General features: G+C 36.1%; 1 protein-coding gene across 2 annotated transcripts; it reads right to left on the bottom strand.

The window, feature by feature from the left end:
• Positions 1 to 44,368: 44,368 nt before the first annotated feature.
• On the bottom strand, positions 44,369 to 71,517 carry LOC106073028 (RNA-binding protein MEX3B-like). Of its 2 annotated transcripts, XM_013233501.2 has the most exons (3): positions 71,278 to 71,517; positions 65,521 to 65,808; positions 44,369 to 50,762 (listed from the first exon to the last, which is right to left on the bottom strand). In XM_013233501.2, exons 1-3 carry the CDS (start codon positions 71,396 to 71,398, stop codon positions 49,249 to 49,251), a joined length of 1,923 nt encoding a protein of 640 aa, XP_013088955.2. In that variant the 5' UTR covers positions 71,399 to 71,517; the 3' UTR covers positions 44,369 to 49,248. The 2 variants fall into 2 exon arrangements, with proteins under 2 accessions (XP_013088955.2, XP_055885740.1); XM_056029765.1 differs by lacking the exon at positions 71,278 to 71,517 and having other exon boundaries at positions 65,521 to 66,021.
• Positions 71,518 to 72,089: the final 572 nt, after the last annotated feature.

Below are 72,089 nucleotides of genomic sequence, written 5' to 3'. Positions count from 1 at the left end.
AGGTTTTTTTTTGTTTGTTTAGTTTGTTTGTTTTATCCGCTGGTATTGTTTTAAGTGAAGAGCCCCTAAATCGTATTGAATGGAAGCACAAAACATGGAATTCAGGAACAGAGGAATACAAAAATGTTCAACAAACAGATTCCGCCATTTTGTTTGTTCTCTAAGAAACCAAATGGTTCGTCTGCATGTAGTTGAGCCAGAACTCATCACTAATAGAACCATATTGAGTTCCATATTGTTTTCTATCACATTTTTTTTCAGAACTTGTACGGGTTGCCTAAATCAGCCAGGAAAATAAAGACTTTGTTTAAAAGTCTAGTTGTAGTTTTCTTCCAATCATCAGTGTCTAACATAAAGCGGTACATTGTCTTGTTAGCCAACATTTTGATTTCAATATTTACCTTCCTAGTTCTAACCATTTTTCAAATAGTGTACATCAATACAAATAAAGAACTCAATAATTGTTTTAGTGTATCAGAATAATTGACTGTTAAACACTAAGACTAGGTTTTTGTAAACATTGATGATTGAACTATTTTTCTTTAAAGTTGTTTAATATCACCATAATCAAACTTAAGTTACTTCGTACATTCTTTCTTTTACGTAACCTAGATAAAAATATTTAAACTATTGAGAAAGGAGACTGTCGTACTTGGGAAAGGAGACTGCCCTACTCGGGAAAGGAGACTGTCCTACTTGGGAAAGGAGACTGTCCTACTCGGGAAAGGAGACTGTCCTACTCGGGAAAGGAGACTGTCCTACTCGGGAAAGGAGACTGTCCTACTTGGGAAAGGAGACTGTCGTACTTGGGAAAGGAGACTGTCCTACTCGGGAAAGGAGACTGTCCTACTCGGGAAAGGAGACTGTCCTACTCGTGAAAGGAGACTGTCCTACTCGGGAAAGGAGACTGTCCTACTCGGGAAAGGAGACTGTCCTACTCGTGAAAGGAGACTGTCCTACTCGGGAATGGAGACTGTCCTACTCGGGAAAGGAGACTGTCCTACTCGGGAAAGGAGACTGTCCTACTCGGGAAAGGAGACTGTCCTACTCGGGAAAGGAGACTGTCCTACTCGGGTTATACAAATTGTATTGCGCTGGTTTGACTCCGCCACAGGTGGGCCAGGTCAATACGCAGCATGTTTTAACAGGCTTCTGAATCGAGAATCGAGATGTTTTCATATAACTGAGTTAGAGCAGGCAGACTATGGCAGACTTTGTAGACTCTTTGTTACGGGGAGAGACTACCCAGTCACTATAAGCAAATATTACTGTGGGAAGATTGAGATTGAATCGCTAGATGGTTGTATTAGTTTGATAGATCTTAGCAAATATCTGGACAAGCTGGATGGCCTCAAGGAATGGGGCAGTAACATCTTTGGCTCAGCTGTTAGTACAGAGGCCAGTTTTTACAAATGCGATAATAACTCCGGTCACGACCTCTCTAGACACCTACTTGTATTCTCTATGTCATGGATTGATCCAATGTCTTTTCTTCAAACCTTGAATACAGTCAACTATAGAGTTAGGAGACAGTGAAGACGGATACAGCTGTTCCTATCAATTCATAGAGACGAGAAGTGTTAGTAGAGAAATTCCTTTGGACTCTCTAGTCAAGATTTGAAAACCAGGAGCTGTCCGTACTATGCTAATAGCCGCCATATGAGAAGCCACAGTTACAACATTGGAATAACTTGACACTCATTACTTCGAGGCACTTTTGGGTGCTAAGGCAGACGGGAACGCGGGTAAACAACTGCCCAGGGGTCTGACGTTAAAATTCGGAATATTTAAGTCAAGAATTAGGAAGTTGACTCAATCAACAATACTTACTATCTAAAATAGAGAGTACCTTACATTAAATGGGGAGAATTAAGTCCACTAATTTTCAATCTACCTTTATTGGGGGAGGGAGACACTTATGCCTTTTTTTTCGGGTTACGCCTCTTTTTTGGGGCTTCATGCATATTTTTGGTTATGCCGCCCTTATAACGATTTGTTTTAAAACCACGGATGATATACATTTTTCAATTAATATCAACATATATATGATTATGTGTGTAAATACTGGTCAGATGCATGTTGCACATATGCACATATATTTTCCAGTTTAAATATTAAGGTAAAAAAAAATATTTTAATTAAATGGAGACCTTTACGTTAGCATCACAAAAGAAAGGAAAATACAATGTTTCACTCTTCTGAAACAGAGGAAGCTTAGTCTTGTATTTTTTTGTAACCAAGGATTATGTTCTTGTTTGATTTGTAAAAAAAAAAATATAACAAATTTTAATTTTCTTTATTCATAGTTGCAATACTTCTTATTTGTGTTAGTTATGTTTTAATTTCTTTTGATTTAAAATTCAAGGCAACTTGTGGAATGTAGAATTACAAAAAAAAAAAAAAAAGAAATTTGTAAATTAATTAATGAAACACATGTTTCACACATGCTAAAGTTAATTAGCTGCAGATCGGGGATAAAACAGGCTTTAATTTGTATTCTTTGACATCATTAGACTTCATTGTTTCGCAATGATAGCTTTACACAGGAAATGAGAACCTAAAAAATGATTGGGTGATTGAAATTGATTGCAAGACACGATCTCTAAGCAATAGCATCTCACGTCTTCAAAAGGTCAGTGAAAATTTCAAATTAAAATAGAACTTCCGTTTTTTGTTTGTTTCTAAACTTTGAAGAAGTCTATTGTTAAATTAGAAATTGTGTAACCCTGGTATATATAATAGAGATGATACAAACAAGCTGCTTTCAAGTTTGCAGCACATCAAATGTCTATGTTGCTTTGTCCGTGGTTTGAAATGAGAGATATGTGCACCGTGTGTCCGTGGTTTGAAATGAGAGATATGTGCACCGTGTGTCCGTGGTTTGAAATGAGAGATATGTGCACCGTGTGCACTGAACTGTTCACGACATTGTTGGATAACTTTAATCATTGAGTATCGAGAAATGTTTTTTTTTATGTAATAAATAGTATATAATGGTAGGGAAGCTTATAGTCTATCACTCTAATGGTATATGAACGCTCCACCAAAGAAATTCTCCTCCCCGTTACCCCTGTTCCCACACTCTTACCTTCCTGCCTGCTGCTTGAATCGGATTCCTTTCTTGCTCCTTCAGGTTTGAACTTGACACAATCAGAATAACAAAACGCAGGAGACAAAGTACAGGGTGTGTATAAAGGACCCGCTCTACGTATAGTTGTATCATTTGACCGCTCTACGTATAGTTGTATCATTTGACCGCTCTACGTATAGTTGTATCATTTGACCGCTCTACGTATAGTTGTATCATTTGACCGCTCTATAAAATATTTCATTGGTGGTGGCGAGTAGTTGTTGTTGGTGGTGGTGGTGGTAGAAGGTATGTTGTTGATATTGTTAATGGTGGTGATGGTATTGGTGTTGCTGATGTTGGTGGTGGTGGTAGAAGGTATGTTGTTGATATTGTTAATGGTGGTGATGGTATTGGTGTTGCTGATGTTGGTGGTGGTGGTAGAAGGTATGTTGTTGATATTGTTAATGGTGGTGATGGTATTGGTGTTGCTGATGTTGGTGGTGGTGGTAGAAGGTATGTTGTTGATATTGTTAATGGTGGTGATGGTATTGGTGTTGCTGATGTTGGTGGTGGTGGTAGAAGGTATGTTGTTGATATTGTAATTGGTGTTGCTGATGGTGTAAACGTGTTTTTACTGTTGCTGATGTAGCTATGTTATTGTTGTTCTTGATGCTTCTGTTGGTGGTAGTAGTTGTGAAGTTGTTTTTGTTGTTACTGCTGATGGTTATGGTGGTGGTTATGATGTTGTTGTTGTTATAGTTGGTAGTGATGGTGTTGTTGTTGCTGTTGGTGATGGTAGTTGTGTATAGTTGTAAGTGTTGTTGGCCTAACCATTCCATAATTCAAATTTTTTGTTTGACTTATACAGACGATATCATCAGATTTTACCACAAAACTAAATCTTGACTAAATTGAATGAACATAGATTTAAAAAAAGAGGGGAAAAGGGGGGGTGGTGGTGGATTTCATTGTTGATAAATTTCACGTGCATTGGTCAATATTAAAATTATTTTAACTCACTCGTTATCCTACTCTGCTAACGTTGTGATGGTCATTTAGTATTACTAATGACAATACCGGTAAGAAATACGCTAAGATCCTATCTGGACCAGTTGGGAAAATGGAAAGGGGGGTGGGGAGAAGAAAGGGATATCTCGGTGAATTTTACCGTAATTGCTTTTTAAACGCTTTTATAAAAGAAAAAGACGGAACGACCTGAATTTGAACTCATGGCTCACGCCTCCTAAAGCCGACATACTAATCACTCTGGTAGAGAGTTGCTTAGGAAAATGGAAGATTGTCTAGCTATCTACTGTATTTTTCAAACCTATTTTAAAGCGGCGAACTGTAAAGAGGACTAATTCAGCTTATACCACCACTTCAGTCAAGTACAATTTCTTTCCATTTTTCGAGATACCAAACATATTAATTAATTAACAAAAGTTAATTTAATAATCCGTTACTTTTTTTCATTGATACTTGTGTTGTCAGGTAAAAGAAATAAGTGCAATTTTCAGCTTGGTCTCCACTTTGGTATCAGAAAAATAACGTGTACAAACGTTTTACTAATATGCTTTGTAAAAAATTGGTGGTCTCTATTGTTTTTACTGTCACCATCATTTAGTGACTCTGGATTGAGTATGTTGTTCCACATCTCGTGGGGCCACTTTTTGATAAAAATGGAAAGTGGTGTAGTTCCCCTTTAAGACCATGTGGTCTATAGGGCCGAGACTTTCCGATAGGTTGTGACAAAAGAGAAGGTCCTGGTTGTCAATGTCATTAAAAAATTGTGTCAGTGTCATGCCAGAGTGTTATCAGTGTTATCGTTCTTCTTCTATTGTGTCACTAATGACCAGGGAAGACAGGCACGGGTACTGGGAAAGTTTGTTCACGTGACATGAACTTGTGTACATCTCGTCACAGAGTAAAGACTTGGAATATTGACGAGACCTTGTATGCATGTATACGTTTCCATGGATACATGTGTCTAACCTGGAGAGTTCCAGACAAAAGAATGAGATAACTCAAATAGAATTTTTCTTTACCTTATGGTTGGTCGACCAGGCATTTATTTTTATTTTCATGCCATAGCTAAAAAACCTTGATGCCATAGCAAATTAAATTTCTCTTTAAATATTTAATGCTATCAAAACAAACTAGGATTTTTTTACTTACGATCTAATTTTCTCATAAAAATGTGAAGCCTTGGGGAAGTTGTCTAATTCAGAGTATTTCAACCTTGTTTCACCAAAGGAGATCTAGACATCCATGCTCCGCGTTAATAGAATACTTACAAAGATCATCGTAACTAAGGGCCCATTCTGGAAAACGTTTATCTGCGTGACGAATTGGTTGTCTCATTTGTAACAGTTGTCTCACAGTGCGACTAGCCCCCAATCAGTTCAACATCTTAGTGACATCACTAGGACAGATGAGCATCTGGACAGCGCATTTGAGTTCACGTCATTCTCACAATGAGAGAGAGAGAGTAAAGTAACCCTTTCAGATCTTGTGATCTATGTAGGGCAGATGATGTTAATGTCACTGTTTATTTTGCCAACGGTTAACGAGCAGGGTGTTATGTGGCCAGCACAACGACCAACCGTCTTTACTTTCCCTAGAGTAGGGTGGATTCAGTGGCGCCCTAAAAATCTTGGAATTCAAAATCATTCTTCACCGAGATTCGAACCCAGGACCCCAGGTTTGGAAGCCAAGCGCTTAATCACTCAGCCACTGCGCCCCCGTCATTCTTAATGGCTAGACATTTATTCTGCACTCCTACATGCTTTGAATGACTCGTGCTTCTTTTCTAGAATGATTTTAGCTTGTAGTTGTAGTGATACTTAGAAATGTAGATTTTTAGATGGAATTTGAGATTGAGATAAAAGATCAAGATCATTGTCTTGTAACTTGAACTTAGAAGTTTTTTCTAGGAAAGGGTAATTCTCAATTAGTCTTTGTATCCCAGAAGGCTGCAGATGTCAGAGTGTCATCAGTTTCCTAGAAGGATGCAATTATCAGAGTGCCATTGGCATCACAGAAGGTTGTAGATGTCGTCAGGTTACACCAAGAAATAATTATGCAAAGTTTCAACTTGATCCGAGAATGGGTGTGGGAGAAAATAACGTGTCCAAACTTTCTACCAGACAGACAGACAATGTGAGTGGATACAAGACTTAAAAGAAAACAAAACACCGTGGCGACTGAGCCGCAACTATACTCTCAATCCGTTCACTTCAACACGATCAAACTTGGAAGAAAACTCAAATTTACAATCATTTTAACTTTGTAATAAAGAGTCGTATTATTCCTTTCACTGTAACGAACCAGCTTTCTTCCCGACTGGTATCTTTGTATCTCTTCAGACATATTTCAACACCACACACACACACACACACACATATACATACATACATGCATACATACATACATACATACATACATACATACATACATACATACATACATACATACATACATATATATGCGTGTCATTGTTATTGTCTTTGTATTGAACAGTTTATATACCATCCACTCATGTTATATAGTATACCATCCACTCATGTTATATAGTATACCATCCACTCATGTTATATAGTATACCATCTACTCATGTTATATAGTATACCATCCACTCATGTTATATAGTATACCATCTACTCATGTTATATAGTATACCATCCACTCATGTTATATAGTATACCATCTACTCATGTTATATAGTATACCATCTACTCATGTTATAAAGAAAAAATAAGAGTATTTTATCACTGGCAAAAGTAATGGGTCAATGTTTGTTGAATGAGGTTTTTTCTTCCTTGCTATGATATCTAAAAGTGGAGAGGTTACACAAGTGAAATTCTAGGAATAAACTTCAATGAGAAAATGGAACTACAAACAAAACTGAACATCATTTAGTTTGTAAAACAAAATAAAAATCATTAAAATAAAAATAAAAATCGAATTAAAAAAATATCAATACAAGTAGTAAGATAATTATTGAATTCATTAAAATTAATGGTGCAATCAATAGTTTAGTGGGAAAGGATGGGGGGGGGGGTATAGCGTTGGGGTGGGGGTGCAGGGGCAGAGAGAAGGAGAACAAATCGATCCATCGAGCGACCAGATTAATCACTTAAGTAGCCAATTTGACCAGCGGCATAAATCAATGTCGGCGACACAGAAATTTGAGGCACAATCAGACCTGGCCGTGGCGTCACCTGACACCCATGATGTCAGCGTCGGTGACGTGGCACTATGTCAAAAAAAAATGTTTCGTAGTTTGGCCCAGTTTTGGACACCAGCACTCCCCCCCCCCCTCCTTTTTACTCCAATTATAGAGCGCAACCTACATGGCTTGAACAGATGAATGACCCAGAGTGCCAAGATCTTCTGATTTACATTGACAGTAGCCTTAACGTGACTTCCATCTTTAAATAAACTAAATGTCAGTGATGGAGTACCAGCAGTAAAGAAGGTCTCGCTGTAGTGATGTCTTCACCAACACAAGAAAGTAGAACAACAAGGATGGTGTTAGTGATGTCTATTTAATACTTATTTAAAGAGTGGAGAAAGGAAACATATTCTCTTCTTCCCTAGTGATATTAGAGTTAGAACTTGAAATATGTTGCCTGAATCAGCCAGCAAAACCAACGACTTGGTAGAGTTTAAATAGTTAATTAGCATGCCAGCAGGGCCGGCCTTAGATAAATGGAGGCCCTTAGCGAAGTGTAGCCCCCAAATGTGATGAAAAAAAAATATCTCAATTTGTGTATAACCTTGTGACCTAGTGTACTCCAACAATAACAAGTTTCGCTATTTCTTATAAACAAAAATATTATTTAGAGTCTTGTAAGAGGCCTCCACCAATCGGTGACGCTAGGCCGCTGCCTATTTGCCTACGTCTAAGGCGGGCCCTCATGCTTGATTAATACTTGGAAGGAGCGTCTATAATTTATAAAGATAAGATTATTTCTATTAATGCAGTTCAATTCCTGTACTTCCTGCTTTCAGCTTACCCAAAGACATATAAGATCACCCATTCAGACTTGATCTTGGGTTGTGACATAAATCCAACGTGATAACGAGGAACTTGGTTTTGATGCGGAGGGACATAATCTAGTAATGCTGAGTGAAGAGACCGAATGTATTCCTTTATCATCGTTTTCTTTTGCTCTTCTTTCCCCGCTGAAATGCTCTTGCAAACATTTGGCCTCATCCGAGTATTTGATTCGTTTTTTTGGTTGTATCTTTTTATATATTTTAAACTAATTAAGTATTGGGCGCAGTGATATGAGACCCAGACGTACTATTTAGACACAACAACTTTAAAAATATGTACAATAAGGCTTGTCTTCGAGTCCGAAGATTCAGAAGGAATGCAGTTTTCCCCTGGCTAAAAATTTACAAATAGAAAAACAAAACTAAATAAAATACTTCGAAAGACAAAGATGATTCCATATGCTAAGACAATTCCGTACAAAAGCTCCTTGTTCCCTAGTAACCGTAGAGAACGGAGTGTGTTACCTGAATCAGCCAGGTAAACCAATGACTTAGAGTTTAAGACTCTTATTCACATGCACGAGTAGATTAAAACATGGATACGCGGAGGGGTAATTGTCTTCTCTTCTGAACGATCTGTAATTCTATAAGATAAGATAAGATAAGATTCCAACATTTGATTCGAATCTGATTGGATTATGTTTTGTTGTTTCAAAGAGTGCTCTAACCCGTGTACACCTAGATCTATACATTTCAACATGCATGTTGATTGTTCTCATCTTTAAAACCATTCTTTCTTTAGACAGTCAGATAATTAAAAATCGTATCGTTCTGTCCTCTTGTCCATCAATAGAATTTTGGTGGTGAAGATAAGATTGCTCTTTTGATCTCGTAGCTAATCTAATAGTAAAAAAAAAATTAAAGTTTCCCTTTCAGACCATACGATCTATGGGGAAGAGGGGATTAATGACTATCTAATGCCTACTTCATAATTCCATGTTTTCCCCCAATCATCATATAGGCTCTATGTACCTAGATCATGTCCGATAGACTTGGCTATAGCAATTTCACCCTCACAAAATGCAACAAAACCTATGAGACAAGAAAACGTGACTTTTGTGTTTCTTAAATTGATGTTTAGACTCTGGCTTTGACTGATGCAAGAAGACATGACTTTTGTGTTTCTTTAATTAATGTTTAGACTCTGGCTTTGACTGATGCAAGAAAACATGACTTTTGTGTTTCTTAAATTGATGTTTAGACTCTGGCTTTGACTGATGCAAGAAAAAAGTCAATTTTTTTTACTTTTTTTAATAAGATTTTTATTCTTTCTAATATCAGTCCTTTGATCGCGTCACAGACAAATGTTGGAGCTATGAATCAAGTGAACTTTATGGCTATTGATCCTTCCATATATTGGAACTCTATTGATTCTACTAATAGTTTGTAAATCTATTGATCAAACTATTTGTTCAAGTGCTCAGGATGTCGACACACACACAAGGCGGACAGAAAGACAGAGAGCTGTTATTTCAAGTCAGAGGAAAAGTTCGAAAATAAAAACAGTTAAAAAAAGAAATGCGTACTTTATACAAGGCTATGTACAATTAATTAATAGCTCATTGATAACAAACGTAAATAATCTTGTAACAGTCAGAGTAGACGGGGCATTATGGGAGCTAAGTTATGGTTACAGTATTTGAAATAGATTTATCTGTGATCCATTATATTTTGAGGAAATTGTCCTATTTAATATATACAATTATTTCCCTATTTATTTAATATATACAATTATTTCCCTATTTATTTAATATATACAATTATTTCCCTATTTATTTAATGTATACAATTATTTCCCTATTTATTTAATGTATACAATTATTTCCCTATTTATTTAATGTATACAATTATTTCCCTATTTATTTAATATATACAATTATTTCCCTATTTATTTAATATATACAATTATTTCCCTATTTATTTAATGTATACAATTATTTCCCTATTTATTTAATGTATAGAATTATTTCCCTATTTATTTAATGTATAGAATTATTTCCCTATTTATTTAATGTATACAATTATTTCCCTATTTATTTAATGTATACAATTATTTCCCTATTTATTTAATGTATACAATTGTTTCCCTATTTATTTAATGTATACAATTGTTTCCCTATTTATTTAATGTATACAATTGTTTCCCTATTTATTTAATGTATACAATTGTTTCCCTATTTATTTAATGTATACAATTATTTCCTTATTTATTTAATGTATACAATTGTTTCCCTATTTATTTAATGTATACAATTGTTTCCCTATTTATTTAATGTATACAATTATTTCCCTATTTATTTAATGTATACAATTGTTTCCCTATTTATTTAATGTATACAATTATTTCCTTATTTATTTAATGTATACAATTGTTTCCCTATTTTAATGCACTTAAGAGTATTTTAGATATATTTTATTATGTACTTCTGTTCGATACATTATATCGTAAGTAGAGGCCAATATTTAAATAAGTATCCTCTGTTTTGGCCCACCTCAACTCAAAAACATAAAGAAACAAGGTTACAAAAACAGTTTGTGTGGAGACACAAACTCAAAATCGGCCCCCGAAGTGGTCCACCCAGGCAGGTAAAAAGGCAGGTTTCAATATTTTCAGAAAGAACATCAGAATGAAACTCTATCAAAGACAAATGACAGAGAAGAATGGAGAAAGAAGGTTAGTTCACTTAAGTGGAAGAGTTTGTTCCAGAGATCTATGCAGTCAGTTGAATGCACAACCTCTTTTTTGGGGGGATTTGGGCTGAACGAATTCTATTGCTGTCGAATTATTTTTATTTTACATATTTCTATTTTAAATGAGAATGGACAAACAGAATGACGGCTTAATGAGAAAAGATTAGTTTTAATGTAATAAATGCAATCATGCTATTATTACCAAGAGGGTTAATATCAGTTCAATACTATGGAACACCAAATAAAACCAATGGCTTTTTCCCTACGCAAACCAAAAAAAAAAATCTAATTCACAGTCAACAATAAGACATAGATATTGACGAGAGTAAACTTCCAACATTCTGGAGAAATGTCTAGAATAGTGTCCTTTAACTAGGACTCGAGTCTACATTTTTGTGGACGCCAGAAAATCAACATTGGTAGATGCCTGGACACGAAGAAAGCTGGTCCCCTAATGTTGGTAGAAGTGGACACCAATTCTTTGCTCTTCAACATTGACTGTCCCTTCATTTCCTGCCATTTACTTTGAAGTCGTCATTTAACTGCACAAGGGACGTCACCGTGTCATTATGTGAGTAGACAAAATATTCTATCAAGACTAAAATACACCAATAGCTAGTTATCTGTTCAGTGTATCTATTTAAATTTGGAAATTGTGTTGAAACGATTTTATCATAATATTTTCTTCTCTAGTTGCTACTTGTTGACACACAGTGTGCTCTAATATATAATATTTATAATGTTTAAAGCCATTCACAATATTACGATCTCTGTGAGAGTCGCTGTTAATTTGCATTATATTTTCTGTTGCAGTTCCCTGGTACACAATTTCTGTTATGGGATAATTAAAACAATAATGCTGGAATAATCTTTGTATATTGAATATGCTTGTCTCCTCTTTCTTGAACAGTAAGTTGAGTTGGTTCAAAACAACTTTAAAAAAAACAAAAAAACAAAACATAATGTCCTTTTCCCATTAAATATCTTTGAGACATTTGGCGTTCATTTTAAAAGAAAGATTTTTGTAGGATATCGATAACTATCAAGGCTATCTTGGGATTCATCGCTTACAAATCTTATTATAAGGAATAATGAGACCAAGTAAATAAAAGTGTAGAAAGTATTAACAACTTTCAATTATAATAACATCTATCCCATTCTAGTGTTGGACTATACCTACACGGTCTGCATGAAAGCGTTCCTTTTAAGACGACTGTCGCCCTTCCACTTGTCAACCAGACTCCTGACAGGCCTCCTGTTTCCAGTCGTTTAAATTTCTCGAATGCCAACATAACGTTTTAATGGCAACGTGGATGAAATAAAGTCCAGGGGGTCCGATCCAACGTGTGGGTGCCTGGCTATAAGTTGGATAGGGTGCGCCGGTACGGAAAGCGCACCCCATTAACACTATAGTTTCTAGAAAGTACTTTTCCAGATGCCACAAGTCCGCCGCGCTGTTCCACAAAGGCACTGTCGTAAGCTATGGGCAGATTGCTTGGTGATCCTTTCGCGGTTTTGTGGCGGTAACAGTAGGAATATGAAGAAATTCCCCTTAGTTTGCACGGCCTTAGGTCACTTATAGAAAGTGGGCCATATCCGGAGGCTGCACTTTGTGTACGGCAAGACCTAATCGTAGTCCTGGACGTTCCATTGTGCAACCTTTAGATAGGACTTGGGGTGAAGAGATCTCTTTCCACGCCAGACTGTTGGATAAAATCCTTTCGAACGGTCAACAGATAATCGCGCATTTGGCGCCGATTCTCTGCTAAACTTCATAGAAGGTATGTTAAAGAATGATTAACTAAGAAAGTGAGTCCGACACTGCGTTTCTCTTGCAATGATGCGTCATCTAAATGTTAAAAGCGCTTTCTTTTCTTAAAATTATGCATTATATAAATGTGAAATATTATCTTACAATTTACAGTCCTTACTTTTAAACAAAACTATCCAACTCATTAGGACCTGTCACAGACCCATGAATGAATAGAATCACATCAAATCTAGATTATGGTCATTGGGGATAAACTTTGCCCTTACATGTTACCAGAGCGGCATAAATACATTTTCAGACGGGATGGATTGTACCCACCTATTTCTCAGAGCAGCGATACGCCCATGCGGATATTCAATAAATACAAAAATAATATGGTACTAGTTTGACCTTAGAAAAGCGGAATGTCCTGGCGAACTTAATAATTGTTCACATGGCTACAGAGGTGTAGAAAAAAGGACAGAGGCTGAAAGAGAGGGCAGAGCGCGAGGGTGTTTGTTGAAGATCAGGCAATGGAAATCTTTATTTTCTTAGCGCCACCCCTCCCCCACATGTCCAGAGCACAGATTCAATAAGCGAGTCCCAATTCTGACATAGGAGCTGGTGGATTCCCTGCTCCAGTTGTGATAGAAAGAAAGGAAATTCAATTTAAAAGAAAATTCGACTTAAATCAATCACTTCTTGGTGCCTCGGATTGCGCACCCCTCCTCTCCTAGATCTGGTAGGCACAAGCGGAAGCAGGCGAGTGTTACACTACTTATAACGCCTGCAAGTCAGAGGGAAAAAATAGGAAAGGGGGGGGGGGAGAAATGTATTTTTCATTTCACCCGTTTACTCTGTCTTTGAAATCAATGTTCTGTCTCAATGGATCTCATCTTGTGGTGCGAAGAACCATTGATGTTGTCCTACTGTTGGACTTGAGACCACTCTGTAGGCAACAATGTACTAGAGACATTTTTTAAATTTGTTCAACATAATCTATCAACAAAATAATAAAAAATAATACATGTGGACAATATTGTTGCTCTTACACAGCAATCCGATTTAAAGGCGGGAATCTTTTTTTTTTAAGCTCGATTTCGAACGTTGTCGTCTGCCAGCTCTCCCTCGCCCTAAACAAAACAAGAAATGAGAAAAGATTGAAAACGAATGTTCTTTTGAGACATGGATCATTCAAAGTTAGAATTCTGGCTTTTTATCCAATTAATCTTTGATTACACTAGAACCGATACGTTGACAATCAATCAACGTTTAAACAATTACCCAAGTCACACGGAGGACATTTTTAAATTTAATCTTTAATATAAGGAATGGCACTTGTAGTGCTCGTGAATTCTTAGATTGTTGAGTATAGTACCAATCAGATCAACAAATATGATTGTTGAGTATAGTACCAGTCAGATCAACAAATATGATTGTTGAGTATAGTACCAATCAGATCAACATATATGATTGTTGAGTATAGTACCAATCAGATCAACAAATATGATTGTTGAGTATAGTACCAATCAGATCAACAAATATGATTGTTGAGTATAGTACCAATCAGATCAACAAATATGATTGTTGAGTATAGTACCAATCAGATCAGCAAATATGATTGTTGAGTATAGTACCAATCAGATCAACAAATATGATTGTTGAGTATAGTACCAATCAGATCAACAAATATGATTGTTGAGTATAGTACCAATCAGATCAGCAAATATGATTGTTGAGTAAAGTACCAATCAGATCAACAAATATGATTGTTGAGTATAGTACCAATCAGATCAACAAATATGATTGTTGAGTATAGTACCAATAAGATCAACAAATCAACTAAAAAAACAAATTTGACTGTAGAATAATATTTGATTTTTTGTTTGTTTGCTTTGTTTTTGCATATTAAACAGGACTGGTGAAATTAATGAACACTAAATGTTATCAATTTATTGATTTGTTTTTGTCTTCTATGAGTCTTTGTTTGAACAAATGTGATCAAATTCTCCAACAATTTAGGCCTCTACGTATTTTGTTTCTCAACTGAACCCTTAGAACAACAACAAAGAAAATTTCCCTTGCAATGATTCTATTTTTTTTTCATTTATTGTATCTTAATTATATTTGTACATTTTAATCTCATTAGCTCTGGACGATCCTCGAAATGATTCATTCCTCCTCAGCCTTAGTCAAATTGGTTTATTGATTAAAAATTTGTCAAAAACTCACAGTTTAGACGTCTACCTTTTTTACCGAGCTTCTATCAACTCCGTCTGTCTGTCTGTCTGTCAAAAGCTATTACACGTTATTTCTCCCACTTCCTATTCTCGGATCAAGGTCAAACTTGGCACAATTATTCAGTGTCGGTGAAACTCATAAATAAAAAAAAAACATTAACCAATAAGTCATAATTTTTTTCAGAAATAATTTTTGTTTTATAAATGGAAAATGTACTAAGCTAACAGAATTTAAAAAAAAGTGAAGTTCCCCTTTCGACCTTGCGATCTATAGGGCAGATGATCATCCGTTTCTTTGGTCAACGGTTAACGAACAGGGTGTGATGTGACCAGCACAACGACCAACCACCTATACTTTCTCCAACTAAATTCAGATGCCCATCATGGATACAGCTGCGTGAATAGGGAGGAGGGAACTACTGTGTTTGTGACCGCTCCAAACATAGCTGATGCCCAGGCACTCATCACATTACTAAGAAATGATCCATAGTCGCTTTTCGACAGAGGGAGTGATGGAGACCATAGTAGTGAGTGAGTTGGTTTTTTTTTATTACATCTAACTTATTTCATTTAGACTTATGATATTGTATTGTAGTGTTTTATTATTTAATTATGAATTTAATGGTTTTTCATTATAAATATCTACTTATTTAAATATCTCTTTTAAGTGAAACAAGACTTAATAAAATAAACGCATTGGGATCATTTAAACTTGAAATTTTAACTAAATCATTAAACAACACTATTCCATTTTTTCTAAGTTTCTCTTAAAGAACTAAAACATGTGTCCGTTCAGTGTTCACCCTGATATAAAGAATGACATTGCAACATAATTGAATTGTTTGAACCGCAACATTTTTTTGGTCAATAACGCTGTAGCCTCATAATTCTAAAAATAGCCTTAAAGCCAAACGGACTTTTTTTTTTAATACGATAAAAGATTGGGACGGGGGGAGGGTAGAAATCAATTTTTTCTCTTCACTTTCCCGCCCCCTATGGGTGAGTCTGTCTGCCCCAAACACTCCAGGACCCAAGTTTTCCTGCACGATGCTCAGTCTACTGGCTTGATGCAAACTTCAGAGATCTGCTTCTTTCCTTTATTACAGTCTTTCTTTTTCTTGCCATTTTTCTTAGGAATAGATTCCCCAAAGACGTGAGGCTTGTTAAGACATTGTAATGAAAAAAAAAATTGTAAAGGAGAAAGTGGAAGAAGATAGATGTGGATAAATTTATTTGAAAATTAGACTTTCTCAGGCGGATGATGTAATAGAGCAGGTTTAAGCTGGTGTGCAATATTAGATGGATGATGTAATAGAGCTGGTTTAAGCTGGTGTGCAATATCAGATGGATGATGTAATAGAGCTGGTTTAGGATAGTATGCAATATTAGATGGATGATGTAATAGAGCAGGTTTAAGCTGGTGTGCAATATTAGATGGATGATGTAATAGAGCAGGTTTAAGCTGGTGTGCAATATTAGATGGATGATGTAATAGAGCTGGTTTAGGATAGTATGCAATATTAGATGGATGATGTAATAGAGCAGGTTTAAGTTGGTGTGCAATATTAGATGGATGATGTAATAGAGCAGGTTTAAGATAGTGTGCAATATCAGATGGATGATGTAATAGAGCAGGTTTAGGATAGTGTGCATTATTAGATGGATGATGTAATAGAGCAGGTTTAGGATAGTGTGCATTATTAGATGGATGATGTAATAGAGCAGGTTTAAGTTGGTGTGCATTATTAGATGGATGATGTAATAGAGCAGGTTTAAGCTGGTGTGCAATATTAGATGGATGATGTAATAGAGCAGGTTTAAGCTGGTGTGCAATATTAGATGGATGATGTAATAGAGCAGGTTTAAGCTGGTGTGCAATATCAGATGGATGATGTAATAGAGCTGGTTTAGGATAGTATGCAATATTAGATGGATGATGTAATAGAGCAGGTTTAAGTTGGTGTGCAATATTAGATGGATGATGTAATAGAGCAGGTTTAGGATAGTGTGCATTATTAGATGGATGATGTAATAGAGCAGGTTTAGGATAGTGTGCATTATTAGATGGATGATGTAATAGAGCAGGTTTAAGATTGTGTGCAATATCAGATGGATGATGTAATAGAGCAGGTTTAGGATAGTGTGCATTATTAGATGGATGATGTAATAGAGCAGGTTTAAGTTGGTGTGCAATATTAGATGGATGATGTAATAGAGCTGGTTTAGGATAGTGTGCATTATTAGATGGATGATGTAATAGAGCAGGTTTAAGCTGGTGTGCAATATCAGATGGATGATGTAATAGAACAGGTTTAAGCTGGTGTGCAATATCAGATGGATGATGTAATAGAACAGGTTTAGGATAGTGTGCAATGTCAGAGGATGATGTAATAGAGCAGGTTTAAGCTGGTGTGCAATATCAGATGGATGATGTAATAGAACAGGTTTAGGATAGTGTGCAATGTCAGAGGATGATGTAATAGAGCAGGTTTAAGATAGTGTGCAATGTCATAGGATGATACACTAATGCGGGTTTAAGATGGTGTGCAAGGTTTTGAGGAGAATTAATATTAAAATGATTCCAGTAATTGGATAAAGGGATATAACCGACAGGGGGTTACGGCATTTTCGAAAGAGATGTCTCTACTGTCAGCCAACAGATTCCTATCACAAGCTTGCTTTAGTAGACATTAGAAACAAAAGCCTAAATTTGATATGTTTGGTAATAAAAGACTATGTTTGATTTGTTTAGTAGACATTTTGTTGTTGTCTACAAACTTTTGTAAAGAAAGCTGCCCTGTCTGCTAGCCCTAAATCAGAGGCATACAAATGTACGAATTGTGGCAAAGTCTGCCGTTCTAGAATTGGCTTGATTAGCCACACCAGATTCTGCCCCGTCTCAAGATTAAGCCAAAACCAGTGACTCACTTGGGCGCATCCATTGCCTTTCGAGACAAAAGGAGCCATATATATACAAACTTTTGTGCATATCTCTTAACATTTGTGTTGGGTATTCCAGACAAGAAATATTCTGCAAGATCGCACTTTCTCTACATACTCTTCATTCGACTTGCTCCGACGTCTTACCCCACTCCCAATGTCCCAACAAAGTTTATTCACATTAGTAAATAGGGGTGTGGTGACCGTGTAACAAGGTCTATCAGCTGTCAAACAAAAAGAGTAAGAATTTCCAAAAAAAAAATTTTTGTCGATTTTAGAAAGCCTTGTGTTCCCCCAAGCCAGCTGACAGCACTTGGAAAGAGAAAAGGCCGCATGACATCTTGGTGTTCTCTGTCAGCCATAGAAAGCCTTGTGTTCCCCCAAGCCAGCTGACAGCACTTGGAAAGAGAAAAGGCCGCATGACATCTTGGTTCTCTGTCAGCCATAGAAAGCCTTGTGTTCCCCCAAGCCAGCTGACAGCACTTGGAAAGAGAAAAGGCCGCATGACATCTTGGTGTTCTCTGTCAGCCATAGAAAGCCTTGTGTTCCCCCAAGCCAGCTGACAGCACTTGGAAAGAGAAAAGGCCGCATGACATCTTGGTGTTCTCTGTCAGCCATAGACAGGATGTGTTCCCCCAAGCCAGCTGACAGCACTTGGAAAGAGAAAAGGCCGCATGACATCTTGGTTCTCTGTCAGCCATAGAAAGCCTTGTGTTCCCCCAAGCCAGCTGACAGCACTTGGAAAGAGAAAAGGCCGCATGACATCTTGGTGTTCTCTGTCAGCCATAGAAAGCCTTGTGTTCCCCCAAGCCAGCTGACAGCACTTGGAAAGAGAAAAGGCCGCATGACATCTTGGTGTTCTCTGTCAGCCATAGAAAGCCTTGTGTTCCCCCAAGCCAGCTGACAGCACTTGGAAAGAGAAAAGGCCGCATGACATCTTGGTGTTCTCTGTCAGCCATAGACAGGATGTGTTCCCCCAAGCCAGCTGACACCACATGGAAAGAGAAAAGGCCGCATGACATCTTGGTGTTCTCTGTCAGCCATAGAAAGCCTTGTGTTCCCCCAAGCCAGCTGACAGCAGTTGGAAAGAGAAAAGGCCGCATGACATCTTGGTGTTCTCTGTCAGCCATAGAAAGCCTTGTGTTCCCCCAAGCCAGCTGACAGCACTTGGAAAGAGAAAAGGCCGCATGACATCTTGGTGTTCTCTGTCAGCCATAGACAGGATGTGTTCCCCCCAGCCAGCTGACAGCACTTGGAAAGAGAAAAGGCCGCATGACATCTTGGTGTTCTCTGTCAGCCATAGAAAGCCTTGTGTTCCCCCAAGCCAGCTGACAGCACTTGGAAAGAGAAAAGGCCGCATGACATCTTGGTGTTCTCTGTCAGCCATAGACAGGATGTGTTCCCCCAAGCCAGCTGACAGCACTTGGAAAGAGAAAAGGCCGCATGACATCTTGGTGTTCTCTGTCAGCCATAGACAGGATGTGTTCCCCCAAGCCAGCTGACAGCACTTGGAAAGAGAAAAGGCCGCATGACATCTTGGTGTTCTCTGTCAGCCATAGACAGGATTTGTTCCCCTGGAACTCCAATACAGAGAGGCACGAGACCTAATCGTGTTCAACTGACAAACTTTTCAAAGACTTATTTGTTCCAAAGTAGAAACTAGACCACCACTGTCTTGTTTGTTCCAAAGTAGAAACTAGACCACCACTGTCTTGTTTGTTCCAAAGTAGAAACTAGACCACCACTGTCTTGTTTGTTCCAAAGTAGAAACTAGACCACCACTGTCTTGTTTGTTCCAAAGTAGAAACTAGACCACCACTTTCTTGGATATCTCTCTTATCTATCCCTTAACTTTCGTCGTAGGAGTGCTGTGACAGTTCGCGTAACCGAATCCCTTCACTTTACCCGGTCAGCAGCTGTTCTTAGCGGATAGTCAAGTAGAGACCGGTCCATTCTTTTACGTTGTCCAGCCAGCTTGTCTTTGGACGACACTTTCTTGGTGCTCCCTCCACTGTACTTGAAGGAAGACTTTGACAGTGAGTCGTGGTTTACAATAGGACCAACCCAGCTCAGTTTTCGTCTCTTCAGGGTATTGTGGAGTTCTTCCTTCTTGCTAGCCAAAGTGTTGACTTGTGAAAGTACAAACTCATTTGTCTTCTTTTCCTGGAATCTGATACCCAGCATTTTTCTGAAGCATTTTTCTCAAAGGCTTAAATTCTCATTTCAGCCTCAGCAATCAGTGTCTGACATTTACAAAGAGTATTGCAAAGACTATCGAAGAAAAAAGTTTGAATGTTACTTGGAAGCAGATGTTACTCTTAAACATTTTCCACAGTTTATTCATGGCAGCGGATGCCAATCTTAAGCGGATTTTTATCTCTTTTATTGATCCTTCATTGTAAGATATACAGAACAGAGGAGAATATATTAAATAATAGAATCAGATGTCAGTATCAAATGTCAGTTACATGGAATTGACAACAGTTTCAACAAGGTCCACATAAAGTCAAAGGTTCTCAACTTCTGAGTTGATATCAATGGAGTTGTTTACTAAATAGATCAAGGATCGTTAGAACATTGGCTAATGAAGATGGACGTATGGACGTATGTCCGGTAAGGAAAATATTTTGTAATAGTTAAAGTAACACAACTCACACTTTGAAACAAAAGCAATTCTATTCTTTTAACAATACCTTTATTTAAGTCACACTTTTGTAGAGGAACCTGGGTGGGTGGATGCGATTCTCGTATACGGCTCTAACGATTGTCATAGAAATTTGATAATTTGATAATTGATGTATATAGAAGGGGAAACATGACTAGGTCATAGGCCACACTGGGAAACATGACTAGGTCATAGATCACACTGGGAAACATGACTAGGTCATAGGCCACGCTGGGAAACATGACTAGGTCATAGATCACGCTGGGAAACGTGACTAGGTCATAGGTCACGCTGGGAAACATGACTAGGTCATAGATCACACTGGGAAACGTGACTAGGTCATAGGTTACGCTGGGAAACATGACTAGGTCATAGATCACACTGGGAAACGTGACTAGGTCATAGATCACACTGGGAAACGTGACTAGGTCATAGGTCACGCTGGGAAACATGACTGGGTTACAGGCCACACTGGGAAACGTGACTAGGTCATAGGTCACGCTGGGAAACATGACTGGGTTACAGGCCACACTGGGAAACGTGACTAGGTCATAGGTCACGCTGGGAAACATGACTAGGTCATAGATCACACTGGGAAACGTGACTAGGTCATAGGTCACGCTGGGAAACATGACTAGGTCATAGATCACACTGGGAAACGTGACTAGGTCACAGTCCACACTGGGAAACATGACTGGGTCACAGGCCACACTGGGAAACATGACTGGGTCACAGGCCACACTGGGAAACATGACTAGGTCACAGGCCACACTGGGGAAAATCCAGTTTGACCGTTATAACTTTTCAAAATATAAACATAAATTAATTTAAATTTTGCGAGAGAACTAGAAAATATTTATCTTGAACAGACCACGTCTTCGCATGTAGACCCTAGCCATGAAAGAGTTTAAAAAATGAATGTTCAGGAACATTATGCGCACTGTCTTCTAAGTCTAGATGTAAAGGTCTATTAGTGGAACATTGTAAAGTCTAACAGATTTAAACATTCCTTTACCAGGATTTTTTCTCGGCGGGGAATGGGATGGGTAATTTTTAATTTTTTAAAAATTTAACATTCATTAGTATTAAGAGAAAAATAGTGGCTCAAAATGTTTTATAAAGTAGGAGTTGTCTGTTTTAAAAACCAATTTTTTTTGTTTTTCTTGTTATTTACGTGAGTTAAATTTATGATTTTCATTTGTATTGTCTTTTGTATTGAAATTGTATGCAAAGCATCACCAGAGGTGCTCAAAGCTTGACTAAAGGTATTCAAATCATTATTAAATGGAATCAAGCATCAAAGCATCAAAGCATCAACAGAGGTACTACATCATCAGAGGTCGCAAAGCACCACCAGAAGAGGTGCTCAAAACTTCACGAGAAGCACTCAAAGCATGTCTAGAAGTGCTTACAGCATCATCAAGGGTACTCAAAGCATCATCATAGGTTTTATTACTTTGTTATACATTTAGCGTAAAGTAAAAACATTGCAAAAAGACAATAATGTTTCACAGAAACTTTCTTGGTATACTTTATAGGTAGTGTTTATGTTGGCTGCTCTGTTATTCTTTTTTTTTTCCCTAACATTTCCCGCCAAAGCATCTGGTCTACTCATTTCACGTCTGCTCGTCACATGCAGCCTCAATTCATTAATTGCCTTTATTTGGATTCCGTTAATTTCATGGCTACACTGATTTTTATTTACTATTAACGCTTTTTAAAATATTTTTTTAGTTTAATTACATAAAAGTTGGCATTTTTTGTTTCTGGGATATTATTGCTACGCTTACGTCCCCTAACGATAACCGAAAAACTCCTGTAACAAGGTAGCAGTATCAAACATCTCTTTGGCCAAGTCAAAAAAAAATCCAATGAACTGATGAGCTGCTCAGTTTCTTATCAACGGAAACACGACTGATGACGTCATCTTTCCCTTCTTCTTACTTTTTACGTATACATTTCAACAGGCGTTCCCGCCATAAATTAATGAAAGTGTTCTTTAGTTCAGCAGAAGTGCATTTCTTGATACGTTTTCCCTGACATGGCGGATATACTTTACTGTGGTTAATTAAATATACGCTTAATTAAATATCGAAACATAATAAATGATTTTATACACTGTTTTCGGGTTCAAATGAAAACAAGAGATTCTGTGGTCGCGATCTGAATTCTATAGTAAGAATATTTACTACAAATAGTAACCATCATGGAATGCTGGTCAATGTTGCATTATAAGTTGTTTTTTTTTTGTTGTTGTTGTTGTTTTTTGTGCTTATTTTTTATATATAAATTTGATGTTCGCTATTCAGACGCATTTCTGGGTCAGGGACATTATTGTGACGTAAGCAACACCGGCCCAGGTACTAGTGCTGCTGTTAGACCGGAGCACAAGTTGTATAAGTAGTTCTGAAATCTGAACAGAACAGCTTAAGAACTGTTGTAGATCTAATTGACTGTAGATACGCCTACAGCAAAAACGTAAAATTTCAACCATGACCTTTAGTGCAGGAGTGACCTATATTTCAAAACGAGGTTTCAGGAAATGATATAATTTCTGTTAACATTCTTAGTGGATGTCGGGTTGTATTAACTCCAGCGTGGCGCCGAGATAAAAAAAAATTTAAACGATATGAGAGCAAAATAATTGAAGTTTTATGACAAGAGTTTTGACAAGATCTCCAAGATTTAATCTTATCTGCATTTCCTTTGCTCTAAGTCTACACAAGATTGTAGAAGTCCAATGTTAATATGTCTTTCTTTCTTAAACTTTATATTTGCAATGAGTTTTCAAAATGTTGTTAAAGAGGGGAAAAACGCTGTGAATTTTCTGTTCATTTCTAATCTAAACACATCTTTCAGTGGTTGTTTTTTAAATCGCATAAAGTATCTTTAGTCAAATTAATTGAATTTCATTTTCTCTTTCCATTGCAGATTTCTTTGCGATTAATTGTTCCGACACATTTATATTCAGGATAATTTGTACATGGATTTTCTTTTACCTTTTATTAGCACATAGGCTAACGTAATGAAAGATAAGACTACATTTTCTTGTGCAAAATTTCGTATAGTCACAGTTGGAGGAACGAAACAGAAGCTGTGCTCATCAGACAAGATTTGTTTCTTTTGCTGCTTACCACCGGAACTCTCGAGTTCAAAGTTGAACAGTTTATAGTCATCTCCAAGTTGACAGTCCCGTCTTGTCACTCTAGTGAACAGTTGTCTTGTCAATGTAAAATATTTCTGAATGTCTTGTCAATGTAAAATATTTCCGAATGACTTGTCAATGTAAAATATTTCTGAATGTCTTGTCAATGTGAAATATTTCCGAATGACTTGTCAATGTAAAATATTTCTGAATGTCTTGTCAATGTAAAATATTTCCGAATGACTTGTCAATGTAAAATATTTCTGAATGTCTTGTCAATGTGAAATATTTCTGAATGTCTTGTCAATGTGAAATATTTCTGAATGTCTTGTCAATGTGAAATATTTCTGAATGTCTTGTCAATGTAAAATATTTCTGAATGTCTTGTCAATGTAAAATATTTCCGAATGTCTTGTCAATGTGAAATATTTCTGAATGTCTTGTCAATGTGAAATACTTTAGAATGTCTTGACAATGTGAAATATTTCCGAATGTCTTGTCAATGTGAAATATTTCTGAATGTCTTGTCAATGTAAAATATTTCTGAATGTCTTGTCAATGTAAAATATTTCCGAATGTCTTGTCAATGTGAAATATTTCCGAATGTCTTGTCAATGTGAAATATTTCTGAATGTCTTGTCAATGTAAAATATTTCCGAATGTCTTGTCAATGTGAAATATTTCTGAATGTCTTGTCAATGTGAAATACTTTAGAATGTCTTGACAATGTGAAATACTTTAGAATGTCTTGTCAATGTGAAATACTTTAGAATGTCTTGACAATGTGAAATACTTTAGAATGTCTTGACAATGTGAAATACTTTAGAATGTCTTGTCAATGTGAAATATTTCTGAATGTCTTGTCAATGTGAAATATTTCTGAATGTCTTGTCAATGTGAAATACTTTAGAATGTCTTGACAATGTAAAATATTTCTGAATGTCTTGTCAATGTGAAATATTTCTGAATGTCTTGTCAATGTGAAATATTTCTGAATGTCTTGTCAATGTGAAATATTTCTGAATGACTTGTCAATGTGAAATACTTTAGAATGTCTTGTCAATGTGAAATACTTTAGAATGTCTTGACAATGTGAAATACTTTAGAATGTCTTGTCAATGTGAAATACTTTAGAATGTCTTGTCAATGTGAAATACTTTAGAATGTCTTGACAATGTGAAATACTTTAGAATGTCCTGTCGATCAAAGGTCGATGTGATACAAATTACAAACGTGTTGAATAAAATGCCGCTATGATTTTGAAATACAAATTGCTTGACAATTAACTACAAAATGTTCATGTCGCGAGCCAACACATTGAAACTGAAAATAAATGACCAAAAAAAAAATCCCTTCAGAAAATAACTTTCCTAGTTTAAGACTTGATACCTGATAAGCTATTAGTCACGTGACCTGTTACTTAAATTACAACATGCAGAAGACATTAGTCAAAGAAACTCTCACTCATGAAGTCCTGCACACACTATATGTCTATGGGGGGAGGGGGGACAGATTTACAGAGAGAAAGACCTTGTTTTTGCTACAGGGACTTAGGCCCGTCTTTAACACTAGATTGTTTTTTTTAAAGTCACTAGTAAATATACATTTCTAGCATTGTCTCTTTGACTAGAATAATTGTCAATAATAATTTCTTAAGCAGGATAAGTTTTTCGTTGTATGTCTTTGATAGGAAAAATGTCTTTTATGTCTTCATAGGTAGGATAATTGCCTAATGAAACTTCTTGGTAGAATAAATATTTGTACGATCACGCTGTCTCTAATGTGACATCGTAGGATAAATAAGTGACACCTTAGAGAAGATAAATATCTGATGTGACATATTAGGGAGGATAAATGTCTGATGTGACATATTAGGGAGGATAAATGTCTGATGTGACATAATAGGGAGGATAAATGTCTGATGTGACATATTAGGGAGGATAAATGTCTGATGTGACATATTAGGGAGGATAAATGTCTGATGTGACATAATAGGGAGGATAAATGTCTGATGTGACATAATAGGGAGGATAAATGTCTGATGTGACATATTAGGGAGGATAAATGTCTGATGTGACATATTAGGGAGGATAAATGTGTGATGTGACATAATAGGGAGGATAAATGTCTGATGTGACATAATAGGGAGGATAAATGTCTGATGTGACATATTAGGGAGGATAAATGTCTGATGTGACATATTAGGGAGGATAAATGTCTGATGTGACATAATAGGGAGGATAAATGTCTGATGTGACATATTAGGGAGGATAAATGTCTGATGTGACATATTAGGGAGGATAAATGTCTGATGTGACATAATAGGGAGGATAAATGTCTGATGTGACATATTAGGGAGGATAAATGTCTGATGTGACATATTAGGGAGGATAAAAGTCTAACAGATCTATATCTTTATACGTCCCATAAATGGTGTAGACAAAGATGGCAAAACACTATTACTGTTGTACTAATGAAGACTGTCACAAAGTTATTTTATTGAGACTTGTACAAATGTCTACAAAATAGCATAATTGTTTGAAAAATTGACTCGCGATTTCCAAAGCTGCTGCCAAAACTAGACAGATACGCAGAATGAAGAGATACTTTGACTTGGAATTTTCTGACATTATTCATAATGCAAAGGAGTCTGGGAAAAACAAATTAATTTCGAAATGTAGTACTGGACAGGAGAGTGAAATCTTTCTGTAACAGACTGTAAAAACTTTAACTTTTCAACAAGAAGTTTAAAAAAATCAAATTCTACATGATCAATAAAAAAAAAAAAAGAAAAGAAAATGAAGCAGACGTAGAAGACGGAGTAAGTCGAGTTGATGAGTTCAAGGTGTCAGCACCATCCATGGACATAGTCAGAAGATATCAATAGGTCACATACACAACTTGCACCGCAGATCATGTTTTTTTAATTGTCAAGAAATGTTCATGGTAAATAGTAAGATGTAGCTCTACTTATCACTTTGACCAAGTTGTCTTTAAAGTTTTGTCCAAGTGTCTGTTAGCTAATGAACTCCTCATCGATATTAACAGTTAGTTTTGTTTCAGTGTCAACCTTTCTTTTTTGTCTTAATTTCCCCGAGTTCTCATTAATTACATTGAAAAAGAAAAGCGAGCGTCTGGCATTACAAACATGTAGGAAACGAGCCACATTTAATGACAAGAAACAAAAAAAAAACGAAACCTGTTTATAGAAAGACAAAATGGCGATCCTGTTCTGGCTCACGTTAGGCTATCACCAGGAGGGGTCACCAGGTCATCTCTATAAATACCCCACTTATCAAGTTATCAACTCTCTTATCCAGCTTGTGAGTACCGGATGCTGGCACCGACACAAAAGATAGAGAAAAGAAATAAGGTAAGCTGTTCTCTGTGGACAGGCCTACTGGCGGAGGAGGGGGGGGGGGAGAGAACAGAAATGGGAGGAGGGGGACGTTTGAACAGAATTGCCAACTCAGAGTGAACTTTTATCAACAGATTTGTGCTCTATTTTTTTAGCTGGAAAAACTATTTTTTTTTTTTAAACTAATTTGTCTAGGTACGCCTTTTCCGAAGCGGAAATATTCAGTAGGGCTTGACTAGATAGAATGAGCTAAAAACTATCTAGCCTGGTAACTCTAGCTTTAAAAAAAAAGTTTCTTTTTTTTATATTTGTCAAGTACATGTATAGGGAAGATTGCTTTTTATGTGTCCGAAATTAAGAAATGTTGGAAGCCAAAACGAAGGCTGATAAGCTGGTCGTGTCAATGCCATGGAGTGATGGAACTTTGTTTCTTCAAGTGGTAAAAACAAATGATTCCACCCAAAATAAGATAGAGGCGTTTATCTAGTCAGACATTTTTCTGTCAACTATTTAATTGTTCAAATTAAAACAAAAAGCAGTATGCAAAGCTTGAAATAGATTATTTGAACGATAAAATAAGAGGCTCGATGTAATGAAACTTCTGAGATTTAATAGTCAGCCCTGCTTCTCAAACAATCAGTACTTACTTGTCATATAATCAGTACTTACTTCTCACACAATCAGTAGGCCTACATACATCTCACACAATCAGTACTTACTTCTCACACAATCAGTACTTACTTCTCACACAATCAGTAGGCCTACATACATCTCACACAATCAGTACTTACTTCTCACACAATCAGTACTTACTTCTCACACAATCAGTAGGCCTACATACATCTCACACAATCAGTACTTACTTCTCACACAATCAGTAGGCCTACATACAGCTCACACAATCAGTACTTACTTCTCACACAATCAGTAGGCCTACATACATCTCACACAATCATTACTTACGTCTCACACACTCAGTACTTACGTCTCACACAATCATTACTTACGTCTCACACACTCAGTACTTACGTCTCACACAATCATTACTTACTTCTCACTCTCCATGACTGTATTTGTCCTGTCCAATGAGTTTTCTCATAAAATGATTCCGTCGATGTAGAAGTTGTTGTTCATCAACTTGAGACAAAAGTAATCGCGTTCTCCATTTCTCAAGCTCTCCTCCAATCACAGTTCCACGATCTGACAGCTGAGAAGTATCTACTAGAATGTCCTTTAAATCTCAGACTCACTTATCTCGATATCAAGCACTTATTTTTGGAGGAGGAAGTTTTCTTCCAATTGACTAGTAGTCTACCATGTCTATTTTGTTAGGACCTGATTGCGTGCATGTGTGTGTGTCTGGGAAAACAAGGGGGGAGGGGAATTGGACATTAGGATTGACCATCTCTGTTACCTGTCAACGTTGGGTGTTTATCTGTCTTGTTTGTCTGTGTGGCCGTGGTCTGGCAAGACATTACTAGATCTAGATGTCTTGACTATCCTTTGTTTCTCTGTACACGCCTCTCTAGTTCTGTTCATGTTTTACGCCGACATTTTCCTAACTTCCAAATCGTACTTCAGTGTTTCTCAAACTGACAGGAAGGAGGGGCGGCGCGATGTTAGAGGGGAGGCCCGTCGATTTGCTATTCATGGGAGTTTTAGAAAGGCAGGCCTACTTTTTATTTTTTTTAATTCTTAGCTTATCTTTCATCGATGGTAAGTTTATCACCCGCACCCCCCCCCTCAAAGCGCCGACATCGTCTAGTTTCTCTCTCTGTTGAAGCCTTGTCAAGAGAGAAGTTCTTTTAATCTCTCTAAGAGTTCCAAACATGACGTCTCGGTTCTACGGTCAAAGACATTTGAATAGCAACATTCACAGTCCAAACAGAACAACAAGTTTTTTTTTTGTTTTTTTTTTGTTTTGTTTTGTTCTCAGATCTTGGCACCAGCGAAACTCCGCGTCACATTTCTGTTCAGCGGCAACTCATTAAGCAATGAACGACTTCAGCCGAAGGTCTAATGCCTGGAAATCCAAAAAGACTTCACGTCACGTGATCAATCCGACGATGCCCATAGAACTTTCCACTTAGAGAGACTTAGGCAGAAGTGAACTTGCCAGTGTACAATGTCCATCTGGGTCCATCTCACTAATGGAACTGTCCAGCTAATTATTTCGAATGCCAGATCCTACGGACTGCTCACTGATCAGTATATTTGTTGTTGTAATTAAATTATTAATGTTTAAATATTTTTTTCCACTGTCATAGTGTGTATCTTATCTTATCTTATCTTAATCTTTTATTTCATTTTCTGATGAGAGTTATAATAGATTTCAAAAGTTGATATCATTTCCTCTCTCTCTCTCTCTCTCAATACTTCATTTTCCTCTCACTCTCTCTTTCTTTCTCTCTCTCTCTCTGTCTTGCTCTCTCTCTCTCTCTTTTTTCAGTCCTGTCTCTCACTGTCTCGTTTTTTTCGGTTATTTTTTTTTCTTTTGTTCCAGTTTGTCTTTCCCCCAAACAGTGGCCGATTCTTTCATTGTTTAAATAAGAAAATGATGAGCTTGTATTGGTCTTCCATATTTCTACAGCATTCTCGATGTACTCTGACTTGGCGTCTGAATTGAACGATTGGGTTACGAGCTGATGAGGTAAAAATGTACAAATGGCTTGAATCGTTCCCAGACAGAGGTTTGTTCAGAAAGACATAGTGGGGCAGGCTTCCATGGATCCATGAGTACAGATTTAACATCATTCCAAGTCTAATATATACTTTTTTTTTAAATGGAGATATTGTGACAAGTAAAAGTGTGGAATTTTGTCAAGAGCAAATTATGTGTCATTTACTGAACCTTTTCAGCGTCAATGCAGTTTATTATTACATTTTTAGATCTTTATTTATTAGTCAAAATAACAACTTTCAGCCCTAAAACAGAAACAGTTTGTCTATAGAAAACAATTAAAATTTACTTCCCTTTATTGTATTATATATTTTTTTGGCGGTCCCCGTAAGGGGAAAAGCCCCTATTAGGTTTGTGCAAAATGTCCGTCTGTCCGTCTGTCACACTCAGATCTCGAAAACTAGAGGAAGAGATATCAAAAATATTATTTCACCATGCGATGCGGCTTGAAAAGTTTAGGTGCAACGGCTACTTTTGTTTTCTAGATAGATAGATAGATAGATAGATAGATAGATAGATAGATAGATAGATAGATAGATAGATAGATAGATAGATTGATAGATTGATAGATAGATAGATAGATAGATTGATAGATAGAGATAACAAGTAACAATAGATAATACTGTCTCCTGAAATAGTGCACTATTTCATCCAGTACTGTTCTGTACACATCATTGTTTCATGCTAATTGTTTTTGATAGAAGAACTTCTCTGGCTCCTGCTAACATTCTCAGTATCTCCCAGTGGGGCCGAGTGCGGTCAGTAATATGTTCACAGGTTCAACTAGAAAAGTCGTCCCTTTCTGGGGTCGCAACAATACTGGAACTACTTTGTTTAATTGTCGTTGTTTGCGTGCTTCGTGCACCAAAGTTGATACGATGGTGACTCAGAATCTGTGTGTGTGTTTGTTGTTGGATAATGACTTCATATCAATTTGCCTCACAAATTAAAATAACAAAGGCTGGAGATTAACCAGAACACAACTTTGGTTATTGGAAACTCTGAGGCCATTATGAGTATGTATATCTTTTTAAATGTCTGAATTAAATAACAGCCATAAAGACGATGCCGGGTGTCAGTAGGAGCCGGGGGGGGGGGGGGGGTCTAAACTTATTTCTTCTTCTCGTGCCTCTCGTTTTAATGTGCTGCAAGGGAGTGGTGTAATATTACATAGCTCGAATAGGTTGTATATATATATATATATTATTGCTTCTTCATGACTTACTGAGATAAGATAAGAGAAGAAAGAGAGAGGAGAGGGAACTGAGAAAGGGGGGGGGGACAAGAGAATGAACACGGATGATGTGTTTATATATTGAATAATACATGTCCATCGACTGGAGGAGTGTGTTCAGTAAGATGATGGACAAAGCGGAGATATGCGTGGGAGTGGTAGAAATCGGTGACTTTATCCTGTGAAGTTGCTGAGATCGACTAGACTTAGTATCAACTTAGTTACTACTGTGTTTGCACGTTTCTAATGTGTGTGTGTATATATATATGTGTGTATACAAATCTACCATAAATGTGCGTGTATATATATATGTGTATACAAATCTACCATAAATGTGCGTGTATATATATATGTGTATACAAATCTACCATAAATGTGCGTGTATATATATATGTGTATACAAATCTACCATAAATGTGCGTGTATATATATATATATATGTGTATACAAATCTACCATAAATGTGCGTGTATATATATATGTGTATACAAATCTACCATAAATGTGCGTGTATATATATATGTGTATACAAATCTACCATAAATGTGCGTGTATATATATATGTGTATACAAATCTACCATAAATGTGCGTGTATATATATATGTGTATACAAATCTACCATAAATGTGTGTATATATATATATATATATGTGTATACAAATCTACCATAAATGTGTGTGTATATATATATGTGTATACAAATCTACCATAAATGTGTGTATATATATATATATATATATGTGTATACAAATCTACCATAAATGTGTGTGTAAATATATATGTGTATACAAATCTACCATAAATGTGTGTGTATATATATATGTGTATACAAATCTACCATAAATGTGTGTGTATATATATATGTGTATACAAATCTACCATAAATGTGTGTGTATATATATATGTGTATACAAATCTACCATAAATGTGTGTGTATATATATATGTGTATACAAATCTACCATAAATGTGTGTGTGTATATATATATGTGTATACAAATCTACCATAAATGTGTGCGTGTATATATATATGTGTATACAAATCTACCATAAATGTGTGCGTGTATATATATATATGTGTATACAAATCTACCATAAATGTGTGTGTGTATATATATATGTGTATACAAATCTACCATAAATGTGTGCGTGTATATATATATATGTGTATACAAATCTACCATAAATGTGTGCGTGTATATATATATGTGTATACAAATCTACCATAAATGTGTGCGTGTATATATATATTTGTATACAAATCTACCATAAATGACTGAGTTTTTGTTTTTCTTAATTGTGTTTATTGTACTAGACGGTGTGACTGAAGTGACCTAATTTAAAATATTATCACCTTCACGGTTCACCTCTCCCTTAGTCTGTTGGACCACTGGGGCACGACACAAGATCTGTTAACCGTCTTTCTCCACCCCTTTCTGTCTTTTGCCTTGCCTCTTTCAATAACAGGGTCGTTCATTCCTGTATGTTGTCTCCCTTCGCTTTCTCTGACTCCTTTTCTTTTTAAGGTATGTAATACTGTTTAGAATCTATTTAGATCACATTTAAATCATTTTGTTTATAACATTTATTAGATTACAAATACACTATAAACTAAACAATCAATCAATTTACATTTAGTGGAGTGAAACTTCACTCCCGTTGGACATTTTAATAGAGAACTAACAGTAAAATGAATCATTGTTACCAAAACTTTATCCAGAAAAAAAACCTCAACTTTACACATTTCAACATTTAGGAAGAAGAGATAAACTTACGATATATGTAAATTTGGAAGCTAATACATTATCGTCTGCTCGCTACAGATGACCTTGTACGTCATCAACCTTTGCACCGGAATTTCCCTGGTGTATGCCTAGAAACATCTCAACGACATTACTCCCAAACCAAGAAAGCAGAAGAAATCACATTTTTCTGGTCATTCATCCATCCAGTCATTCTGGGCAATCGTATGTTTTACAAACTGAAGCCAGCCGATAGTGACAAGGTTATGCGTCACATGTCGGGGATTTCAAATCGTATTTTGAGAATAGTGGGTTACATGAAAGCAACTACTTGGGTGAAAAAAAGACTAGTCTTGAGTTGGTAAAATGCATTTCTGGGATTCAGTGAGAATGGCATTGAGCTACACGAATTACTGAGACCCAAAGGGTTAGGTCATTAGGTCGGCAGCATGCTTTGCTGGGACCTAAGTGTTTAGGTAGGTGAGTTGGCTACATGTTGCTGGGACCTAAGTGTTTAGGTAGGTGAGTTGGCTACCTGTTGCTGGGACCTAAGTGTTTAGGTAGGTGAGTTGGCTACCTGTTGCTGGGACCTAAATGTTTAGGTAGGTGAGTTGGCTACCTGTTGCTGGGACCTAAGTGTTTAGGTAGGTGAGTTGGCTACCTGTTGCTGGGACCTAAATGTTTAGGTAGGTGAGTTGGCTACATGTTGCTGGGACCTAAATGTTTAGGTAGGTGAGTTGGCTACATGTTGCTGGGACCTAAATGTTTAGGTAGGTGAGTTGGCTACATGTTGCTGGGACCTAAGTGTTTAGATAGGTGAGTTGGCTACCTGTTGCTGGGACATAAATGTTTAGGTAGGTGAGTTGGCTACATGTTGCTGGGACCTAAGTGTTTAGGTAGGTGAGTTGGCTACCTGTTGCTGGGACCTAAGTGTTTAGGTAGGTGAGTTGGCTACCTGTTGCTGGGACCTAAATGTTTAGGTAGGTGAGTTGGCTACCTGTTGCTGGGACCTAAGTGTTTAGGTAGGTGAGTTGGCTACCTGTTGCTGGGACCTAAATGTTTAGGTAGGTGAGTTGGCTACATGTTGCTGGGACCTAAATGTTTAGGTAGGTGAGTTGGCTACATGTTGCTGGGACCTAAATGTTTAGGTAGGTGAGTTGGCTACATGTTGCTGGGACCTAAGTGTTTAGGTAGGTGAGTTGGCTACCTGTTGCTGGGACCTAAGTGTTTAGGTAGGTGAGTTGGCTACCTGTTGCTGGGACCTAAGTGTTTAGGTAGGTGATTTGGCTACCTGTTGCTGGGACCTAAGTGTTTAGGTAGGTGAGTTAGCTACATGTTGCTGGGACCTAAATGTTTAGGTAGGTGAGCTGGCTACCTGTTGCTGGGACCTAAGTGTTTAGGTAGGTGAGCTGGCTACCTGTTGCTGGGACCTAAGTGTTTAGGTAGGTGAGTTGGCTACCTGTTGCTGGGACCTAAGTGTTAAGGTAGGTGAGTTGGCTACCTGTTGCTGGGACCTAAGTGTTTACGTAGGTGAGTTGGCTACCTGTTGCTGGGACCTAAGTGTTTAGGTAGGTGAGTTGGCTACATGTTGCTGGGACCTAAGTGTTTAGGTAGGTGAGTTGGCTACATGTTGCTGGGACCTAAGTGTTTAGGTAGGTGAGTTGGCTACCTGTTGCTGGGACCTAAGTGTTTAGGTAGGTGAGTTGGCTACCTGTTGCTGGGACCTAAGTGTTTAGGTAGGTGAGTTGGCTACCTGTTGCTGGGACCTAAGTGTTTAGGTAGGTGAGTTGGCTACATGTTGCTGGGACCCAAGGTCATTGAATTTGCTACTTGCTTGCTAGGACCAAAGAGACTAACAGCTATTTCTTGGATCTAAGTGATTAGGTCATCAAAGAACGTGACTACCAACAACAACTACAGCTGCTCCAAGTATTTTGCTTTATTAATCTTCGGTATGTTTTGAATACACTGCAACAAATCATACAGAGCTTTATAGACATACTCTGCCTCTTGTATCTCACGAACTAACTATACAATGCAAGAATTCGTTAGTGTTTAGTGTGTATCAAACTAAATAAAGTCGAGTACTTCTTAGCTATAATCTATAAGAAAGTCAATCTTTATTTGTGTATAGAAAAATGTATATCTATTGGAGATTGTCAAGATAATCAAGACAATGTCAAGAACACTGAAGTGAACGTCACTATTCCCAACTAAAAAAAAAAGCATTAGGTTATAATAGAGATAGGTCCCGGTACTATGTGATGGATTGCATTTTAACTACTAATAGATTAATAATAAACGTTAAAATACAAGAAAATTAATTATTTTTCCCCACATCCAAAAAGGTGCCGGTACAGTTGCGTACCGTCGCAAAAAAAAGCACTGGGTTGTAATTCTTACAATTCGTGGTAGTTGGTCTTCGTAGGAAGCCTCTTTTGTTACAGCTGGTTAGATGCCCATGAAGTCATTGTTTGAAAGTCTTCCTCCACGTTGAAATGATTTTGTGCCACGGAACTTACGGAAGAGGTTAGAACATTGGATTTTAAAAACTGTCCCCAAAAAGCCAGAAAAATTGTTTGAGAAAAACTCTAGGTAATCAACACTTCCTGTACTCTGTACACCGGATACTCCAAAAAGCTATTTATAGTTTTTACGCCACGTAAGAAAATATCCAATATTCTAAATAGCAGCAATCTTTCTTTTAAAAAAAAATTTAAGCATATTCAATATATTTTGTTTTTATAATTTTCTATCCAAACCGGAAATAGCTTTTGTCGGTAATAACATCCCACGTTTGAATGTCTTTGAGAACCAGATTCTGTAAAACTCGTCGACCTATGTTTTCTCACCTGATTCTATTTCGGTGGTTTAGCTACAGATGATAGAGCCAGTGACTTCCAGATGTCAGATTGATATCTTGGAGGGGCTAGAGCGGTATCGTAGGCCTGCGTATTAAGTAGAAAACTATTTTTTTTCAGAACTATTTACCGTAGGCCGTTATGGGGGTAGAGATGGAAGACGTCAGTCAGAGCGTAGTCTACAGAATCACTTCTCAGTCAACACTGAGGGGAAATTTTTAAAAACTGTCCTCTGATTGAATAGGAGACGTAAGTTTGTGTAAGCTAATCACGTCTAGATTTACTCAGATAGTTTCAGTTTCAACTTAGTGAAATCCAGCATCGAATAACATTGGAACAATTTGCAAGCAATTGAAATACTCAAATTTGAAACCAAGCAAACAGATGCTATTACATAGTAGAAGATTGTGTGGTCAGATTAGATGCGGATCAAAGTAATAATAATTGAAAATATAACAAATAACAAAGAAACAAAAAAAAAATCATATTTTCTCTTGGATTCTTAACAAGATGACAGACTGCATAAGAATAATAACGGCTTTTTTGTATCACTGATGACTTTAAAAAAACAACTCAGGTTTTACAAAGTTGAACAATTGTGACAAACCAACAGACTTATCTATTCTCTTTACCCCCCCCCCTTTTTCCCCAAACCCTGTTTTTACCCAATAAATCCTTTTTAAATAAGGGTTAACAAAAGAAAAATATTTTTGACAAATCTAGTTATTAGGACTTCTAGAGTAAGTATTTTTTTACTCGACACTTGCCAAGAAATTGCCCGACATTTCTTTCTTTCTAAGACTCGCGAGTTTCATTCGATTTCTGAATCAGATCAAGACATAGCCGACTCTTTTATGAATGTTATCATTTTATCAAGACTGCTTTCAACCACTAGGGTTCATAATGTCTGACACACAAAGCAAAAGTTAACTTGAAACTTTGATTGGAGATTTATAGCAAAATCTTGTGATCTATTCTATAATTGTATGTGCAACTTTTCTAGGTTTTGAGTATCTCTGCCCCATTTAAGCGATCATTTGTGGTTTCCAAACACTAAAACAAATATTTGGTTAATTTTGTTATCTTTGGTTAATCTGTAATAGTGTATTATATTATTTTCCCCAGCATCCAATCTTATGTACTGTTGGTGGCTTATATTAAAAACCCGCGTCTTTAGTAAATCTACCAACATGTCTGATACTTAAAGGGTATTCATATTCATGAATAAATGTTTGAAGCCCACGAAACAATGGGGACAGTTAAACTCTTTATTCGTAGCTCTCTTAATAACATTATCTTTGTCAACTTTTTTATATACGGGTGACGGTTACAGAAGTCTGTCTGAGGTCGGACTTGAAGAGCTCCTTTGTTTGGAGTTGGATGGAAATTCTGTACGGAAAATTTCTTTGGTTTATATCCAATTGAACGAACGTCTGCCCTTGTGGTACTATTTTCTTGACAGTGTTTCCATTAAAACAATGCGCATCAAGAAAATAGAATTCATACTCTACAGAGAAGCTCACCACGTCCATCATCTCATCAAGGAGTAAATTAAGAATGATCCCTGGACTTCCTGTAGCTGTGGGGACGACTTTCTCCGAAACGTTTTCAGCATTCAGAGGTCAAGTGGTCAAATCGATCCAACAGTCAGCGGTCACAACAAAGAGGATTAAACAAAAGAGGAGACACTGGTCATCGCGGAGCACGTGACCCAACGAAACAAGCGCTCGGACAAACTATCCCCGTCTGTTCGAACAAGAAGAACAAGACGAATGCGGTCACTGCTCGAGGGCCTGATGGTCTAACTGTGCTCAAGTGGTCAGCTTGCCCTAGAGGTGGGCCGATCGCGGTGAGCAGTGATGGAGCATGTTTGCTAGACATCAAAGTTAAAAAAAAAAAAAAAAGAAAGAGAGTATCTGCGACAGTTGACATCGTGAGCCAATTAAATCCACCAGTATGGTCGGAAGGTTTCAGTGTAAGGGAAATAAGACGGAGCATGGTCACGTTGTTCCACCACGGCCATTTCTATCCTACGGTAAGACTAAGTGGCACACATTTTAGGAAGGTAAAATAAAATGCGGTAAAAGGTCCATATAAATTGAAACATTGTAAATGTAAACTTATAACAAAAGAAAAACAAGCAAAATATAAAAATTAAAAAAAACAACAGCAAAGCTCATATTGAATGAAGGGAAACAACCATTCAATCGCTGCCATATATCTCAATATTGCAAAGTTTTACTCCCCATTTTGTATAAAACAATTTTTTTAATTACCACTAATTGATTAATTCATGTCGTCGACAATGAATAATTGTGAAAAATTTCAACTTGAACCGAAAATGGTCAGTGGGAAAAAAAGTGTAACAGTATCCACCCAGACGGACAGACAGAAGGAGTGAGTTAATTTTAACTTCTTTTTTAAAAAAGTGTCTAGGGAATTATATATAATCTATCTCTTAAGTATGTATCACACCATGGCGTTTATTTGACTTCTTTGTAATATTTGAGGACCCTCTGTTTCTTAGAGATGATAATGTTGAAATAGTTCGTTTATGTATCAGAAGATGACGCAATCATCTGAAATCATAAAGACTATGGAAGAATAGAATACAGAACAAAAATGTATTCTCAGCGATGTACTCTATACTGTGGAAAGATTATTTCCCCTCTTTATTAGCTTTTTGATCTGACCATTATCTGAAACAAACGCAAAGTTCCACTCCTAATCAGAGACTTGAAGACTATCCACCATTTATATAGAGGAAAGTGTATGGCTTACCTGTTGACATAAATATACCACTTGTAAAATGCAAATAATGAAGTCCGTAGATCAACACAGAGACATAAAAACAACAACAACAAAAAGTTGAATGTTTTAAAAAGTGAAACAAAAAAAATATGGCATGAACAGATAGACTAAAATCTCCATATTCCAATATTCAATTATGAATTAAATGGAATAGTTTCATAAGGATTACATTGATCTATCAAAACACGAATCACATTCTATCAATATGATACATTTTATATAGTCATTGCTTCCAGCTCAAGCTACTAGCCTGTAGATTTGTCTAGAATTCTATAGAATATAGATAGTTATTTGAAAGCTCGTTTTTTTTTAAAGAGTTTTAAGAGCAGGCTATTTCAAGCCCGTAATGACGTCACAGTCGTTCAAACTTCCGTTGTCTATAAAATGTCCTAGGCCGCGCCGCCCACGCTTGCTGTATTGCCATGGGACATAGTTATGTACGTAATATGCAAACTTCATCAGTTCTGGTTTCTGAAAATAATGTGTCTATTTTTCTTAATTTTGCTGACTGTATCGATATGAAAAGACTAACAAAATGAAAAAAAAAAATACGCCATCTTCTTTTTAGCACTTTCCTTGACTGCCACTGTGTCCTCACAGTACTCTCACTCTCTCAGTCTCAGATATTAATTTTTATTTTCCGGTAACGTAGTAAGTGGAGGAGGGGGAGGGGAGGGGGGAGTCGAGTTTTGTCCCCATGGCTCTGTCTCTATGGTCTAGCCAAGGCCGTATAACCTTGAACTCTGGCATGTCGTATGATGGCAAAATGTTTCCAGGGCTAGATGTTAATTCTGTGTGACACTGGCGTGAAAAGGTTCAGAATAACCAAATAGTTTTTGTATTGCCCGCCCTTCTAGATTTGAATGTGATTGCGAGAAATAACTGATCCTAACTAATACAGGTTTAGGTTTCTCTGTTTGTATTGAAATGTGAGTTATGGAGAGAGTGTGGAGTGATAGTGAGAGAGAAGGAGACGGAATACATTAAAAATTGGGGGGGGGGGGGAGGAGGGTAAAGACAGAGAGGGGAGACGTTTAGTGTAGAGAGAGGGAAAGAAGGAGTCATCTTATCTTATTAATTACAGACGTTACTTCAAAAGGGAAGATAATTACGTCCTACGCATATCACTGTGTCAATCTAGTCATGCATGTTAATCAGTGACTTAAAATCTGCCAAGTCATTGGTTTTCCTGGCTGATTCAGGCAACCCATTCCATGCTCTAATGGCACTACGGAAGAAGTGATACTTTTAGAAGTTTTTCCTGGCATATGGAATAACAAATGTACCTTTATCTTTGTGCCTTTCTGAGCATTTCATTAGGTTTTGTTTTTTTCTATTTTCAAATTATGGGTCAGTGTTTTATGTAAATACTTTTTAGTCTTCTGTCCTGAAGGGTTTCTAAATTTTTGGTATTTTACTAATGGTGTTGCTCTAATCAAATGTGAATATTCATTTGATATAAATATCATGGCTCTACTTTGCGTCTGTTCTATTGGTTGTTTTTTTTTGGGGCGGGGGGGGGGGGAAGGATGTGGGTTCTTGAGTTAAAGGTTTCAAAACAGAGTACATATATTCTAATATTGGTCTTACCAAGGTTAAATAACAATTTTATGTTTTATGTTCGTGTTAATTTGTAAACATTTCTTTGAATAAACCCTATAATAAATATAATCACATTAATATGTTAGTTACATGTTGACTTATCATCTATTATTACAATTAGATATTTTGAGTTTTTTTTTAGTCTGGTTTGCTATAAAAAAATATTTAGTTTTTAATTGTTTTTGCTTTTTTATTCTCTTTATAATTGTTTTTTTTTTTTTGGGGGTGGAAAGACATGCTCCAATTTGATTCCCATTTCTATAATTCTTTTAATTCTTTTTGTACAAATTTTTGTATCTTGTATTGTTTTTATTGTTTTGTATATTATGCAATCATCTGCAAATAAGCTGACTTTTGTTCCTGAACTAATTCAATGTGGTAGGTCATGTAAATGTGTGCCTTGAGATACACCAGAATTTATTGTTATTGGTGTTGTAGCTATTAATTATTACAGTTTGTTCTTTCCTTATCAGGAAATCCTGAATCCATTGGTGTAGTGGACCAGTTATACCGTAAATGGTGTTAAAATAGTGCCAGAATGATGCTAGAGTGATGCTAAAATAGTGCTAGATTTATGCTAAAATAGTGCTAGAGTGATACTACTAAACATTTTCAAATTTTGAGGAACTGAATAATTCAACTGATCGTGAGTTCTCAAAAGTTGAATAATTCAATAGATAGCAGATAGTTTCATGTACTTAATATCTAATGGGTTTTTGATGAAAGCCTCTTGGGTCAGATACAAAATATGCGAAAATATTTTTGTTCAACTTAAGTCAAAAAAAAAAAAAAAGATAAAACCTAAATGATCACTAATCTACTAGAACGGCTTGTGAGAGGTAGACTATCCTGTTCACTTTTAGTCTGTCTGGGCTAATTTACTTCACCTAGGACTATTTTACTCAAAATTTGGCTCACTTAATATTAAGTCTTTGAAATAAGAATCACACTACTATTGTAATACTATATCGAGAGGCCCGAACAACACTGGCCCCAAAACCCTCCTATAAAAACTAGAAGCCATAAGGAGAACTTGCTGATCTGGAAACCACTGCACTGCTCATCTCAGATCTAGGATGACTGACCTGAACCCTCCGACATGTCAAATGAGAACGAAGAAGAACAACAATAATTGTAAAAGACAAAAATATAGAGTCATTGTGTCTCTACAGATCACGTGATCATATGCTAATACTTTTATATTATCGCAATCGTTTGCTTTACTTTTATATTCAGCCAATGGAATCTTGAGATTAGACAAATCTAGCAAAAGTAAATATTTGTCAACTGGTGTAGTCCAGGTATAATCATTTTTTCAAGGATCTGTATAAATGTATACTACGAGGATTTATGTTACGAAAGAAAAAATGATATATTTGTATCACTGAGTAGCTTTACATAAAATAGCTTTAAAAACAATGTTCTGCATCCATTGTTGTGAAACTATTTTGTTTTCTAACAGATTCTCCCCTTCCTTCCTAGTCCAGAAGACTTCAATAACGATTTTCCTTGAGCCCTGGACAATCCTGCAGATGTCTGGAAAGATCTTCTCTTAACTCGTGTCAGACAGACGCCTATACACACATAAATATCTGCCACGACCACCGTGCCTTCTATCTCGCCTGTCGTTATCCCACGAGACAACTCTTGAGGGTACACACCGCTAATTAACTCATTAGTCGACCCAGTCATTGTTAGTTACCATCAAAGATGTGTACATTCCCAATCGGCAAACTTTGTTTTTTTTTCCTGCAGACGTGAAGGCTAAGAATATTTCTTTTTAGTTTTGTTTCATCTTTCTAGAATAAATAAAGAATTACAAGATACTTTCTCCCTAAAATCAAAATTTATATATATATATATATATATATTTCCATTGGCACACACACGCACATACTCACACATATACACAAACATAGAAACATCAACTAAACAAAAGGTTTTAGTGAATACTCAATGTCTTACTAGTGTTTGTGGATCAGAAAGAGAGTCATGAACACTTACTAAATGTTACTGTCTGGAGCTGCTCGGTTCAAAGGAAGCTGCCAGGGAATGCAATTAGTGATATCTCTTGAAGGCTCTGCTAGACTCTAAATAGTAAATCGAGTTTGTAGAGGTCATTACAAAAATAGCGTGTTTCTAGTTCTCTCTGAAGTATGATAATTTCCAGTTCTCATTTGTATAACTGTACATTAGCTTTGAATTGTGATAGTACAAGAAATCAACTCTAACCTATAAAAGGGCTTGGTGGCCGAACACTTTGACTCCAAATGGTCGTGATCTCGAGTTCAGATCCCGCTGAAGACCGGGCTTTTAAATTCCGGGATGTTTTAGGACGCTTCATCATACGCTAGGGAGATAAAGGCGGTTGCTCTGCCCCACCCCTTTCCACATAGGAGTAATCATGTAGGCTATCTCATGATTCTAGGATATTGTAGGCCTACCTATCTTTTTAAATCTAAAACTGTACAGCTTACATCTATAAGAATAGAGAAGAACAATGTCTTTCAAAAGTGACGAAACAGAACTGGTAAAACAAAAAATACTACATCACTATTGTTATTAAGCTAGTGACTATTGTGAACTTTGTTTTATAAAAAAAAAGTATAAACGCTATTAAGCCGCTTTAATTATGGTAAAACAAAAATATTACATCACTATTGTTATCAAGCTAGTGACTATTGTGTAATTTGTTTAATGAAAAAAAGTATAAAGCGCCATTAAGCCGCTTTAATTATGCCTTTCTAAACAGTATGCACTACGTGTCTTCGTGTATAATAGCATACTAAAGGACAGTGTACTAAAGGACAGCATATTAAAGGACAGGGCTTTAGTCCAAATCCCTTGTTTGTGAACATGTAGACGCTTAGCAGACACACATCTCGAACAGAAAAACATATAAAATATTTTTTAAAAACAAAAGCTTATGCAAAAAGTGTAATTGTTTCAATTAGTTTGGATCTGACATGTAATTAACGTTGTAATAGATTTAGACCAACACAGAGGCGTAGCTAGGGTGGGGGATGGAGGGGGAGAATTTGAAAATCCAACGGGCCCCAACTTGAGGGGGGGGTGGCAAATGAGTGTTTTTAAAATTAAATATTACGCAAACTGCAGTGCCCCCCAAAGAAGTCAAACCCCCGGGCCCCCATATGATGGCGAATTCCTAGCTACGCCACTGGACCAACAACAATAAATCTGTATGATTTGAAGTATTTTTACCAATTGTTTTTGTCTAGCGCTATTTCATGCTTTTAGCTTTCTCACTACGCTATGATCCTATCACTTGTCTGGACCAGTTGGAAACATGGGGGAAGGGGGATAGAAAGCTAGAGATTATATAATTATGTATTGTTTCTTTCAAACTTACTTTAAAGCAGCGACCTATAAATGGGACTAACTTAGGTCAAACACTACTTCAGTCAAGTACAGTTTCTTTCCTTTGTTCAAGATACCAAACAAAATATTTAATTACCAATATTTAATTAACTAATTGGTTAATTTTATTTTATTGATTCTTTTGTTGTCGGGTAAAAGAAATAATTGTGCAAAATTTCAGCTTCATCCGAGATAGGGTATAGGAGAAATAACGTGTACAAACTTTTTACCAGAGTGACTTATAAGCTTTGTAATTTTAAACATCCGAAATCTCCATTTGGATACGAACTTGAATCCTTAAGCTCGATATGCAAGCGGTTTATTAAACTACTTAATGTCATTTTATGTTTATATTACGTTTCGAAGAAATTAAAATTTTTCGGTTTTCTTTAAATTGTTAGGAATATGTCTTCAATTTCATGGATTCCAAATCAAATCAATTTTAATGACTTTGTAAGCTTAAGCCACATGGAATCTGGTTGTATTATTCAGTAGCTTACACTATCGACTTGATCATAAACTATTTCGATGTATATTCTGGGTGTTGAACATTTTGCTAGTGAAGCCTTTGTGTGTGTACACTTGAACAGGACCCCTGTGGCACGACTACATCCCAGGGGTTAGAAACGAGTTTATTGCAATTCTTGATCAAGAATCACGTTCAGACCTAGTGTTGCATGTGTTATTGCAGTTGTCCCCTCTCTTACTGGGAAGCTTTCTATTCCGTAGAGCCAATCGATTATTTTACTTAGAAAATTGTCATGTGATATCGTTAGACACACAGAATTCCGAATTGCCTTTTCTGACGTGTTTACACATTTTCTGTTACAATGAACTTATGAAAGCGTAGGTCATTTTTTTTAAGAATTAAAGACAAAGAATTATTCTGTGCTCATAGTAATTAGAAGTAGAATTTTAAAATGTTATAACTTGTGATAATGGTATCTAAATAACCAGGTTTTTTTTAAACTTTTCAAATGCTTTTCATCTCACACAATTTCCCTAAATGAGAAATCCAATCTGCGAACAAAAATTCTATTTCATTTTTCGTTTAGGAAATAACATTTCTGCTTAGTTTTCAAAGAAATGCATCTAAAACACATTCACACATACTCTCAAATCAGTATAGACACAAATCTCTTTAAATATAATACATCAACTTTTATTAAATCAAAAAATAAAATTTTAACATTCCACATTATCAAACATGTGACATTCCACATTTTTCAATATGCAATGTTACACATTATCAAATATGTGACACTTCATATTATCAAATATGTGGCATTCACATAGTCAAATATATATATATATATTTTTATTCAACCCAAGTGGCCATAATATTTGCAATATTTAGCCCTAGGCTACAAAATAAAATATTGATTTGTGACACATATAGTGTGACATTCGAATGAAATCGACATAAATAAGTTGGTGGTCGTCTAATGAGGTGCTTCGGAAGCTATCTGGCAGCCTGAGATTCGACCCAAGACCTTAAGTAAATCTTTCACCCTCCAACATCATGAAGGTGCATCACAAGGCATTTCTGCTTCCACAGATAGATCCACGCTGCATCCACATCAGAACCACTTGTACAAGGCAACAACAACAAAAAAAAAATGTAGTGTTTCTTTAACACTTTGGTTTAAAAGACCCAAAAAAATATATTGCTAAGCTGAGTATTGTTTCTTTGACCATGGAAGTTTGAAAATAAACAATCCTACTTTTTAACATAAGATGGAAAAAGCGAACAAAAGACTAGTCAGCACACGAAACTAATACATTTTTTCTGGCATTAATATTTGAATCAAGAGAAACATAACCATAACATATAGGTTCTAAAATTTTGCTATATTACTCGTTTGTTTTATTTTTAGCAGAGTAAAAATTGTTACTGTTTCTTAATAGGCTTGGTATAAAAAACAAATAAATTGGAGAGAAAAAAAGGAATATTTTTATTACTACACATCGCTATTCAATAATTAGAAAGTTTTGTATATAATTATGTTTTCTAAAAAAAAAAATCACAGTAATTTAAAAAAGGCAATCATAGATTTCAATGGAAAAGATCAAAATATAAATTTTTAAACTTATTTCTCAGGACAATGTTTGCCTTTGTTTGGCCCAAGACATACAATATAAGAATACAGTCACAGGTATACAAACACTGGAAACTCAATTATGCTATAAGGGTAAATATAAACCAAAAAAAAAAAGAACTACACTTGAAACATGATCAGTACAGCTAAGCAGTCATGTAGACATAGACTACAACAAGCTCCAAGATAAACACATTGTATCAATGACTAAAACAACAAAGAAAAAATGTGAATAGGGAATGGCGACAATTTTTTTTTTTTAAATAATTTTTTTTTTTGTTTCAATTGAAATACAAAACCACTGAAAGACATTCAAGCATATTTGTTAAATTTTGTATTCTTTTGAATAAAATTTTTTGAAACTGAACAAAAAAAACCCCTCATTCTTAATTTGATGGAACATCACAGTACATCAACAATTGTTAGACATGTAAAGAAAATCTATGGCCAGATTTATAACAAATTGTTCAAAGTAGTTTTTTTTTTAAAATTGTGCTATTGATATGTTTGAAATATATTAGAACAATCCTTCAAAGTCAGTAAATTTGATGCTTTTCTCATTTTATAACAAATTTTTAAAAAATTCTCACTATTTAACCCTGATTTTTTTTTTTTAATTTTCAGCAGATAATTAATACATAATTAGTTTAATCTTTAAACATCAGCAGAAACAATGACAAATCTAACTTGTTGAATGAATAAAGAAAAACTTCTCAGTAGTGTCATGGAACAATAAGGAAGCAGCAAACTTCAATGTCTCTCATGGCAGGCTAGAAGCAAAAGAATTCCACATGGAAGACAAAATGAAAAAAATCTTATGTAAAAACAAAGAAATAGAATATACAAACATAAAATAAAAGAATACACCAGACACTTCAGAGGTTACATGAGACTTTGAATCTGTCCAATAATTTTTCAACATATTTAATACATGTTCAAAAAAATATGCTTTTAAATAAATTAACAGTTTTTCTAATCCACTTCCAAGTCTTTATTACTTCTGATAGAGTGTCTGAAACATGTGCATCACACTCAATAAGGAATAGCATTATATAATAACGCATACATTTGCATAAAAACATAACAATGAGAAGGCAATAATGTTTTTGTTAAATCTATAATAAACTTATTTTAGGATAACTTTCTTTTAAAAGAATAAATTTAAATAATTTTTTTATTTAAGAAAGGAAGAAATCTTTAATCAGTAAAACATTTCATTCTAAGACATGACATAAACATACAAAGATTTAATATAAAAGTGAAAAAAAAAACAACTACAGGACAAGTGTATGAAGCTAACTGGGCTGTACATTCAAAATAACATAGAATAACAAATAAATACTCTGCAGTAATAGAGAATAATACTTGGTGATTAAACATTGGTTTATCTAATATTGAACATAGAGTTGGATAAATTAGAATACACCAATCCAAGGTCATTTATCCAGCTGAACTCCGCTCACGTATGTGCAAGACATTTGTATTGTTTTTTTTTATATAACAACCAACATATAACACATTATTTTTTTCTAACATTTGTGTTTTTTTTTGCAAGTTCAAAAGCATGCAGTAATCTAATGCAGAAACAAAAAAGTGATGATATGAAACTATTCTGTTTATGATTTGGTTTTGATCATATGCTTCTTATGATAAACACTTCCATTATAACAAATGATGATGCCACTAGGCATTTATTACAGGAAGGTGTGTAATAATATAATGACAATACATTTCATCTTTAAATACAAATATAGACATTTAGCTTTGTAAGTTTCATTCATTAGAGATTTGTGTGGAAAAAAGAAAAAAAAAGATTCTTTTTTGCATATTTTAAGTTCAAATAATTGTACTGATGTTTGTTCATAAATTTTGTTCTGCAAATATATAAATAGTTCAAGTATAAATAAGTGTAGATATAAAGCATGTGATGGGTGTGAAAAGAAAAGCAACATGATGCAAGAAATATTGGATAAGGAAATAGTTTTGGATCATTGGTTTTATAGTTCCTTGTACCTTATTTGGTCTGCTGAATGACTGAAGACATTCTTGTATTAAATATATTTACAAAATGTAATAAATATTGTTGTGTTTACTGAAGACATTTACATACTTGTTATAAATACAGATTTGTGAAAGAGAAATACAATTTACAGTCAGATCTCAAGGAATAATAGTTTGATCCCTTTAATAGCGTTGTTCTTACAGTCTATAGTCTAGACATGTACATTCACATTTTCAAGTCACTTGTAACTTCTTTCCTTTTCATGGTTTTAAAAAAAATACATGGAAAGGAAATACAAATAATATTTTCAAATAACTGAGCAAAATTACTGAAAAGTTAAAATATAATAATTTTTTGTTTGTTTTTAAAGACATTCTAGGAAAATAGAATTACATTTAAGAAAAATAAAATTTGCATATTAAACTTTGATTCATAGATTTGTGGTCATAGTTGATTCATAAAGTTAGCTATGTCATTGGAATGAAACAGTCAGAAAAAATGTTTGCTTCAAACATTTAACAATGTTTGATCAAGATTATGCAATTGAGAAAACAAGAAAAGATGGTTGAGTAACGAGTCTAAAATGTTTTCCATGTGTTTCAAAAATGGGATTTGAAAGAAATACAAAAAAAAATTGCAAGAGGTAATATATGGAAAGTTCGAATATATAACATTTTATAATAGATATTTTTTATTATATTAAATTTATGTTATAAATATAATTTGGCAGGCTAAATTTACTACAACTATAATGACATTTAAAGTTTAAATCATTCAGCTTTATTCAGTTGATGTTATATTACATTATGTTTAACTACCAAATGCAATACATACTGCAATTTGTGCAAATTTTAAAAAGAAATATACTAAAAAAAAAAATCTAACACAACATACATGTCATAATTACATAATTTTGTATGTGCAGATGAGATTCCATGTAACAAAATATTGTTATATTACATCTGTTATCTAAAGCAGTAAGGATGATAATCCTATTTAACAAGAATCATACACCACAAGGCATAATTTGAGTACAAAAATATAATGCACTATGATAATAAACTTGTCTGATTGTGATCTTCAATTGCTGCTTCATGCTGTTTGTTAGAGTCATTAATAACACTAAGGAAATGCAGTGATAAAAAGCTTTTTCTTTAAAAAAAAATGCCATGTTATTAAAATGACAACTTGGGTAATCTAGAAAAGTTTGTAATAATGGGGAAACAAATTTAAAACAAAACAAAAGTGTAAGGGTAAAATGTCTTTAAAACTGCTTCACTTTACATTGTTCTCTTTAAAATACAAAAAAAAATTCAGGTGAATAAATTTCTTTAAGCAGAAACAATTTTTTTCCTCCTTACCTCCTGAGCCAAAAGAAAAGTTAATCTTAAAAAAAAAAAAGTATCTAAAATATTGTTTATAATAAAACAAAAAGTTTCCATTTTTTCCACCAAATTTACTAGACCTAATCCATTGGATGTCCTATCCAAATAAACAATTTTGAACATCATAAAACTGGTTGCTTTGAAGATATTTTTGATTATGTACACTGATTATGTACAGATTGAAAATACTGGAAGAGTTTTTAAGTATCAAAATAATTTTGGAATTCTTAATGACAAGAAAGAGGCTGTTATTTTTTTTTTTTTAATTTGTTTTTAAAAATTATTTTGTACCTACAACAAAAATTCATCTAAATTTTTTAAGCTTATTTATAACTTTTCTATTAAAAATAATCTAAGAATTGACTTAAACAGTGACTCGTGTATCTTTGTAAATAAGCAATGTACACATTATACATAAAAATCAGCCTCTTAATTTTTTTTAAACCTTTGATAGAAAAGTTATAAAAATGTGTCCTCTCCCCCCAAAAAAACTTCAAAGTTCCAGGTAAAAAAAATGCCCAACCCTATACATTTCTATGCTCGAATACGAAGAACGTCCGAGGCAGTATCTTTACATACTGGGCACCTCCGGTCTGTATCTGTTGACTTATTAACAATGCCTTCTGCACATTCCATGCAGAAAAGATTGTGACCGCAAGGTACAAGAGCAGCTACTACTTCAGCCTCCTCGCAAATCTTACACAACCTTGGGATTGGGGAGCCGTGAGAACCTGAAGCATCACTCAGAGAACAGCTCTTACTGGTTGGGCTGGAATTTCCACTGGGGAAACCGTTCATGTGTCCTGAAAATAATCCAGACTCCACCAAACTTCCTGCAAAGGAACCCAGGGACGAAAAATTGTGCCTGGAACAGTGGTCATCTTGCATTAAAGCCTGAAAACCATTAATTCCTTCATTGCTACTCATCAGACTATTGGTCAGACTGGAGGTGACGTTGCTAGGAGACTGAAATAAATTGCCCAAAACCAGACTTCCTTTGGTGGGTGTCGATGATGCAGTGGACAAAAGAGAAAAACTGGAGAAATCTTGATCATTCAAGCTCCTGAGATGTGGGCTGTTGAGCTGAGACCCAAAAGGGTTAGATAGATTGTGGCTTGAGAATGGATTGTCGTTTAAGAAATCTTGAGGTGGCGAAATGCTAGCTGAGCTGTTGGAAGATGAAGGGATACTACCTAAAGACATACTGTATGGGAAATTGTTGCCACTTCTGTTTGTCATGTGATTGGATCCATTGGACATTCCCGAACCAAGCATTCCTGGATAGTCAGATACGGCGTTACTCCAAGTTGTGATATGACCATTTTGTTGAGAATTCTGGTCAATCATATTGTTGTAGCCTCGCCAATTGTAGTTTCCATTAGTAGGTGGGCTAGTAGATGAAAATGCGAACCCTGGCCCATGTCCGTTTGATGTACTACCGTTGGGTACACTTCTTTTGCTGCTAAAATTACTGTTGACAGACATGTTGCTAGAACTGTTGCCGTTTTGAAGCAAAGATTCATTGTTGAAAAAAGAGAAGTCATTACCATTTTGTTTCTGATCCTCATTCCAATTTGCTGGCAAGTTTGTCGTGTCCTGGAGCCTGCAGTGTCTGGTACGTGTTTCTATGTGTCGAAGGATCATCCTTTTGGCCCTCTCTACGTTATCAGGCTGGCCTCTGATCTCAAAGATTGGGGCTTTGTCTCTGTTGGGAGTGACAATGAAAGTGTCGGTGTCCTGCTGAATTCCCTTGATGGTCTGCCCTTTAAGCCCCACCACCAGGCCTACCACCCGGTAAGGCACGGTGACCTGTATCATGATGTCTCCTTCCCTGCTCGCAGGCTTGTTGGCGTCCAGACCACCCAGAGCCTTGTGATGATTTCTGGAGGCACGAATGTGAGTGAAATGCTCCGCGGCGTTCTGGATCTCCTCCATGACGTGAAGGACTGCCTCTTCCTTCCCGGTTACCACAAACACCGGAGACTGAGTGCGCATCGGGGTTTTGATGTAAGTGTTGGTCCTGGCGCGTAAATCTTTTATTTTGCAACCTGAAAAAAAAAAAAAAGAATAAATCGTTAGAAGAAGTCTGTGTGTAAATAAAATACATTCGAACAGCACTAAACATTCTAAGCAGGTCCTTGAAGTTATCTAGATAAAACGTATACGCCACAAAATGTTCAAAATGTCTCTCTCTGCTGTAATTTAAAGAAAGCAATATTATCGACAAAAGACAGACTTGTAAGCTTAGGTTGGTGTAGGTGGGTCTTTCAGTTCCGGTTGTATTAATTTGTAAAATTGAAGGAAAAAAATGAAGTATATTGAATATTATTTGCTAGGTAAACAAAAGTATTAACATATTAATAAGCTAATGGATACATTTTAATTGAAACAGATTTACTTTAAAAAAAAAAGAAAGAAAAGTACTTTAAAAGTCTGTTTAATCATTCTTTACCTTCTCAAACACCTGGGTATGGCACTAAAAAATGAATGAATGAATGCACTATTTAATGATTTCTCGTGAGCTCATTTTCAAACTCAGCGTGGGCTCGTCCAATAAAGACTGACATTTGTTTCAAAAGCTAGTTCAGGTAATAGATATAATGAAGCTGAGAAATTTTTAAACAAAAATCAAAAGTGAAACGAATAAAAAAAAATTAAAAAAAATGGAGTGTTCGGTTTGAGACGACGTACAATGAAGATAAGTATTCAGAAACTTCCTGCCAAAATAGCTCTGATAAAATATTTTCAAGGGAAGTAAAATTATCAGAAACAGTGACTGGCTGTGGTAGACTAGAAAAGATAAAAGTATTGTTTAAGAAACTTGAACACTTTTTGTCTTTTCTCTAAAATTAGAAAACAAAATGACGGCAGAAAGAATGTAAAGTAAGAGATTTAAAAAAAATAAGATGGACTGTGGTAAAAGAGATAGGACAGGTGCAGAAACGGATGATACATTATACGGACAGACACAAACGGACGGATAGACAGAAACAAAAAAAATACAGGAATACAATCACAAACATAAAACTGGATAGACGGGAAGAGTTAAGTAGAAAGAGAGAATGAGAGCAGACAGACAGACATAGAGATAGATGCGACAGACAGACGAGCTGACAGATTGATAAATGCATGAACGGACGGAGAATTTTACAACACAAACATATAGATAGACAAACAAACGTATAGATAGATAGATAGACAGACAGACAGATAGATGGACAGATAGATAGATAAATAGATAGATGGACAGATAGATAAAGAGTTGAACCTGTTCCCTTCACCTAGTGTTTATTCAGGTCTCCCACTCTAACGTAGCTGTCATTCACATTACAGCGCCTTATTCAAATAATGAATTTCACGCTTTACGTCAAACACAATCTTTACTTCGTTTTTTTTTTTTAACCAACCAAAAGTAGGCCTATCTAAAAATGGCAGCAGGAAATGGGTTAACTTAACTGTGCACGTGCTTGCTCGAATATTTCAAAAGTCCTTTTTTCTTAAAAACTCCATCGTTAGAAACATGACACGGAGAAGGTGCTATAGGTTCTGAAAGTTGGACCTGTCCTAACGTGTGCCTTATGGCACAACTTAAAGGTAAGTCATTTGATGGCATTCAACTATGATTTAACTAAGTAAAACGCCAGTAGGTTAACCCTTTCTGATGTCATTACGGAATGAAGTACATGGTGTACTTCTAAGACAACAATAATCTTCACTCATTCATTCATTTTACGTGTTAATGGCAAAGTGTGAAAGGATTTCTCCATTTCTCCTACTTTGACTAGGCATTGTATAGATTGACTACAACTGCTTTAAGGTAAAGTGTTAAATGAGGATTTAAATTATATTTATAATTTAAATATCTCGGAATAATATTTCTATTCACCAGCAATCTAAATAATTTAATCTTGTTCTTTAAAGTGTGGAGTATGCTTTAATAACGACTGTCTAAGTGTTCATGCTTTATACAACCATAGGGTACAACTTAATTGTACAAAGTGGATACTATAAAAAGCGAAAGAAAATATGTCTATTATGTAATCAGAGAAACTACGACTACTAAGAAGGAATCACTTGACTAGATATTGACAAAGCTGATAACATGTTTTGTTGTGATGATCGTGGAAAACACAAGCTCATTTATCACGTTAATTAGATTCAGTGCAATTCATTTTTGGTCTGAAATACTGACATATATTACCATTGAAAAAAAAAAAAGTACTTGTAAACATAATTAATTTTACAGCTTGGGACTTGCTAACATTTTTCATTAAATACTTTGTAAGTCTAGTTTCTAGCGTTCACAAAGGTCTTGCTTTTATTTTCTGTCCACCTTGGCGAGGTTTTATCTCTTTTATTGTCCTCCTATGGGTTTGAACGTGTGTGGTAAGCTTCAGTGGGTCTCAATGCGGTTTTTTTTCTTTTTTCAACACATGATAATTTTAAAGAACAAAGGAAAAGTTGGAAATGCAATAAAAAGCGTACAAACAGAATATGTAGACTTTTCTTTGCTTTATTGGCAGAATTTTAAAAATTATGTTTTCATTTTTAAAAATATTTAAAAGAAAAAAGAAGCATTTAACAGTTGTAAATTATTTTGATTCTCTATTGTTGTTCCCGTGTAGACAGTTTTACCTTCTCAATATTTCGGCATCTTTAATTTATCATTTTAGTCTTACTTACTTAGACTTAGGTCCTCCCGCGCCGTTCGGCGCATTGGGCGGCAAGCTGTCTCCATAATGATCTGTCAGTGGCAATGTCTGAAGCCTCCTCCCATCTGGTGTCCACTGTTCTGAGGTCCTCCATGAAGGTGTGTCGCCAGGTAATACGAGGACGTCCCTGTTTGCGCTTTCCTCGTTTTGGCTTCCATGTTATCGCAACTCTTGGTGTGCGTAATTCATTTTGACGTAGAACATGTCCCGCAAACCTCATGCGACGCTCAGTCACAACCTCACTAAGTGTTCGACTCCCAGTTCGGCATAGGATTTCCTTGTTTGAGATCCGGTCTGTGTAACTGACTCCCAAAATCCGTCTCAGCCATCTCTGTTGAGCCACATTTAGTGTTTTCTCAATTTTGACAGATGACTTCCACGTCTCACATGCATATGTAGCAGTTGGAATGACGATTGTGTTGAGAAGGTGTATTTTTGTCTCGAGTCCAATGGCTTGGCTAGTCCAAATAGGCTGCAGCCTTTGGAAAATGCTCCCTGCCTTTCCTATTCGACATGCTACATCATGGTAAGCATCTCCATCATTTGTTATGATGCTGCCAAGGTACGTGAACTTGTCCAGCTCTTCAAGCTTTGACTCGCCAAGTCTGATGGGGACACCCTTTGCCTTATATCCCACTCGCATAATTTTAGTCTTATCCAAGTTTATGCGGAGGCCAATTTTGGGTGCCTCTCTGTCTAGGCTCTCCGTCATTTCTTGAATGCATTTATTTGTAGCCCCGAGTAGTGCAACATCATCAGCAAAGTCCAAGTCCGTCAATCGGAGTTGTTCATGCCATGGAATACCAAAGGCAGTCTGGTTCATTGCTCTCCTCATTATGTAGTCAATGGCTAGGAGGAAAAGGAAGGGAGATAAGATGCACCCCTGTCTCACACCTGTCTCGATTGTAAAAAACTCTGTTGTTCCCTCTTCTGTTTTAATGCAGCAACTAGACTGACTGTAAAGGTGTCGTAGGATCTGGACGAATTTTTCTGGGATACCGTATTCTCTAACTATTTTCCATAGTGATTCTCGGTGGACACTATCAAACGCTTTTTTGAAGTCCATTTTAGTCTACTGAGAAGAAACTAAATAATTTTATATTTACTAATGTATATTACTATTTAAAAATACGATTTCTAGATTAAAAAAAAAATATTTATTTTAAAACTGAAATTGCACTTAGTATAAAAACATTGGTCTCTACAAAGGTATTTTTAGTCTTATGAAATCCTGTTCTTTGTGTTTTTATTTTCACTTGTTTATATTTAATTTATAAATATCTTTCTAATATAAGACATTTTTTACTTTGCTTGATGCAGAACTAGTCATTCAGTAGAATGCCTAGGCAAAGTAGGAAATGGATAATCATTTCGTGCTTTGCCTAAAAAAAACCAGGCATTCTATAGAATGTTTTCCATTTCGCACTTTGCTAGTAACATGATAGATAGATAGATAAGATAGATAGATAGATAGATCAAATTTTACAACAGTGTTTACTGACGAAAATTCAGAAAGAACACAAAGATTAATCTTGGAAGGAAATGAATCAAAGAAAATAAGAAGCTAAGTGATAACATTTAAAGTTATAAAAAAAATCAATACGTCCAGTTTTAGGTTTAAAATCATGTTGATTTCAATGATAAGTTTTATACAATTTTGCCTAGACTTCAAACCTGCCCACATTGCTCCAAATCTTTCAAGTCAATAGAATGGCTACTCCCACAACTTAGTCGAAATACCCTCGTTAAAGCTCAACGTCACTCCCAATCCCCCGAGAAAGAGGAGGACAAAAAAGCTACTTTAGGATTTGGTAAGTGTACCTAACAAATAGACTGACGTCCACAGCTACGTAGGTTTGCTTAAGTCTGTCGGGTAGATAAGCTGATCATTACGCAAATCTACGTGAGGAAAAAAAAAACGACTGGAAAGATTTTCAATTTTAACCTATTGCAGTATTTGTTTGTTTTCTAAATCCTCCACTAGCTGACTGGCATACCAACAGATTTTGAGCAGACACAAAGAGGGGAAGCTACAGTGAAAATGTCTCTAGTCTGCTGTGCGTGGGCGTTACAAAGGCTACACATCAAATAACTAAATTAAAAAAAATATATCTTAAAGCAAACATGCTCTAAAGGTACTAAGGGCTAAACACTAAGTCATAGTTGAAATCTGACAAAGTAAATGGGACGGTTCTCCAACGTAATATCTAGTTCTCATACAAATCAAACCATTAAATGCTAGCATGACATTTACACGTTTTTTTCTCTAATAAGTTAAACTTACGAATTATTTTATGCACCAACTTCATTATCACGTTTAAAAAGTATTTTAAAAGTTCCTGTCAGATCTTTAGATGTATAGGCTAAAGAGCATGGCGTTATGTGGCCAGCACAACGACCAATGGTAGAACAAAATAACAAGGCGTTTTACTCTTTAATACTAACAACCCCCGTCCACACCCAACTTAAAATTCTGAAATTCAAAATATCTCCACCGAGATTCGAACCAAGAACCCTCGGTTCGAAAGCCGAGCGCTTAACAATTGAGCCACCCACTGCATTTAAGGAGAGAAACAAATAGTATGTCTACTTTTATTCCGCACTAAAAAAAAAAAGTCTACAATCGTTTTTGTGACTTAAGCTGAGACAGCAGTTAAGGTATTTAAATTGTGTAACGGTGTATAACGTTAAAAGATTTGATCACAAAGGTCAACTAAGGGACATACAATACACACACGTGTGTTGGGGGGTAGGGGTGTGGAGGGGGGGGATGTGTTAGTATTAAAGAGTAAAACGCCAAGTCATTTTTTTTTTTGTTTTAGCATTTAAATAATCGATCAGCGATCACTGATGCTAGTATCTCTGTCTGTTGGGTCATTTGAAATTTAAATTTATTCAGGCTGGTAATGAGGCTGAGATGTTTGACCAACCAAAACTTAAGTATAGGTTCACTCTCTTGAAGTGATGTAAACAGATGTACACTTATTTTACTATTATTATTATTATTGTTGTTGTTTAATACGCCACAAAACCAGCTTTGATTCAAAGAAATGATAGTCTTTATGTAATATAATAATATGAACTATGAAATCGTTCAAGGCTACTAGGCAAGCTTATGAAGATAGGTTTACACATTTGATGAACAGTTTTGCACAAAGACTTTTTTATATGGGACGAGCAGAAAAATGTTTAATTAGCATTTGGTAAAATAGATTCAGTCGTATAAACTACCTCCAATTATGAGAGCCTTTCAAACAGTAGCTCAGTGACCAGTGTTCGGTAGAATGTACTCTTTGTCCAATACAATACTATTAGCATTCGTTGTTCTGTGTGTGCGTGCTAAGTCTGAAAGGGGAGTTAATCGATACTCGGATTAACCCTTACGAGTTGCTAAATGTAATACTGATGCATCAATTTCCACATGGAAGCTTAAGAGTTAAAACGGATTTTAACACAAGACCCAACATTTAAAAACAAAAAAACTATTTGAGCATATGAGGTAACTGACACGATGATTTAAAAAAAAAAAAAAGCTTTCCCCAAGCCCCATTAGGATGCTATATTGAAGTGAATGTGTAATTTTTTTTTTATTAAAGTTGAAAGTGTATAATTATATGTATATACATATATATATATATATATATACATATATATATATATATATATACATATATATATATATATATATATACATATATATATATATATATATATATATATATATATATATATATATATATATATATATATATATATATATATATATATATATATATATATATATAAGTGTGTGTGTACAGGAAGTGATAGCTGATGAAAGACGAGAAGGGTGTTGATACTAAATGACGATTGCAATTAGATTTGATTGAGTTGAAAGGTAGCTCAAGCTTTTACACAAACAGAAGATTTTGGATCTGCATAGATTGAATCTGCTATCTGTGGGAAGATCATAACTCATCCAACAATGCTAATAATAAAGTATCGTCAAATTTAGGCCTAAATCGTTGTTTTTTTCGGGGGGGGGGGGGGGGGGGTAGTTGGTTTCATATTAACTAAACTACAACATTTGGCCTAGACAATCACTGAAGAGGGAAAAAATGAGCATAAATGGAAATGTTATACATCATCATGACATCGTTGACTCCCCCAACCCTTCTCCCCCCTTTTTTCTAGGCTCCTTGAATTGGGCTGCAGCTTGCTCACTCTTGCAGAACAGCTGGTCAGAACTAGGCAGCCGTTTCAATTACTCACTCAATTCACTAGCAATCTGACGATGAACGGTAGGACCAACTTGTTATCACAAGTTACTTAAACATTTGGCCTGACACACACACTCTTGAGCAGCACTACACTCGTTACTCATTACTTCAAATGTTGAGGAGGGTGACGAGAGGCGAAACATCTGTAGATGATTCTGGAAGCTTAAATCAACCACGCCCACCACGCCTTACGCCCACCACCAACACAGGCCCTCTAGATTGGGGGGGGGGGGGGGCGACAATACTCTTGGGGCCAGGCTGTCAGTGGCGTGTATCAATACACTTGAGGCCCCCTGGTCTACACCAGATATAAAGTGCACAGAATTTTCAAGTAGGGTGTTTCCCTACCACAATACTTCGTACTTTTATAAAGTCGTGAGTTAATTTAATAACCTCTTTCTGCTTACTCATTCTAAACCACAAGGAGGGGCAGGGGCGGTGTATCTCATTAACAAAGCGACGGCAACCTTCAAGTGACGCCTATTATTAAACAAAGTAATTTTCCCACTTGTCCTAGTAGTCTCCTGCCTCTCGCCCCCCCCCCCCCCCCCTCGATGGCGGAGTTACGGCCCCTGTTTAACGACATCTGATCTACTCAGACGTGAGTGCCGCTACTACTAATGGGAGAGAATGAGGTTTGGTGGAGAGGGGGGCACGACGTCTCTGGACGATCAAGTCGCTGTGGTTCACCCTTCATTAACGTTGAAACACACAAAACAACTAAACGATAAAAAGGAACGACAATAACAAGACACAATTAGATCTACGAGTCTAGCAGACGAGAAGTTGGTTCCAATGGCGGCTAGTCATCAGAATGAAAAGAATAGAAGACAACGTGAAGAAAGCGAGATTATGTAACATATTGGGTGAATAAGAGAACAACATGTATAAAGTTAAAAGACTAAAAGAATTGTGTAAGAACGCTTCAGCCGTCCCAAGTTGTAGATCTGCGATATTTCATACATCTATTAATTCAGTACCTTATCGCAAAACGTATTGAGAACCGCGCACTCAGTACATTCCAAGGATATTTTTGGACCAGACGCCATACGAGCGGAACAGGAGGGTGTAATCAACGAGAAAGGGTGCAGTCAAAAATTGCTCGCTCGTTATACATAGTCGACTCGCTTATTGAAAAACGGTTTACCTTGAACTTGCAACAGAGAAAAAAAAAAAAGGGGGGGGGGAGAGAAAAAAGGATCGTGGATTGTTTCGCTCACGTGTAAAGTATTCTCGTGCAGATTTCCTGTGCATTAATAAGGTCATGACTAGAGAGAGTAGGTTAAATCAGTTCTAGCTTGTGAATTGGGTGAACAGCTAAGTAAATATTTTGTCTTTGTGAAAGCCGCGATATGAAATGAATGGATAACCTTGTTGATAAAACAAAATATTCGAAAACATCACAACTATACTCGTGGCTATAAATACTGCGGTGAATGAACCTGTTGTGAAACATTGTTGATTAACCTCGTGCAAAAGCGAGCCAAGTCCGAGACTGAGCTCTAAAGCGAGGGGAATAAATTCCAGTACCCCCCCCTCCCCGTTCTTCGATTCTCACTCTCGAGCACACTATCTCGTGTATGTCCACACACGCGCGCTACCTGGAAACAGAACGAATGCCAGGGTCCCAGATAAGACTTTATCAAATGTCCATATCATGTGAGACATTCTTTACAAGGTCTGATGAACCGGGGATGTTCTGCAGACACGGCGAGGTGATGGAGAAGGGGGGGGGGGGGGACTGTAAATTGTCCGTATAAAGTAAGCCGGTTCTAACGTCGTCCCCCCGCCCCCATCTAAAATGTCCGTATAAGCGGATGAAATATGCATTGCTCGACACTAGACTGCCTGAGATACGGCTCTCTGACTGACGTGTGTGTGCGCACTCACATGTTTGTATGATGCGAGATGGAAGGGGGAGATATGGAAACTACTTGGGCTAAGAGCCGCATAACAAGACCTGTGACTGTTAAAGTAGCCAGTAAGTGTGCGGTCTGAATAAACTACTTTTTATATCCTCTGGACATTTAGTGGTCATGGGCGAAACGTGTTATCAGGCTAAGCAACAAAAACGGTTCTAACACTCACAAAATCTAATTACGTTTGAAGTCTTGTATATTTGAAATATTTCCCCTCGCTACTCCTCACGTTTTTATTCTTCAATCTATCACGAACTAAATACAAACTAATCCAAGTTTGACAATAGAGTAAGGCATTGACATCAATCGTTTTGTTTGTATCTATACATGTATCTTAACATAGTACAATCACATAATTAACCACACAAACACAATTTCAGGCAAGCCGCGTGTAGACTAATGGGGGAAAAGTCTTTCGTTGTGAATCTCTTCTAAAAAAGCAAACACAATCTATAAAACGTACCAATGTAATCTCATTCCAAGAAGGAAACGATATGAAGGGGAGACACGGGTATTCTAGACATTTTGATGATAAACGCCTTCTTGCCTACGTTAAAGTTTATTCAGCTTCTTATTGGAGAAGTTCGAATTCCTTGTGAACCAATTTCAACTGTCTATACATAAGGGATTGGAATATATAAATAGAAATAGAGAGTGTTGCTGTCCGAAAAAAACAAAATGGTCGCGACTGTGTGATTCCAGAGAGTGGACAGTAGTCAAACAAAAAAACTATTGCACTAGCAATCGATGAGGCTTCACGGCATGCCGTGCGTGGAGCACATGGGGGTCCAACAAGTGATTCTATGTTATTCTTTACTTCAGGGCAGTACATAGAGGGGATGTGGGATCCCTGAATGAAAATGTTAGGCAAATGTAATATGTTACCTCTATTGGCTGGCTCTCTCCTTCACTCTCTAATTTTCCTCTATAAATATTTGTTTGTTGCAGACACATGGGCATACGAAAGTTATAAAACTATACGAACAAACATTTGCTTATAATACGAGTACAAAAGTAGATGCATAGATCTATATACAAAGCGTTTGTAATTAAAAATTACGTTTAATGTCCAGATTAAAAGTTGGATAAATTAGCATTGGATCGTGTATAGTCCAGCTACTAAAATTACTCTGTTTAAGACACCTTGTAATTGGTTTACAAGTGTCGTGTTAGAGTTGTACATGCTTGACATTCACACGAATAAAACGCGTTGAAACAGGTAACCATTCGCTAAGAATTGTATCATGTCTAGCCAATATGGGATTTAGACCGTCTGATTTGGTCAGAACTTAACCAAATCGAATAAATCTGATGCCATAACATTGAACCTAAACCAGAGAAAACATGGTCAAACTTTTGACCGAACATTATACTCAGAGCAACAAGCCAGATGGCTTGACTTTGTGAAATGAGTCCACATTGACTCACGCACAAGCCCAACCCCCCACCCCCTTTTCCCCGGTTTTAAAGGATAAAAGAAGGAAGAGCGTGGACTATGTTTATCCTCCGCTATAAACTAACATTGAACCCGGGTACTTACGGTGATGTGTTAACTAAACTAGGTCTACGTACGGTGTTCTTAAGTTAATGAACGTTTTAATTTTACAGATGCATTACAATCATTGATTGTCGTGATTCTTTTCGAAAAATGAAAGAAGATCACTGATTACTCAGACATGTTTTCAATTATTGAAACTTCTCTGCCCACGAAGAGAGGTGTTTATATCTATAATTGTAATATTCAAATGCAGAGAAAGGGACTTTCATAATCTATTGTAGGTTAACTTAATTGTGAAAAACTTGTTTCAGTGTTGAAAAGCTTTGGGAGGGATTCTCTAATTGGATGCGATTGATATCCCAGCTGGTGGTCAAAGCCCCACAGGCAGGACTCGTACCCACAGGCCGATGCCCATGTCATCATCTACAACTGTAGTTCCAAATGGGCAATGTCACGTATAACCATCAACAGCCATCGAACCACTCGACAGCTCTCGGGATGAATAGAGGATTGTGGGACAGAACGAGTAGGAGAGGAAAATCAGGACTACACTAAGCGTTGATGGAGAGCCCACCGCCACAGCCTTATAAAAACTAAATGTAGATAAGTCCTTGTGTACCCTAGCCAGCACAGCCGTCCACCATGTTGACCGCAGACTTTGTCCTACTTGAAATATACTTTATACATCAGACTGAATCGGGGAGAAAAAAAAGGGGGGGGGGAGAGAATGCTACACCGAGAACTCGTGCGTGCACTACCGTAATCGATTTACTGGGGTACGAGGACGCACGGATGGCCGAAACTGTCCCGATGTGTCTATGGGGAGATATGAAGTGTAGAAATACAAGAAGACGGGGGGAGGGGAGAGGAAACGTATGAGAGAAACGGTTTTGGAGAGAATTCTAAAAAAAAAATGGATGGATGACGTAATAATTGCGACTGAGTTATCGATTGATAAAGTCACACTTTGATATAATAGTTAATTCAATTGTAGGACGATGTGGCCTGGATTCCTTGGGAGTTATTTCAAATTGTTGCTTTACACATAAAACCTTGGATGTTAACTATCATATGTGATGCTATGATTGGACAATGACTAAATAAAAAATGTTTTTGTTTACATAGTTACATGGTTATTTTTATAACTCGGCCAAGTGCTCGTGGTGAGTGCACCAACACAAAATATGAAAATAGCGTGTATCAGAGTATTGTGACCGTGACCCAGCGTCAATGATCTGTCTTACCTAAACACATCCAGACTAGAACAGCCTCGCAAGCCATGCATGAAACGTTACAGACGTGCCCTAACAAGGTTTAAGTTAAACAGACGACATTGTGTTTATACATTTACGTAACTTTACTTTAGAAAGGAGGTGAGACAAAGAAGTATAAAGACTTATTTAACGACCCTAAAACTTTGTCCTAATCAAATCCATTCCATAGACGATTGCATATTAAGTGAATAAAAAAAAAAGAAAACATCCCTTTTGGACCTTGCGATCTATAGGGCAGATGGTGTAAAGAATCTATTTCTATGGCCAATAGTTAAAGAGGGTGTCATGTGGCCAGTACAACGACCAATCGACTTTACTTTCCCTAACTAACGTCAGGTATCCAGTAGAGTTGTGTGGACTCAGGGACGTTCTTAAAATCCAATGCATGTTCTTATCAAAATGTTTATAATGTGAATTACAAAATAAAATGTGTTTACTAAGAGAGAGAGAGACTAGAAAGAGATAGAGGCTATAGGTGTCAGTCTGTATCTGTGCTTGTGTCTACATGTGATAGTTTCAAAATTATGTCCTTCATGACCCCCCTACCAATTCTCATGAGAACCAGTGTAATACGGTTATGCACACTATACGCTACACGTGTGTTATGTCACTTCTTTATCCGCCTTCAAAGTACATTTTCTTCACTGTTGTACCATTCCAGACACCTGAGAAAACGCATTCCTCTTGTACCTGTAAAAATAGTGGCAAAACTTAGTGGATCTTGGACGCTCCTGACTTGTACCAGAGGTACAACAAAAGTATTTAGTCTTTTTCATTTTCTTGTTGAAGGCCAAGAATGCAAAGTTTTTTTGTTTTTTTTTTTTTGAGAGATAACATGATTAAAATAAAATGACCGACGGAACTGAATCAAAGCTGACAGATATTGAAGGTCGTGTGATAGACTAAATAATAAACGGAAGGTCAAGGAGACAATGACTCCAGAAAGGTAACAACCAGAAAGGTCTGGAACATGATATGAAATGTCTATTTAGTTCACAATTATTCATGTCAGGGCACAACTGTTACATTTCTAACGACGCCGATAAGTTTCAAGCGTAAGAAGCATTCTGGAAACCAGATGATCACATTAGTCAAACTGTTATAAAAGCACTGCACTTATAATCTTTAGCCTTAAAATACACACAATAACACCTACAAGCAGACACACACACACACACACGTGTTATTCAGCAGTATGTCTAGATATATATATATATACATTCATATCAAAATATATATTTAAAAAAAAACTTTGCCTACAAGACGTTGCTATAACAATCTCATCAGGTAACCTTTGACCGCATGCATCGTTAATGAGGTTGTCTGAGCGAGTCGGGTGCCCAACAAAAATTGTAAATGGGAATAAATGAATTCAATGACTATATGAAACTTGCCCAACGTTTTGGTGAGTGGTCTCTTAAAAAACATAAAACATGTGGCCAAAAATAAGTCTCACTCCCTTTTGCATGTCAAGTAGCTATTACTAATAGGCCTACTGCATTCGCTTCTATAATTAGATTGTCGAAGGGCTTTTTGTCATGTTGCTAAAATTAGATTAAGCACGCCGAAATCTTTGTCTATGCTAAAAGCGCCCCATAGGCCCAGGTCATCAAAGGGAAAGAGAAAAAAAAAATAGGAGGGACGGGTGTAACACCAGACGTAAAAAGCGTTGAAAATTAAACGAGTTTACAGCTTATTGGCTCATTCTAAGTCGGCCGACGAGGGTGTTTATGGCCGTTGGTACACAGGGCACATGCCCAACATATAAACACCAAATTCACTATTGCAGACATTCCCTCCTCAAACAGTTTTTTTTTTTTTTTGTTCATTGGCTAAGTCGTTATAACAATTCCGAGTGAATGAGTCACGGCGACAGACGAGCTTTTTGTGGCTCGGCAAGTCTCGGATACTTGGCGGTGTCTAAGTGCTTTCCGCACATAATTAATTGCATTAGGAATATGCTCATACGAAAATGTGCTTGTGCGTTGGAGGAGGTGGATGTCGAGGGAAAGAAAAAAAAATACTCATGGCCATATCTTATTATGATCGGAGTTTCCCGATCGGTGTCAACAAAGGAAGCCTCTCAGCCAAGACAGGGTCTCCCAGATTTATGCAGGTCCATAAAGAAGATTTCCGTTGTAAGGGGGAAGGGGCGGGGGAGCTGGGTGGCAGGTGTAAACTAAGTTCGAAAAAAAAAAAACGTACAAAGACTTTTAGTGCACAAGCGGGAAACGTGTCTGGGGTAAAGGGGAAGAGGGGGGGGGGGGGAGATTTCGGATGAAAGAAAGTTGGACAGGGGAACCAAGGAAGATGCGTGACCTGCAGGACACACCACCTGTCGATGCTATTGTATGCTGAGGACAGGAGGGGGGGGGGCGTGATCCCAGTCTTTATCCATCCTATTCTTTCATTTCAAACAAAGGGTCACTTTCGAAAAATGAATGACATTTTTTTTTTCATTCAAGGAAAAAAAAAAGTGGAGGACATGGGCATGAATGAATATGTGACAGAAAAAAAAAATGTTGCTTAGGGATTAAAGTAAAAATATTTCATCTAGATCTATGCCTACCAGCCCATTATGAACTAAGACAGATCCATGCCTAACAGCCTGTTATGAACTAAGACAGATCTAAGAGTCTATGCCTACCAGTCCAATAGAATTAGACAGATTTAGAATCTAGATTGGGACAAATATTAAATATAGATCTAAATCTTTAGAGACTTATCTAGTCTGGGTATTTAAAAAAAAAAGTGGTGTCTATACAAGTCTAATTATAATCAAAACTTTAAAAAAAAATCAACATCCAAAATATTTCATCATAGTGTTGACTTTGAACTAAACCAAATCTACAACTAAAATAATTCTGGATCTCTGCTTTACGCCATGTAGACATTGTTTTATTGAATTAACAGTTCAATTAACATATTCCATTAGGAGAATGTTAAGCTAACCTGACATTTTTAACAGATCTAGATCTAAAAATTGATCATTTTCACCTCAGTATAATAAGTCTAAAATGGTCTAAATCTAAAATGATCTCAACCAGCTCTAGATCTACACATTACAATAAGAAACAATTCTGTTGAAAATCAAAAAGAGAGTGACATATCTAGTTCTAAATACCAGCTAATTAGCTTAATTACCTTGACGACCTACGATCTCTGCAACATGTTCCGACGATGGCACTCGGACAGTCCTCGATATGTTTCCTTCCTTGGGATCGTCTATGTACGGATTTAAAACGGCGTCCAAATCCTGAAAGTACACGAGGTTTTCGTTGTTTTCTATCCCAGTCAGGCCGTTCACACTGCTCATGTTGTCCATCAGGGACAGGCTTTCCAAATTTCGGACGTTGATGTCCAGTGGATCTTCGTTGATGAAGAAACTGTTACTGCTGTTGAAGTATCCCACCTCCTGGTTCCGATTCATATCTGAAACGGGTTCAGGCATTTTTTAACGAAATGTTGCACCAGTAGATCAAATAAAATTGCATCTAAACACTAGGGCGAATATTCATGTGTGTATGTATAACCGCCTAAGTTCTTATTTTATTATATATATATATAAATGTTAACTCCCCGGCGATAAATTTCTTTATGAATTTGCGGTATTCCCCTTCTCTTGGTTTTATACTAGAAGCAGACACCGACAACCGCGCGGCCCTTATATTTTTATTCTATTAAGCACGCACAAAGGCAACTCCGCGACACAGTTTCTGCAATCTGATTGGGCGAGGAGGCGGGGTTAAAAGCTAACCTTTGACTCACTCGGCTGCGCGGCGCTGAAAATAAACACAACCAACGCGGCCACGTGCCGGTTTTACGCCAACATTTCATTGACAACAACGTAGACAAAACAAATAGGTTGAACTAAACAGTTGAAATTATATCAACAATAAGCAATACCAGTTTGATGTCATAAGCATGTAGAATTTAATCATTTTCTTGTATCACTGTCTAAAACGAAAAGCGGTTTTTGTACTTCACAACAAATGGCTGAAAATAGCGTCGCGACAAAAGCTCGACAGATGTTCCAGTTTTTTTTTTTCTCACGACAAAGAAACTCGTGGAAGCGTTCGCGTGCCGCCCAAATCACGTGGACAGGGGAGACGCGCGTTTTCTTTCATATAGTTCGGTTTGGTTGAGATAATTAGATCAGGATCAAGATCTAGACTACTTGATAAGTGCAAAGGCCTAGTCGACATTTATTCACTAATACTTAAATCTAGCTCTAAGTGGTTCGGTGAAGAAAAAAAAATAGGTGCGAGGGCCTGGGTACATTTATTTAAACAGAACGCTGTCCTCCCAAAATAACACACATCCCATCGACAAGCGAGTCATTAAAATAAATCTTTTACCGAACGTTGTGAAGAGAGCCAAGTTATTAATGAAGCCATACACTATTTTTTTTTAAAGATTTTTTTTCTTTCTGCAAATACAGAAACTCGTTTTTAAACTTTTTGATAATTAACAATGTCAACGTTATGACCCGTGAGCCGATAATGATATGTCAAGTTTCTAAAGATAGATTACATTTCTAAATTCAGTATGCCACGTCACATATTTCACAAAATCCAAACCCGATATTACTTTTACTCAAGAGACATCACGGAGCAGCGTAACACTGGGAAAAGGGGAGGGGATGGTGTTGTGTTTCCCATGTCATAATTTGTAAGGTCACCCACAAAATGTAACATTTAGTGTGTGTTTGAGAGGGGGGGGGGGTATTTCGTTTTAAGTCGGCTTTCGCTAGTGAGTGATGTGGTGTATTAAGGAAAGTGGCTTCGTATGAAGGGAAGCAGTTTATGAGAATATTACATAAACTCTCTTCCATAGAGTTCGTTTGGATGCTTTCCGTTGTCTTCAAATACAGTCTTCAAGTGTATAGTAAAAAAAAGTGTTGATGATGGCAGGGTATTAGGGGCCCATGTGGAACATCGAGTGAAGTTGAAATGCTTGCTCAATAAGTAAAAGGTTTTTTTTTTAAAGTTGACAAAGACGTTTTAAGGGGTCATCCATGACTGACGTCAAACGGACAACACCAGTCTTACGTCATTAGATGAACACAAGATAGACAGCAACATGAAGAGAAATTTTGTCATTGTACTATTAAGCAACGACAAAAAAAAAAGGGGGGGGGCAGAAGAAACCACAAGTGTCAAGTAATCAAATTAAAATACTATAATACATACACATGTATTGCCTAGAGCACCATTCAGATTTTTTTTTCATTACCATGTCTTTTAGTTTGCTGTTATATTAACATAGTTACGAAGTTTTTTTTTTTTTTTTTTTACTGTGTTTTGTTTTGTAGGTTCCATAAAATTTTTGTATGTAAAGGAAAAAGAATTGTGTAACAAAATTTTTACTTATCAATTAATTTATACTTAAAGTGAGTTGTAATACACACTCATTACCAGCTACAGTATTCATGCCTTTTAAGTGAAAAAAAATGGAAGTGATTATATATAAAATAATTCATAAATACAAAAATTGTAAGAACAATGAAAAAAAAAAAGAGTTTAGTTGATATTGTGACAACAAATAACATTGATGTATAAACATGAATTAGGATATCTGAATTGAAAACTTAACCCAGCTTGAAGTGTGACGATTAGACTAACAAATATTTTCTTAAATGAATTTTCTCAAATTACGACGTGGTTTATTTGCACTTTCGGAAAACAAAAAGCTAAAAAAAAATTCAAGCGCCAAAGTACCCCAGTGACCCAATTTATTCATTAGACGGCACAGTAAGCAGACGTCTCTTTGCAGACGTGAGATTGGTATGTGGTTTTAGCGGGAACGCTGAACTCCTGTTCTGTTAAGTTACATATGACGAATGGTAATTAAGGGGGGAGGGGCAGGTATCTAAGTTAAATGCCTACAAATGTATATTAAATATATAAGGTCAAAATTATGGTAAGTTTATTTTCAGGAGTGCAAAGCGTTTGTACTAGTTACTTTTCAGCTGACTCTATACAGAGCAATCTATCTGGGAGAAGGTTTCCGTGCTGCCTTTAGGTCCTCAGCAATAGCTTTGAGTCTGTATCGGAACTCATACTTCTTATGCCACTCTATTCATTTGAAGTAAATCCAGTGATAGTTAATTATAGTTTAGGCAAGAAAATAAACTTCCATATAAAATAGTATAATATATAAAATATTATTTAACTGGAGATTTTTGTTTTCAAAATATGCGAGTGCTTCTGTTTCTTTTCTTTAGTATTATTAATACGAATCAAACATGGTTAAATCGTGTACATTTTATCCACCTTATCCTGTTAAAAACTAGTACACAATTTAAATTCGGGATAAAATAATACCAAACAATGGAACGTTTTAAATTAAGATTCCCAGGAAGTGGCGGATACAAGGAGGCGCGATCGACTTTCACTGCCCCCACCAAAAAAAAAAAAAACACCCTCCTTTCAACCGATCTCTTTACTGGTTCAGGTGAGTTTTTATGGAGAATCAGTATTAATAATTTGAATGAGACATATCAATTTGTAGACAATCAAGCGACTAGGTTGTTAAATGTATATATCTAACAAGAGGAGGGTAGGGTTAATTACGTACGTTGACAATCTTTTTTACACAACAAATGTTTTGGTCCTCGGTAACTGCCTCGTTATGTTTACTGAATTCAAGAGTGTATCTCTCTAATGGCGAGCATACAGGATAAAAAAAATTGTTTGCAATAAAAGAAAAAAAAATGCAACGAACTTATCCACTACAAGTATTTTCTTACTATGCCAATGAAATACAAATGCAAGATGTTTTTATGTTATTTATAGAGCTCAAAATTATTTGACCAATCTAGATGAGAGTGTGATGAAAGTCCATGCCAACACTGTGTGCCGTACATTATGTATACAAAAAATGTTTTTTACCGAGTTTTATTGGCTAAGAATGTAGATGAATATAGAATAAACCTACACAATACATACACAAGTTCACTGCAAGCACAATGCAGTGCGCGCACAGTGCCAGGTCAGCCTACTTTTTTTGGCTAATTAGAATGGGGCTGTTGTAGTATGTTAGGATAATGGAACCAAAATTTGTAATCTTTTTCTTTTGAATAATTAACTTCTAATTTCAAAATTATTTTTTTTTTAGCATTTTAGATTTTTTTTTTAAGCTAGGATTTAATAGATTTCAGGAAGTCGTGATATATCGAAATCCAAAATTGAGATGTCAAGAAATATTTAGAATATAAACATAGATGAACTTGTTTTTTTTTTTTTAAGTTTTAAAATAAATGAAATTTGAATTATTCCGTCAACACTAACAGACGACCGTATTCAAATCTCGTAACCGCCATCAGGTGCCATCATCTTCCCATCTTTACCAATCAAAACAACGCCATTCCATGATCTAGATTTGTAGTTTTAACCAAGTTATTGAAAGTTTGAAGTATACTCGTTTAAATGTAACACTTCAATTTTGATAAAACTTGGAACAAATAATTTTTTAGAAATAGGTGGATGCCGTAGAATATGTCGGAACACCTAAGGAGACATCAGCTGGGTCCTCAAAAAAATGTATGGCCTTTTATTTCCTTGGTTTAGTATTCCTACAAATAAAACTACTTGAAATATTTTTTGTTTTTAACAAAGCTTGTATCAACTCACTCTGGTAAAAAGTTTGTACACACTATTACACCCACACCCAATCTTGGATCAATTTGAAATATCGCAAAATTATTTCTTGTAAGTGAGAAAACAAGAATAAACAAAAACAAATATTGGTAATTATTTATTTTGTTTGGTATCAAACAAGAGAAAGAAAATGTACTTGACGTGGTTGTATAAAATGGATTAGTCTCCTATACGTCTATAGAAAAGAAAACATCTACATCTAATAATCTTAATAAAACAATAAATCACAAGAAGCTTATACAAACAAAAAAATTATCAGTCTATCACCAGAAATATCAAATAATGGCCATGTAAAAAGGGGTTTAGCATCTTGATCTAGATTCTAGTCTCTTATAGGTCTACTCGAACTTGTTTTTTTTTTAAAGATTTTTTTTCTATGCAAAAAGTTTTATTGGCCTAAAATCATTATTAATGGAACATTAGTCCTATAGATCTAGTAGACCCTTCTACATAGTGTGATGGATTTTATAGATCTATCTAGTTGCAGACTGAATCTAGATCTATAGAACAAGAGGATGAGATCTAGAGTATCTGAACTGAAAGGCATTCAGCTGAAATCTCTTTAAAAAAAACACATAAAAACAAAGTGATTTATGTTCAGATAAGATATTTTTAAAAAGATGAACTATCACAGAATAAAATCAAGAAGAAAAACATCACTCGAGCTAGATTCTAGATGAAAATGGATCTAGATCTAGATCATCCATTTTTTTTTTTTTTGCTGACAATACTGAGTAAGGCATCACCAGGTTAATATCGGATATCCAGATCTGATTTGAAATCAAGAAACAGTAATGTACTATATCAGCAATTTTTTTAAAGCTACATCTAGATCTAGATTCTATAGGCTACATTATGATTATTCTATAGATCTAGATAGATCTAGATCTTATTCTATAGATCTAGATCTATATCTAAAAAAATCTTGATTAGATCATATCTATTATATCTAGAGTCCTAACCTAATTTCTATATCTAGATCTAGAATCTATATATCTTTTTATCTAGTCTCTTTAGATCTACATCTAGACACTAGTCTCAAGATCTCTCTGGATCTAATCTAAATTCTATACATAAATATATTGATCTAGATCTATATATTAATATTATATATAAAAATAGATCTAGATCTATGTGTTATCACTTTAAAATAAAGACCTACATTTAGATCTAGTCAAGATCTAATCTAGATCTGGGTCTATATCTAGAATCAAACAAACATCATGAACATTACACAGACCTGTTGTTGAGAACCCGACTTGACCATCAAGTTGTGAGCAGTTATCGTTTTCTGAAAACGATTTGGTCACAGAAGCTGTGATGGGTCGAAGCTGTTGTTTGATGGCGCTACTTTGTTGCATAATGAACAGGCAATTTGTTTTGCCAATAAATCCCGAGTTAAACAAATCAATCGATGCAAACTGAATAATTGCGAATAACAAAATTATTACAAGATAACAATTAACATGTCCGAAATCCTCAGAAGTTTAGCGCAAACTGAGTGTAGAAAAAAAAATATGTGGGTCATAATCGTTCTCTGATTTATCCATCACTGTTGATGATTCGATACCAGTATTTCGATATTGCGTTGTTGCTCTGGTTTTTTTTCCTTTCACTGATAATTTTTTTTTTTTATGTCAAGCATTAAGGCTATGATATCACAACAGTGCATGGTGAGTGCATTTGCTACATACAATGAAGAGCCTTTGACGTCACATTAATTACAAAACGTCATTCAGATATGAGTGAATGTCCCTTGAGACAGAACGAAATCTGCGCCAGCACCCATAACAGAAGATACAGTTTACATTCCGCATAACTGTCATAATTACTCGTAACAATACATGGATTGTGCGATATCGAAATTGCCCACCCAGTATAACATTAACAAAACATTAGTGCCTCGGGACAGCCTCGTGCGTTTTGTGAAACACCCAGCTTGTGAACTTTTCATTTAAAAAAAAATGCGTAGTATAATTAGGGCAAAAACAACTAGATCTAGCTAGATCTATTTATAACACAAATTTGGAGGGAAAGTGTACAAAGGTACAA

This window comes from Biomphalaria glabrata, chromosome 1 (genome assembly GCF_947242115.1).
Source record: "Biomphalaria glabrata chromosome 1, xgBioGlab47.1, whole genome shotgun sequence".
NCBI lineage: Eukaryota > Metazoa > Mollusca > Gastropoda > Planorbidae > Biomphalaria > Biomphalaria glabrata.
Note: the sequence above shows the minus strand (reverse complement) of the source record. Positions and strands in the feature narration are given on the sequence as shown.

Coding starts and splice junctions, on each gene's coding strand:
- LOC106073028 (XM_013233501.2), bottom strand. CDS start 71,398: ATGCAACAAAGTAGCGCCATCAAACAACAGCTTCGACCCATCACAGCT. Junction 65,809..71,277: donor AGTCGGGTTCTCAACAACAG/GTCTGTGTAATG, acceptor AACCCGTTTCAG/ATATGAATCGGAACCAGGAG. Junction 50,763..65,520: donor AGAGATCGTAGGTCGTCAAG/GTAATTAAGCTA, acceptor TTTTTTTTTCAG/GTTGCAAAATAAAAGATTTA.